This window comes from Agelaius phoeniceus, chromosome 3 (assembly GCF_051311805.1).
Source record: "Agelaius phoeniceus isolate bAgePho1 chromosome 3, bAgePho1.hap1, whole genome shotgun sequence".
In the NCBI taxonomy this organism is placed as follows: Eukaryota; Metazoa; Chordata; class Aves; order Passeriformes; family Icteridae; genus Agelaius; species Agelaius phoeniceus.
This window is the reverse complement of record NC_135267.1, coordinates 12,486,359-12,558,447: the sequence shown is the minus strand read 5'-3', so window position 1 is coordinate 12,558,447 and position 72,089 is coordinate 12,486,359. Positions and strand designations below refer to the sequence as shown.

Genomic DNA, 72,089 nt, shown 5'->3' with positions numbered 1-72,089 from the left:
TGCAGGGCCTCCAGGAGCTGAACTTGGGAATCCTAATGGGTCTTTTCCAAGTCTTTTCTTTGATTCTATGAACATTTAAAAATAATAAGGAGAATACTGCATTATTTTCTCTTTGATCCTGACACACATCTCTTCTATCCCCATTCTTCTCCTGGTCCTTATTTTAAAATTATGCTCCTCTTTAGAAAATTTTGGTACTGAAAAATTTGCTTTTTAAAGTAAGATTTAGAGATATTTTCTCTGATCTTAATACACTTCTCTCAACTTCCTAAGCAGATTACCCTTGAATCATACAAGTTCTTAATTCAACTTTCTCTCAATGGCATAGCTGCTTATGCCCCTTTAGCAGACCCACAGCCTTTATACTTAAGGGCTTAGGCACCTAAAAGTCTCAAGAACAATTTTCTTTACTTGGTGGCCTTTTTATCCTATCTTTGCAGACCAGTACTCAATATTACACTGCCCATGGAAAGAGCACTTTTCTCTAGAATCTCATAATTCTCATAAAATTGGGGATTTCTATGAAAAAAATACTCTTATTTCATAAAGTAGGAGTGTTTTCAGTGATACAATCTTACAAATTTAATAGTGGAGGGAAAGGATTTAAAAAGTAAATATTTACAAACAAATATTTTGAAGTAAAAATAGAGCCATGAAAAGAATAGCAGGGAAATGTCTTAAAGCACAACTGAAATACATTTTTTCTTCAGGGTATTTTCATCTGTGAAAAATTTTTTATTATGATGCAAGGAAGAGTTTGATTGCATTTTTGTTACTGTTGCTGGTTTATAGCCTCATCTAACTCAGGTTTGTTGTAATCCAATCATTCTAAAACCATTGAGTAGCCTCAATCCATCAGTGGTTCTTTTCAGGGACTAGTTAAACTGAATATTCTGGGAACCATGAAGCTGAGAACTGAAGATCATTAACCTATTAACCTTTCTTATTCCAATTAGGAACCACTTGATTTTGTACATACAATGAAACTTTGTACTGAAGTTGCCATTTTGAAATAATCCCTAAATATTTATTTTCAGGTTGCCTTGAAGAGAACAACCCTGAGTAGCAGCATGCCTATTCAATCTCAATTGGTGCTGCATCAAGCATGTTAATTAGGATTTTTCCCATCTTTAATAAGAATATTATATATTTTATGCAGTATTATTTCTCCTTGGCACAGGTTCAAAAAAACTGAGGGTGCAAGCATGCCATTCACTCCAGCAAAATTTCACATAACAAAAAAGGCATAGAAATACTGCAACAGAAAACCAGTATGCTGGTGTCAGAAATATTACATTATAAATGGTACCACTTCATTTTCAGACTCCCAGAGAACCAAAGCAGTGACTAAGGCTCTAGAATAAAGCTAAATACATTCTGTCGGTCCACAAGTTATGTCCCAGGTAAGCACAGTTGGATCATTGTCACTGCTTTGAACTAAAATCCAAATCTTTACCAGTTAATTTCATTGCCACTACTTTCAAATTAAAATGCAGTGGCTTTTAGCTTCCCTTTAACAGTCCACGTGAATTTAATATATTCTGAGAACAGTGTAATTAAAGGTAGAGTCATAAAGGTGTATTAATGGATACGGACAAAAGAAAAAGAACACATTTTAAAAGTTTTTGCTTTGCAGGTCTACACTGGAATCAAAGTGGACAAATTGAAGTGCACAGTTTTTCCTCGGGTATTTTGTAACCAAAAGAAACCACTAGAGGGCAAAATGTCCATTGCTAAAAGTGACCCAGTCATATGAACGAGAAAAGTAATAGAGCAGAAAAATTCTCCAAAACAGCCTTTTCTTTTCTTCTCCCCACGCCACCCTACCCCCGAAATTAAAAAGAAGCTTTTAATCAAAACATTAATTAATAATATAACAATTTTAGCTTAAGCTCTGTCAAGATGATTAGGTGATATTTCTCATGAAGTCAAATCTATTTTGTTGCTTCTTCTTTCTTGCTTCTACAAACAGTTACTTTCTGCAAATATTTTGGTGTTCTCAGCACTAACCCTTTTGGTTTAGGTATGGAAATAACAGGAACTTGAACTTGCAAGTTTACCAAAAGTATGGGAGAAAAAAAGAAAACTACAAACTCATAGGAGCAATACCTTAATTTAGCACTAAATTTGGTTTGGCCAGCTAAAAGAGTAAATAAACATTTCAAATTTTTAAGGCTGTATAGTTAAATTGCATTTACAATCAAGTGACAGATTCAAATCTGAGACTAAAATCTTACTGGGCCTGAGCTACAAAAGCTCTTGCCAAATTTAACTTTTGGGCACCTTTCTCTCCAGCCGAGTTAGAGCCATGAGTTGGGAGACCGGGCATCACACAAAATACACAGGGGAAATCTGATGCTGAAAGGTAGAACCACCTACCAGCACGTGCTGAGGGCTTTGCAGAAAAGTACCAGGGTCCTGCTGGAGTCAGCAACGTGTCTCTGTTGCAAAGAAGGCAAATGGCATCCTGGGCTGAGCACTGTCAGCAGATCAAGGGAGATGATTCTTCCCTGCTCCTCAGCACTGCTGAGACCATGCCTGATGAGCTGTGCCTGATGTACTGATGTACTGTGCCTGATGTACTGACTCCTCAGTACGAGGGAGATGAAGTCTTACTGGAATGAGTCATGTGTAGGGCCAGTGGGATGATCAAGGGACCGGAGCATCTCTCCTATGAGGAAAGACTCAGAGCTCGGACTGTTCAACCTAGAGAAGGGAAGACTCAGGGGGATCTCATCAGTGTATAGAAACATCAAAAGGGAGGGTGCAGAGAGGACAGAGACCAGCTCTTTTCAGTGGTGCCCAGTGACAGAACCAGAGGCAACAGGCACAAATTGAATATCTGAATTCCTGCTGGACATCCAAAACACTTTTTCCCAGTGAGGGTAACCAAGCATCCATACAGGTTGGCCGGAGAGGTGGCAGAGTCTCCATTCTTGGAGATGCTCAAAAGCCATCTGGACATGGCCCTGAGCAGCTGACTCATTGTCTCTGCTTGAGCAGAGGGGTTGGACCAGATGATGTCCATAGGTCCCTTCCAGCCTCAACCCAACTTTCGTTCTGTGAGCAACACTGAGAGGCAGCGACTCATTCTCTTCTAGGCAGCTATGAACGACCTTGGGTAGTGAAGATACAAAACTTTGTTTTTGTGAGAGCTAGAAGACACCATAACAGGTGGGGACTAAGTAGAATGAATAATAATAATGATGAATAATAACAAAATAAATAGCTTTCTTCAGTTTTTAACAGAGCATAACATTGACCTTGAGGATAACAGTAAGGCAAATAAAAGTGTATGTTAGCAAAAAAACTAAAAATACTCTAACAGAAGTGAAAACAGACCTCAAGGAACTAAACATATCTGTATGGCTCATAATCACAAGCTGAACTCCATCCCAGAATTGTGGAAGAACTGAAAAATGAAGTTGCAGGTCAGACAGCATATATTTTAAAATAGCTTCCATTAAAGGAGAACAAATCTGAAAAAGAGAAAAAATACTTGTATTCAGGAGAAAAAGAATAACCAGATAAATATAAAGTTTTTCATATTACTGAAATAATGTGCAAGTTTTGGGACACATTTTCCATTTATCTATCTATTTTTTATGTTAAAAATATAAAAATACAACATGAGCTTTTAAAAAGTGAAATTATTTTCCACAGTAGGGTAATGAATTAAGAGCTTATCCATCTGGGCTATAACACTCTGACACAAATCTACTAGTCTAGTTAAGCACATAAAGATTAATAGAAACCTTACCTGAACAAAGACTTGGTCTAACAGGAGACAACACCAAAGATAATTAAACAGTAAACTCCTGGGTGAAATTAATTAGGGAAGAAAAAATTAGCTTTTGGCCTGATCTCTATACAAATTTCCCTTGCTAGAAAAGGACTTCTCATCACAAAGATAGGAGACAATGCTAACAAAACATATGGGTAAATGACCTGAAGGACCATGTCAGTGGATTTTCAGCAATACTAAATACACATCTGTACAATAATAGCTGAAAATATTCAAACTTATTTTGAATTTCAAATTTATTTCTATCATATGAAAGCAGAAGGACCTAATCCTATTTGTTAATCATAGGTTAATGGGATACTACGATATAAATGTGATACAGCTACCTAAAAGGCAAATGCAATACTGGCACATAATCATTCAGAATATGGTGACTGACAATCTTAAGACATTAAATAAAAAGGAAGATAATTAGGTAAGAGCTATTAAGCTGGCAAGGACAACAAAAAGTCTTTTGCAGGAAAGAGGACTAAAAGACCTCTAGATTTTTTCACAGACCAAAATGAAGTCTGAGGGAAAATTTAAGTCTGCTCTCTAAAATACTTCAGGAGATAGGCAACTAAAGGAAGAATAGTGACTTCAAGGGAGTCAGTACAAATGCAGCTATGAATAAACTTTCAAGGAGAAGTCAGGAGAAGCCCTCAAGCAGCTTTTTAATGGGAAATGGGGAAGAAAGGAATGACAAGGGAAGAGCATAAAAGTACTATTGAGGTGGGTTTTCATATACTTATGAAAATATATTCCAGCCCTCTGCTATTGCAGTCATCATTCAGAAAGATCTATAAACTCCCTTCTAGTCCTGGTCTTCTTTTGAGGGCATGGCCTGAGATCTCATAAACAGAATAAAGAAACTACTTAGAGGGTTCAGCTAGCACATTGGCATATGGATATGCTTTCAACAGTTTGACAGATATGATTAGCATTTCCACAGTTAGGCAGTACCTGGGCCAGTACTGTGAGGAAATTTAGATAATTTATTAAGTTAGGCAGCAAGTGAGAGATCCGAGGATCTCAAGTGATGCATAAATTTCACTCATTGGCCTGTCAGGGGTTCTAGCCCACAGTGATCTACGCATATGTACAATAAACTACATGGCACCATACAGCTCCATCATGATAAATCATTGAAATTGCTTTCTGTTCCACTAGCCAAGCTAGCTACGGCTTCCTATATTGAAGTTTGCACTGTACACACACCAAAAATATCTTGCCTGTGATGAGAAAGAAATCTTCAGTCATAGACTGCTCTAGTAACTTTTGAGTATTACTACAAAGTAGCTCACATAGAAAGTCAGGTCTCTTCTTTCCCAGAATGAGCTTTCTAGAAAAACAGAAAAAAAAGTAAGAAAAGTCAGTCAGGCATACCTATTGAACCAAGCAAATTACTGACCTCTTGAATCACTGTCATCACTTTAGTACTCAAGTTTAGGGGACAGCATAACTACGCCCCTGACTTAGGGCGTTAAAAAAGACTTATGATAAATGAAAGCAATCAAAATATTCCACAATAACAAAATAACTGAGTGATTTCTAGATAGGAGTTTGGATCAGGAATTGAATGAGAATCAAGAACAACACAAAAGAATCATTAGGTGACTGTGCTTTTGACAGATTTATGCAGGCCTTTGCAAGTGGATCAAAAACCTTAAAATATATAGGGAATTGATTTCTTTGATCTTTGATGTGGTGAACATTAAGTACAAAGTTTTAACTTCATCCTATCCTGTATACAATGGGTTTAAATTTATATACCAGATTTCTGGATCCAGGTATTCACCAAAGGGAAAAAAAAAAAAAGAAAGAGAAAAAAAAGACCTTGACCTATTAAGCTTGATGAAAATTTTACACTGCTTTTTGTTCATGTAAACGTTTCCTTTTCTGGAAAGGGTGAACTCTCTTCTGCATTCTCAGGAAATCCTTTTGAGAAGGTGAGGATGTTGAATTATGTCAAGCTGTCATTATCATAAAGCAAAACAAAATGATGATGCATAGTCATAGGATTTAAAATGGTAATGTAGCAGGGTTTATCAAATGCTGTCTCATTAGCAGAGCTGTTAAAAATTCTCTCAGCTAATGCAAATCTCTGATCTATTGCTATGGAAAGTAAGATGTTTCAGGAAGTAACCATGAAAGTGGAGTAGATACAAAATTTATAGAAAATGTGTTTACATACTGAATAATTTACAAAAATTATAATTTTAATTTACTCCATATAATTTAACTAGGTACTCATCATAGAGATTTTAGGAATAAATTCTGAAAATTATTCTGGTAGGATTTTGGATTCAATTTTTTCTTTTTTTCCTAAGAATGTTCTCAATAAGTGAATACCCATTTTCTTTGGGGAGATATTTCACACAAGAGAGCTGGAAAGAGAAATCATAATTATCCTTGAAATTATTAATATTGTTTCTAAAATCCTTAATATAGAAGAATAACATTGATATCATTCAAACTATGAAGAACCTTCAGAAGATCTGTATGGTAAATTGAAAGCCTTTAATTTAAAATCAAGGATCTTTGTAAAGTCAAATATTTTTTGAAATGACCTGGTAACATAATGAAACTTAATCTCTAGCATGATTGCAAGAAAGTACTATGCTCACTAAGAAAAAAAATATGCTCAGCAATCTTTTGAATCTCCCTTTTTCTTAATTTCTGTTGTTTCAATATCAGTTTCAACTACTTCATTTGCTTCTTTTTACCCACACCTTGTCTATTTTACTCAATCTCCCACCCTCATTACTAATAAATCATGCCTTTATATAATTATTTTTCATCTCTCTCGTTCATCTTCTTTACTTTGCCTGAAGTTTCCAGGGTTTCTATTTTTGCTTCAATATAATTGGCTAGACCAGACAGGCTACCTTTGCCTTATTTCTGCTGTAACAGAATATAACTTGCCTAAAATTGCAAGTTGTGAAAAAAATAATTTATTGCAGTGTTGCAGCAGAAATTAGAAATTTTTTTGGTTTGTTTTCTGCAAATAAAATGAATTAGCTCTTAAATCTGTCACTTCAGCCTTTTTAAAACACCTTGATTTAAAGTAATATATGCTTTATCCTTTTATGATTTCCTAATTGAAATAAAAAATAATTCTAGATGATTTAACAGAAAACATTATTTTTTTTAGAAACTAGTTTTCCTCCTTATTCTGTATTACATTTCTCTTTCCCATCTTTTCCATCACCCAAAAGCTGGTGGCAATGGCTGGATCCCAAAAAGCTCTGCTTGTGCCATGCTGCTGTGCACATACACCAGTGCTCTGCTCTAAGAAGCAGTCAAAAGGCCAAAGGTGTCTGGGAGGCAGCCTTTAAACTCTGAGAAGTTTCAAAACTTAATTTCACAGAGTTATGGTTGGAATTTCTATAGCAGGCTTGGGAGTTACTGAGAGTCCTAGCTCTAGAATCTGAATGTTAAAGCAACTCACTAAGAATGCTTATGAGCTAAGAGCTGAAATGGACCATCAGACCTTAAAATACAAGCTCAAAGGAAGGGTCAGATTCTGTCAAGATAATCCCTAAGTCAAAGGAATTCCTCATGAAGGACAGTGGTAGTCCATCCAACAGATATAAGCTCTCACTGAAGGATCAACTAGATCATGTCTCTTAATCTGATGATCTAATTAGGTGAGCTACCTAATGCACTTTTCAAATACTTTAGGATTCTACTGTGGTCCATCACCACCTGTAAAGTGGAAGCAAGAGCCTAATAGACTTTCACTCACTGGAAACCTTCATTCATTTGTGCTTTGTGCACTGTTAGAGAAGTACAGGAAAAACAGACATGAATTCTGCAGGTACAATGGGTAAGAAATTTAAAATTTATTTTCTTGCAAAAAAACCTGGTTTAGATAAACATTACCAGTTTCAGTCTCCAAATCTAGATGTCTCCCCCACTCTACATAGATGAGGAAGAAAAACCCAAAAAACATCTCCTTTCCTTCAGCTATGTTGAGCTCATTTTGTTTACATAATTTCAACTAACAATATAAATCTCTACTCTCAGCAGAACTTGGACCAAATGACCTTTAGAGGTCCTTTCCAAGCTGAATTACTTCAAAATTCTATAACAGCTTTCCCCCATACCCTTTTTTTTTTTCCTGAAAATAAAAAAACTGCTCAACTTGCTGATCTCAACTTCATCCCATGAGATGAAGTGTCTAAGCATAATCTATGGCTCCTTGAAAACACAGAAGCTTGAAATTTCTTTGATGAGATTTCCATCTCTATGACAATAAAACTTGGTGGCATGGGGAGAAAGAGACGTTGCTTTAAAAATTAACTTCAATTATAGATGAGCTCTTAGTCTGAGGGCATTTAATTTGACAATAAACAAGTAGCAATTTTTTTGACATCTAAATGCCAAGAATTGTATTTCCAGCAGTTTGAAGCACTTATGTGCATAGTTTTCACTCCCCCTGCTTCCAGCTGGCAGTCCCATGTGGATTTCTAGTGCAAAATTAACTATGACTGGCACAAAGCATATTCCTGCAGGCAAGGAGACTGGAAGAGGCATACATATTTTGCCTTGGCTGAAGCTTGTACTAGTTGGTAACTTCAGTTACCTTCCAAAATGGTCTTTTGCAGAATGTATTGGTTTATGCTGGAAATTAGACCTTTGAGTTTTAAATAAATCAGTGTGACATGTTTTAATTATTCTCCTGCCTCTTTTGTCTAGCTGCATCAGATGCTGTGTATTTTCCAGCATTATTCTTTCTAACCAAATCATACTTCAGAAAATGACATATATTTTACACTTTTCTTCTTTGTACCATTACAAACTAAATCAACTGCTTCATTTTACATACAGAGCAGAAAGTTTATGGTCTTATTAAAACTCCAGCAACAATGTATTCAATTTTTTGTTGAGCAAAACAAAAGACATATTTTAAAGAGAGAGGTGTTTTATTGTTTGGGGGGGGTTTTCCCAAATTTCAGTCCAATATTCCCCACTGTCATATTTATAATTGCAATAGAGTAAAGACAAACGGACATGAGGATAAGTAACATTTGAATGCTACCATAATCCTTCAGTTGCTGAGTTCCCTAATATTCAAAGATGTGTGTGTATATAGACACACACACAGCTGCTTTCTCTACTATATCAGATCTCCTCTAAAATAACCTCCTAAGATAACCTATCTTTCCTTATTTTCCATTTAATTCTTCTTGAATCAATGTCCTCAGAAAGGCACCTGATATACTGCAAAACTGTACTTCCCACAACCAGAATTGGCTCAGATCCTTGCTCTGGTCTAGGCTTGTGGAACGAGAAATTTCTGCATCAGAAGAAAGGAAGCTGAATTAATAACTCTGCTTCTCTCTGCTGGCTCTATTTGTCACTACTTCTGTCCTTCTATCATAACTAGAAAGACGCATTGGCACTCCTTATTGCCTGGAACAGTCCGTGGAACAAAAATACATATATACACAAGAAGAATTAAAATCACGCAGACCCGAAGATGATGAAATCAATCACAGACCTTTTGGTATCAAGTAAACTTGAAAAGTGCTCTGTCTGCCTGAAAAATGAAGCTTACTGTGGCACTCCAAGACAGATGCTCTCTCTTCAGCTGTCCCTTGAAGCAGTGAAGCCCATGAGCAAGCTTGCTAATCTTCAGCATGCAGCCCTGCTGGACTATCTACCCAGGCTTCGATTGTCCACACTGTCATAGAGAGAAAACCACAACTTTGTCCCTTTTGGAGAGCCCACGGCAGTGTCAGCCAGACAAATCAACACATAATGCTGAGAACTGTCTAGGGAGGTCTCGGCTGACTGATCTGTTGTGGTACATGTCATGGCAGATGTACCCAATGCAAGGAAATTGTCCCAAACCTGCACATTAACTTGCCTGTCTACATCTGAGTATGGGCATGTATCTTGTGCCAAGAGCCAAGAATCACTTCAGCTTAAGGGTGGTTTCAGGCTACCTAGCTGGATCTTAAAATGCAAACATAACTAATGAAAATGAGGTATGCACTTTGTACAAAATTGGGTTACTCCTGCATCTGGTACAAATATAACATCTGTAAAATACCATGTGTTGTTGGTGGCCCTGTTTTAAGCAACATGTTAGTGAGATGGAACTGACTAAAGTAACCCCAGCAAAGGGTAACGGTCTAAGAAGAGTACTCTACACAGAATTTTAAAGCTCTCTATTTAGTTTGTGAATGCTCATGCCTAGGAATATTGGAATTTGTCTCTATTGACAGTGTTACTCTTTGATTATTATCTTAGAAAAGTTCTATTTCCTGAAATTTGGCTATCTTAATGTGTAATCCTCAGCATATTGGTATCTTGCAACAAATATACAAAAGTTACTAAGTTTTTCATAGCATGTATGGGTATCCTACCTCTAAAAATATGAAATGCTATTGTGCATAACATAATGCCTAAATAATAGTGTCACATAAATAAAAGCTGAAAAGGATATAGACAAGTAATCTAAAGAGGTAATAGATAGCATGACTGTCTGTATAAAGGCTTATGTTTCTCCTTATTTGCTACAAGTAAAACAAGACAAAATGAACCCTTAAAATAGCATTGCCTCACTTTATTAAACAAAAAATACATGCTTACCAAAGGCATTCTGACAACTTCAATATTACCTAATATCTTCATGTCCACACTACAAATCAATGTAGATATATTTGAAATGGTTTCCTTCAAGTAAGTTGAGATTTCTACACTGAAAACAATGACCTGATGAATTGTGTCATCCACTTTACTGCCCTTAAATACTATTAAAATTTTCCTTTCTCATATGCTCTACCCATTTTTATGTTAAAAAAACAACAATCACAGCTATTCTTTGTGTTTTTTGGTGAGTATTCTTTATGCCAAACTTTTCTCCTATGCTATAGACAATGAGAGCATTTTCTGAAGTGTAAGCATCTCTGACAACTCTGCTTGTCTTCACTCAATCCCAAAATGAAGAACCTTTTATTACAAGATCTGAACTTGACAGGCAATCCAAGAAATTGCAAAAAATTGGTGGATTCACAAAAAAAAATCTGCTTCTGTAGGTTCTGGAGAATTCTCAGGTAAGGCCTCAATATTTCCCAGCATCAAGGACAAAACTATTGGCATCTGCTTGACCCATAACTCCCCCTCAGCGCTCCTGCTTATGGTTCCAGCCCAAAGCTATCCAAACTCAATGAATTGTTTTCACAATTTCTCAACACTCACATCTCTCTAAGAGGCCTGGAGTTCCCAAAGTGGCAGACCATTCAACATGCATCATTTGTTCCACCCCTACATTGGATACGTCACATCATCAAAAATCGACATTTAGACCAAAACTGATGACAGTCCCTTACCTACAACATTTGGCATGACTGTGCAGTAACACAGCATTAGAGATTAACATTTCAAGTTTAGCACTCTTGATTTCTGAATTAAGTCTAAAATTTTTTGGCCTGCATTTTAAATGGAGTTGCCTCTGAATGTGCCCCTTAGAGGAGGAGCAGCTAAGCTACACTGGTGCATGCACACAAATTGCTGTGCAAGACAAAGCTGTGCTATTAGCATAAATATATTCTGAGAGCACCAGAGATACCAGGAAAATTGTAGTACCTAAATCAAAGATATCTAAAAAAACATTATCATAAATAATTTTACTTGATGTGTAAATCAATTCCCTCTGCTTAAATCAAGACATTTTATTTTGGCACAACAGAAGAGACTTTGCAAAAGTAACTGAAGTGATTTGTCATGGTGGATTTTTTTTCACCCTATCAGTCTTGTCCAGGAAAAGACATTGAGTGTCATGAATTCTGTCATTCAATCTCCAATATTATATTTCACTTCTCTTCTTACTGAAGTTCAAAATGAGCATAGGATGTCAGGCACTTAGCACTGCATGGCAAGGATGTGAGGTTTTTAGACAGACTATTACAAGTTCTTATCAGCACCACCATATGCTACAAGACACAATGCACATAAATCTGTCAACACACATAATTCTCATTTTCCGATTAAAGAATACCTTATAAAGAAACCATACATACTCCTTTCCTCCAGCATTATGACCCCATTTATGGGTATACAAATGCAATTATTCTGCCAGAGAAAATAACAAACCAATCTATTTGAAACAGGGAGGACTTGATTTGCCAATGAACTATTTCAAATCAATTTTCTGTATGTAATTTCATTGCCAGACTTGTAAAAATACTTCCATCTAAACATATTAACATTTAGTAAGAGGATATAAAAAAATATCTAATCTCTATTTTTTTTTTCAAATATGGATGTCTTATGTGACTTTGGAAGGAAAAAATCTTCACTTTTAGTAATAATTTATCATCAGTCCAATAAGGAATATCCCAACTAAAAAAGGAAAAAAATCCTGTATACAGTGTGTGACGAAATACCCTGTATATTTACCACACAGCGTATGAGTTATTTCTGGGGAAAAAAAAAAAAAAAGAAGAAAGAAAGAGAAAAAGAAATACCCACAACTAACAACAACAACAACAAAACAAAACAAAACAAAAAAAAAAAAACACAAAAAAACAAAACCAACCAAAACTATAAAACAAACAAACCCCTAAACAAATAAAAAACCCCACTATTTGTATTTTTTTTTTCCTTTCAGCTTGGTAGGCATATAAATTGAGAGTGGTAAACTACACTGATATATATTATCAGAACTTTTCATAAGAAAATAATTTTATTGTCATTGTATCTTGATGGCCTGGGAATATAATGAAAAGGAACTCTCTTATGTGTAAAAGATTATCTTAAAAACAAGGTGAAAGAGTAATACTGGATTCCCCAAGACTCTAAGCAGCTCATGGGTCACCAGTGAAATGCAGACTTCAGAGGTGTGCAAAAACTGCTTTTTGAGTAATGAGCAAAGCCTCAAAACAAAGAACAAGTATCTCTCCTACATAAAATACACTATGTACTGTAAATTAAGATATATCATAGAGTTGCAGACCAATGGAAAAAGGCAAGATGTAAATAATTTTAGAAAACATTTAGAAAATAATGTCTACTTCAAGCAGACATTGGAATGACAAGAAAAAAATATATAGTCCTTCAAAGAGGAGGAAAAAAATCGTCACTCCTCCCTTTCTTCAATTCTGGATCCTGACAACTCACTGAAACCCCACCCTGACTCATTTAGGATCAGAGATGCAACAAAAGGATGACCACAAAGCTTGATATAACCATTTTAAACATATTAAGCATCTATTTGATTTTAATTTGGATAGTAACTACTATTATAATTTCAACTGGAGTAATTGTAATATCTTTGTTTCATCTTAGTAAAATCTGTTAGCATTTTAAGCCAATAAACAATACATTTCTGTGGTTTACATTTAATGTATGTCCTCCTTTTTGTCCATAGCAAGATTTTGAGTTTAGCAACTGTGGTGGGTAGGTTATACACAGGCATGTAATTTAAAGGCTACATAATGCTGTAACATGAAAAACAATGTACAAATCAGAAAATAGAGAAGATACAAGTGTCCAGCCATACAGACAGCATAGCGGTTTTCCAGTCATTAATTAGCCCCTAGTCATGCAATGATACTCTGCAGAACAACTTTCTAAATTAACTTGGATAGTTAAAGTGACAAGATCACAAATCCAAACTATTGATAACTGCAAACAGTTATATTTTCCATATATGTGTGTATTTTGCCTGGGAAAACATTTACACATTCAAGAGGAAACAGCCCCTGACCTTATAGGTACAAATACCAACAAGCAAAATTAACAATCATGAACAAGATTAATTAGGTGTTAGTGAAGCAATTAAAAGGAAAAAAAAAAAAGGAATTTATTAATTGAACAAGATTACAGAGAGGCAGCATGACAAAGATGTTTTTAAGTGACAAGACGCCTTTTAAAGAAATATGGTGTTTGACAAATAAAATTTAAATTATTATGCAAATCATGTTTGCATGCATGATGCTTGCCAGAAGTTCATTTAACCTTATTTCCTTTCCTCAGTCCTGGAATAAAAAGTAATTACAGCACAAAAGGGCAAATTAATATATTTCAACCTTGTGCTACAGTTTTCTTGAAATTCACCTTTCACACTCCCTGTACTGACATCTTTTGTGCCTTTAATAACTTTAACCTTATGCGATCTTGGAGGACCTGATTTATCTTTTCTAAGCCACTAATAATAAAGATAGGAGTCATGGTGGCTGGTTACAGGGAACAAACCAGCAAGCTCCAGACCAGGGTTTACAGAGAGATGTTGCTTGTTGTCCCAGGAATTTAAGAAGTTTAACCTAAAGCTATTTGCACTACAGTCTAGGCTAAAAGAGCAACAAATGATGTCACCTGCAGCATGTTATCAATGTTGTAAGTGGTTTAATGGCAATGTGCCTGCACGTTTCCATACCAGATATAGTACAATAAGCTACTTTCAAGGTCTTCTTCTCTTAATTGCTCATTGATTACTCACCATTCTTTACAATGAGAACCCCTGAGTTTAACTGGAATCAATGGTGACAAATGGTGTACGGTCCCAAACCCTTACTACTGATTTAATTGCAGAGATATACACTTCCAGTTTTAGTCGTAAGTATTTAATGCTACCTCACCTGTTTTGCTACTGTGCTCTACAGCAACTCTCAGTCCTTTACCACTTTGTTTGATATTTGGTCTGAACTGCATCAATTCAAAATGTTTTGTTCATTAGCTCTCTAACACAAAAGTGTTCTTTTCATGTCTTTTAGAACACTTTTGCACCCTTCTACCTGAGAAGGTCGTTATCTGTGTTCCACATGCACTTTTCAATCTTAATATCAAAGCAAAGCAGTAGTTATTTTCACTGTTCAGCAAAAGCAACAGACCTCATCTAAAGCAGTGGAAATAGGTTTCCATCATGCATGCCCATATTACCTTCTAGCTTAGGAAAGGTTATTTTAAATTTGCTGTCATTTAAGCTGCAGGAGATCCAATTATGAGGAAAAAACCAGATTATTAGACTAGGCACATCTATGTACATCACTATGGCAAATACATTTTTAGACAGGTGTGCAGTGAAGCAATTATATTCTAATTATATACCTGCAACATTTTTATCACACTTAATTTAACACATGACGTAACCTGTTCCAGAGGAATACAATTATTAAAGTTTTAGTGCCTTGTTACTACTAGGAAATAAGAAGCATTCCTGCAGTATATCTATCCAAGATTTTAGGCTTATTTTACACTCATCTAGGAAAAGTAGAAGATAAGCCTCAGAAGGATCATTGGAGCAAAGCAAAATAATATCAGTTAAAATCAGCAGGTTCTCAAATAACGTCAGAATTTTTAAATCAAACTTTTTAAACTCTAATCAATGATATATTTATGAATTTAAGCTACATCTGATATCTGATCCTTGGAAAACAATGCCATATGAAAGAAACTTCATTAATACAAAACAGAGAGCTTACATACAGCAGTACTTTAGCTTAATAAACAATGACTTTGAAAGACCCTTCTCAGCTTAATAGTTCACTTATATTGATTACACCAAGACTTTCTTTTTAGCCACTTTAACTCAGATAGTCAATATAACATCTTGGCTGTTATATTTTATTGCTTTAAATTATTCAGGAAAGGAAGTACAAGGGCAGACAGATAAGGTCTTTTTGTTCTTGCTATAAGTAACATAGTATATTATTTTCACCTCTGCCCTACTTTCTTTCTTTCTTTCCCTGCAATTTTCATTTTGATGCTCTTTAATTGATCACAGTCTGATTTCAATACTTAGTCCTTTTTTCCTGAAGTCCTATAAACCAAATAATTAGAGAAAGTAGAGTGATATTCTTCTAGATAAAAGAGTGACACAGCAATGCAGAACACATTAAGATATCTTGGAATTTGCAATCTAGTTTAGGTCACCTGCATTAGCCAAAATGAGGTTTGAATCTTTACAATGTAGTACCTCACAGCTAAGAAAGTTGCAGGTACATACAGCAAAATATATTTTAAAAAAGTACAACAGCTATTTCTAAAATGTCATTATCATTTTTATAATACCATAAGTTTACATTGGTAGGAAATTTAGGTGTAGAGAGCTTTTTGGATAATTGGTTAGCTGAAAAAGGATATTTCGATGTGATACCAATGGATAAGGATAGGGGAAACAAGCTGGGAACTGAGCAACCAGTGTCCAATCACTGAGAAAGGTCACAGTGACCTTCCCTGAAACGGGAAGACGGGGGAGAAAATCGCTTGCCAGAAAATGTAGATATCTTAGGTAGAGAAGTTAGAAGAATGCAAACATAGAAGCAAAATAATTGTTAGAAGATAGAAGTAGGTGTGGTTGATCTAAGTGTGCTTTAACCAATAATGAGCTCAGCTTTTGCAATATGTATAAGCTTCATTAACACCAATATAAATATGGGTGAGCTTTCAATAAACTTTGAGATTTGCTATTCACGCACATGGTGTGTCGCATTTCTCCCGCCATTCACGACATTTAGGATGCCTGCTTTAGATGCAGTGTAAATGCAGACACCTCTTCTCCACTGACAAGACTGTCAAATTATTAACACATGTGCTTCAGCCCCTGAATTACCCTTTTAGGGTACTTTTTTTAATGTGTCTGTATTATGGTTCCTACAAGGGGCAGGCAGCATGTATCAATACCAGTCAAACAAAAAGGAAAGGCTTGATCATTACATGCTCTGATAATGAAGACAAAAAGGTCTTTACAAACCTCATAACAGAGCTCCCAAGTTGAGCCCAGCTTAGCACTAGGCTGAAGAGCTGTGGCAGAAATAAAACTTCTGTATTTACATTATCCATTTGATTGAACAAAGCTTATTCCCATTTCATCCTGGCAAATGCCATCTGGTCCTCAGTGTACCTTCTCCTGGAAAACGTGGCATACTTAGAATCTCTAAAATTACTTAAGAATAAAGTTAGGGTATTGAATGCCAGGTGACCCCAACATCTGAGAACGATTGGCATCTGACTCCATGATTCAGAATGCTGAACAATTGTTTTATTAAAACTATACTATATTACATTGTACTATACTATATTAAAGAGATACTAAATATACTATACATAAGATATACTAAAGAAAAATCCGTGACTGTCTGAGACGGCCAGGACACAGCTTTTTCCAATTGGCCAAGGGAACAAAACAATCCTCAGCAGAATCCAACTGACAAATCACTTCAGGTAAACAATCTTCCTAACACGTTCCACTGTGCAAAAACAACAGGAGCAGCAAGTAGAGATAAGAATTGTTTTCTCTTCTTCTCTCTGTGCTTCTCCAGGAAAAATCCTGAGAAAGAAAATTATGTCTCTCTCTGTTCAGAGAATGTGAATGTCACATTAGGGAATATAAAGCTAAAGTAAAATAGAATAAAATGTTCCTTCTGTTTAACTTCATCCACTTAAAAGAAAAAATATGCTGTTTCTTACCCCATGCCATTTTAGGTATGTGCCCAGATTGTTACCTCTGTTCTATGTTGAGACAAGTTATTCAACTTATAAACAGGCACATCTCCTGCACAAAGTTGAGAACATCCAAACTGTTTATGTCATAGTGCCCTAACAAAAAAAAAAGGCAAATAAATATCAATTTCTTAGTTCAGGAAGTTAAAATTATCATCTAACACTTGTTAATAAAAAATTGCAATATAATGAAATTATTTTTTTTTAAGAATTTTTGGACAGAGATCATTACCTTAATTATTGATGCAATTTCTAAGGAGGGAATTCTAGCATTCTAAGTAATTTTCATTTAAAAATTACATATAAATGTTAAATCTTGCAGCTAGGTATTTGAATTCTATGGGATACATCAAGACATTTCAACAAAGCGATTCAACTGAGCATGGGGCTAAGAACCTGAAAACTTGGCTTTTCACCTCATAGTAGAAAGGTCTATACAGTGTAAAAGGAATTTATGGGAGCTTTTTTAACTTTTTTAACCTAATAAAACTCAACAGTACACATAACTTGTGGTTGTCTTTGATTGTTAAGCTCTGTGGGGTGTCTTCATTATCTTGAAAGACACAGAGAAGCTTAAAAAAGACCTTGGTGCACAGGGGAAGATGGGGATTGATGAACAGTCTTGTAGCAACTTTTTTTTTTTTTTTTAATAAGACTGCTGCTGTGGCAGGAACACACAACACCCAGGTGGATAACTTTGATCAAATTCATATAGCCCAAATTCCACAAGAACATAAAACCCAAAGTATTATTCTCCAGTTTAGGGGTCTTTAATTTCAACATATCCAGTGCTTAAGTGTTCTCTTCATCATCCAGTGAAAAAAAAAGAACATGTGTAATAAACATCCATACTGAATCATACCTTCCTACTGAAACCACAACTGTTTTTCTGGCAGAATCATTATGGAATTGGAAACATAAGTGTACATACTTTCTTAAAAGAAAAGACAAATGATAGCTATATGGCAGTGACATGTAAGAATGTGAAGAATGTATCTTGTCCTAGAAATTGTTTTATGGATTGGGCCAAACATTTACAGTACTCCAAAATTATTATATCCTTTTAGGACTTACGCAAATCCCTGAAAATGGGCTGATTGTACTCTCTGACAGGCTGGTTTTTGGGCAAATCAGTAAGGTTTGATACGACCTCCACCTCTGCAAAAAACAAACTGAATCTGTAAAAAATTGCTTTTTTCTTCCAGCAATGAGGCCACCCTTCAAGTGTTGTCTCCAGTTCTGGACCCCTTGTTGAGGGGCTGTAGAGTATCCAGAGAAGGGCAACAGAGCTGGTGAAGGATCTGGAGCACAAGTCCTGTGAGGAGCAGCTGAGTGAGCTGGGGTTGTTCAGTCTAGAAAGAGGAGGTTGAGGGGTGACCATATTGTTTTCTCCAACTACTGGAAAGGAGGTTGTAACCAGGTGGGAATTGGCCTCTTTTCCCAGGTAACAAGAGGAAATGGCCTCAAGCTTTGCCAGGAGAGGTTCAGGTTGGACATTTGGAAGAATTTCTTTACTGAAATGGTCGACAGCCATTGGGATGGTCTGTGCAGGGAAGTGGTGGAGTGTTGCCTGGAAGAGCTCAAGAAACAACTGGATGTGGCACTTAGTGCTGTGGTTTAGTTGATGTGGTGATGTTTGGTTGAAGGTTGGATTTGATGACCTTGGAAGTCTTTTCCAACCATAATGATTCTATGAGTAAATTCTATGAGTAATATCACCAATCTTAGGTGTCACAACTAAAGTCAGACAATATTTTCAACACCACTACTCACCAATACTCATTATTCCCAGAGGAGAAGTTAAGTTTAAAACTAAATTCAATACATCAAGTTGCAGAGCACAGAAAGCACACAGGTTATTTCCAAAGCAAAGTAAACATCTGTGATACAGAAGTAACTCACATTTATGGCAGCTGCAACACATGTACCATAATTCATAAAGTGATATTTTTCCCATTTCTAGTTACTAGTCTTCATATATTTGAACAACAACACCCTAGAAATTTAAACATGGGACAAAGCTTCTAATTTGAAATAAAGAACTTATACTATATACTCCAAGATTTAAACAACAAGGAATAAAAACTGGTTATGAACATGAGAGAATTATGACAAAAATCTCAACCTCTTGGTATGCCACATAATTTTCAAAAGGCAGAATACAGAAAGAAAAAATAATATTGAAGGAGGAAAAAAAGCATATAGTAGTGACACTAATTAAATCACATTTAACATGTACAAAAAAAAAAAAAGCTTTTTTAAATCTGGAAGAATAATCTCCTATCTCTCTTCCTCTCATTTTCCAAGCCCTTCAGGTAGTTCCAGTGACAAGAAATATGGTCCACATGTATGTTCTGATATCATATTTATAGAATATCAGGAATAGCAGCTTCAAAGTTATTATATCTCTAAATTACTTTCCATTAATACAAAATTGAATAATCCATAAAGGCAATATGATTATACACATATATAATTAGAAAAAAAATCAGGTTATGGTCAGAAAGTCTTTATTTTAACAAGAAACATAGCTTCAGGCTAATGATGTTTTCCACCATCAGAAACCAAAATTAAAGGCAAGTCATGCTAATTGATCTCCATGATAAGCTGGCTATTACCCAATAACTTTAGTGATTCTAATGGAATTGGTTAAAGTCAGAAAACCTGAGGCTAACTAGTCAGGCTTGACTTTCCCTGCTAAAAAGGTTCCTTCACCAATTATATTTAGGGGAAAAAAGGATCTGAAATACTTTTCATGAAAATATTGTTTTGCATCTCTTTAAGACCCTTGATGCTAACTGCATAAACAAGACAGCATGGTGAGCTCAAGCTACTTTTGGTGTAATCTGGGACCTAGCCAGGCCTCTGAGGCAAATCATACACCTGGCTGAGTAATTTCAATGTGCAGCCCCCAAGGAACCATTCTGTCTGAGACTTTAGATTTGCCCTATCTCATCTGAAAAGTACTTTGTCTCCAAAACATATGGACATCACAAAGGCTCCCAGCTGTTGAAGACATCTCTGAGATGTTTTGAGGGACCTGAAAGACTTTGTCCTCCCACAAATCCCCCATGGGTCAACCCATAACAAGAAAATAACAAGAGAAAATGGTCCACAGCACAAAATGGATCAAAGAAAAAAATATTACATATCAATTATCTTATTTATAAAAATGTATCTTACAGTGAAATGGATATAAGAAATATGAAGCTTCCTAGTCATGAATCTTGCCTTGACTTTAACCCTTTGGTGCATGTTGCACCTGTGCCTTTGCAGGATAGCTTGGTTATAACCAAGCTATATATTCCTGTAAAAATCATATTATTTTTTAAAAATATATAATGATTGATTATTATGCAGATATTTTTTTTATGAATTTGTTTGAATTAATTGTATTTTTAAAGAAAAAAAAATAGAATAATTAGAAAGAAGCTCCTAATTGCAGTGGTTGAAACTTTGGTATTTAGAAAGTAATGTTATCATACAGCATAATCACAAGCAGTATTTTGTGCATAATTCAATAGTTTTCCTAGTTTAGGAGCTAAAATAAAAAGTATTGAAGGGAAACTTAATTTCCAGTTTCCCTTTTGGGATTTCTGTGTTCAATTATTGATAATCAAAATAGTGATTCAATCACTTTCAAAACTAATTATTTCTAAATTATCCATTAGCTGTTCCAACTTTTTTAATTAAAGTAAACAGCAAGCAGCTGTTCTTCCACAGTCACAACCTGCTTCTTGTAACTGAAGCCCTTTCATTTTCTATCTTGATGGAAATTAAAATACTCTTTGCTAATTCTATCCAATTATTTTTACCCTCTAGTATATAGAATTCCATTACATTTCATGCATCTCTGAAGGCAAACGAAGGTGTACACAGAATGAGGCTGTGCATATATTTAACAAAAAAAAAAAACTTAGAAGTTCAGAAAATCTGGAATTATGTGGACAGAATCAGAGTACTTATTATGGGGATATTAAAAAATTTAAAATGTCATTGTCTCCATAAGGTTAGAGCAAAAAATAAAGACAGGTCTCTAAAATAAACCTCATCTGCTGCCCAGCTCTATAAACAATCTTTCACTTTTATTTCTTTGGAGAATTCACTGTGACTATAGAATGAAGGGAGAGAAAGAAATTTCTTATGACCCTTAGAGGTTTTGAGAAGCTCCCATGGAGAAAGGTATGATACATATATTTTTTATAATCTTTGTGAATTTAATGAGAAAATTTAAAGCATTGAAGCAATATTTTGTTGAGAAAAAAATAAGTTCTACCCCTTCATAAACAGCAGATGAGAATCTTTTTCTTGTCTTATAACCACCTCCTTTCATTTTGAAAGAATAGGCATGTACTTTTTTAAAAATTTATTTCAGAAATTACTCTTATTTTTTAAGACTTTTTTAAGACTTTTTGGCTTTTTTTTTTCCTTAGCATTGTAAGCATTGTTTTTTTTCCTTAGCACAGTTCTGTCCAGAGCTTTTGCTTAATTTTTTTGGCGGGGAGAAGACATGGAAGGGAGGGAGGGGGGAAGGCCAGGTTTTTTTTGTTTGGTTTGGGGTTTTTTTGGGCTGTGTGCACAGATTGGAGACTGTTAAAGCAGGAGATATGGAGACAGGGAAAATAAGCAGAAAGAATCCAAAACAATTCCACTGACAGTTTGGATGTGTATATTCCTTCCTCAGTTCTTTGGAAAATACATGCTGTCAGATGTTCATGCTGTGTTAAAATATTGCAGACATGATTTCAACAGTAGTGACAATTATTTCTTAAAATTTCAGAGAATGTGGAAAAAATGCCCTGTTGCCTAAAAGCAGCATTTTCTGCTGACATTAGAATGAATCTTTATTCATAGAGAATATAGAATTCAAAAATAAAACCTTCACATCAGAAATTACTTCAGAAAAAAATATGTTATGCATCTATCACATACATAGCACTGAACTTCGTTTTCCTCCCTATCCTATCACCAGGGATTTCTCAGCCTATTTCATCCCCAGAATTCACATTTCTATACTGTAAAGCATTGGGTGCTGGGAGAAGCAGGAATACTCCACTCTGAATAAGAAATGCAGGGTCATTTTATGCATCTGAGGAAATATGAATTATTTCCTCAGCCATCCTCCTGCTCTCTCCATCAAGTTTCAATCACCAGACTGCCCTGCCCTCTCCCTTTTCTGCATCTGTGCTGTCTTATTGACAGCCAATCACATCTAAACAATAAACAAATGGCTAGCATATTAAATAACACCTATATCACACATTCAAACTTGGTTTGACTCTGGGTTTGCACTTGCACACTGTTAGATAGGTTCTCAGCACTCCATGGAATCCTGCATCTCAGGCCACCATGCCAAATGGATACTGGAGCTGAATATTTTTGAAAAGCAAGTTTAGAAAGTTCTTTTGAAGCTGTTTACTGCTGTTTCTTAAAACCAGAGGAATGGAGAATAACTCCTGTTAGCTGGGGTCAGACTAAGGTGAGGTAAAACAACAGTTCTTACCAGCTATTATTGCCACCCCTGCCGCAGATCTAGCTCTCATTTCTGGCTCTCATTTCTGCTTCTCCCAAAAGCAGGCAAGCAGAAGATTTTTGGGGAAAAGTGCTGTTATTTCCCACCTGTCCACTGAAATCAAAGCAAAGATGCAGTGGCACCTACCACTCAGCCCTGCTCCTGGGAAGAGAACCCTTTCCAGGACAATAACTTCAAAAAGTTGGAATAAGTATCAATACTCAAACATTCATAGTTACAGTTTAAGCACACAACCCATTAATGCAAGTGAGGTTTCCTAAATTCTGACCTTGCTGGCAGGTAAAAAAGGTGAAGGGTTTGTGATGTTAGCAATGACTCTTGTCAGGGCTCCATTAAAATTTCACAGCATACTTCTTTCTCTTTCATTGGTCAAGAGAAAAAAATGAATCAATGTTTCTCTGCTTTCACTATAATGACACCATACAAAATGGATGGAGAGTGGAAAGTGCCATCAAATTCCCCCTGTCACAAAGGCTCAAGGAGTAACATGAAGAACAAAGTAAAGGAAACCACTAATGCACCTAAATATATTCCCATGTGGAAAGAGCAAGGATAAAAGGCTGTGGTCCACTGACCAGGACACTGATCAAGGAATAGAAGACTTTTGATTCCCTTTCTAGCTTCACTGCTAATCCAGTGTGCACTCATGAGTCACTCATGACCTTAATGCCTCATGACTCAAAATTCCCATATGGGCAATAACTGCAATAGCCTTTTACAGATAGCTTCTGTTGCACCAGACTGAAATCCAAATTTTTTACATCCATTTGCTTAAAGCTAGGTTTTCTTCAAAGATTTACAGTGAAAAGAATTTAGTAAGAAAGAAACTATTTACAGCTTTTACTGTGGTTTGCGGGAACAGAATGTCAGTCTCCACCAAATGTGTGTCACTCAACCAGCAAAATGCAAAACTAGAAGGCAAGGTTTACCTACCCAAACATGAAGATTTAATTTCAGCCCCTATGATCTTAAACAGAAAAACTATAGGGTTTTTCCCCCATTTTTCCTTAAAATGTTAAATCATAGTATTTCAAATATGGATCAAGTGAAACCAATTAATCCTTTCGCTTATATCAATGATGTTCAATAGTACATCATCATCTCTAGAAATTTTTCACTAAACTTACAACATCTCTCCTAATTTTGCTACAAGTGTACTGAAATTTCAGTTTTTATATATTGTTGAATAGAATGATTCAGTTTAACGTTTACTGGAACCATGAGTTCAATTAAACACAAAAATTGTATGAACAACAGAGTTTAACTGCCCAAATGAAATCACAGGATTATTTTTTTTAATCAAATCCCTTGCAATGCATCTGTGAACACTTCATTGTTCTAATTTGCAATAGTAATATATATTAAGGCTGCTGTTTTGTCCTCTCTAAACACTTAAATTATATCAAGTGCATTAGCAAGTGACATATTACCCTTTAAAAGCTTTAAGGAATACCATTGCTTTTAATGTGTACTCTTCCATATTTGTTAATGAAGCATAATTTGAACTAAGTGCATGATGTCTACTGGAAAGCATGACAGCAATCATTTTTCTAAGGATGTGTGCATCAGTTAATTTATAATTTGTTCTAAAACCCATGAGCTGATTTCTAGTGCTTGAAAAACAGACACAAGGAACACAAAAGACCTGCATTTTGCTACAAAATGTACATATAGTAAGAGGCTTTAGTTCTTCTGATGAGGTCTGTCATCTTGTAGGCACCAATTTCTAAATACTCATCATGACAATAATAAAATATTTTATGCATATACAGAAAAATACTAAGATATCCAAGGGGGGTGGGAAACAAAAATCATGAGTGGCTCTAAATTGGTTGCACATAGAGATTTCAAATCAACATTTCCAATAATTTATACTATTTATAAAAAACTGCACAAGAAGCACATGACAAAAAAGTTTGCTGATGCTGATACCTGTGCTGATAATGCAAGTCTGGTCATTAAGTGTTGAAAGACTATAATTCATATTAAATCTGTAAGAACAGAGTGAAATGTAGAAATAGATTAATGGCCTTGTGCACAAAAACTTTCACTTAATGGACAAGAAACAAAAGTATCCATCTTACTGTTTTCTCAACTCAATCTTCTTTCTCACAGTCAGAGTCTCATTATTTAAATAAATTCATCTGGATGAAAAAGTGCTGAAAAAGGCTGTTACTTTAGATACTTATCTGCTTAGTGACAGTGTACAACACCTAAGAACATTAAGGCTATCAAGAAACTCCATTACCTGGCCCAGGGACAGAAATGATGTCTTACACAGTGAAATGCCTAATGTTTCAAAGTACTGTTACTGCAAGGGAAGATTAATAAGCATCATCACACAGAGAAGCTGTAGCTTCCACCCTGAAGAATTTTGTTTTCTGTATAGATCAAATGTATAGGCTGAGTTGCCAGCAACTTCTTCTGAAAGCAAGCACAGCAAAGGCCCTATGAATCTTTAATGCCCACATATTAGAATACAAATTAGAGTAAGTTATCTTTTAAAGGGACTAAGTGTGACTCTCCTAGTTGAGACAGATCAACAGGGGATTTGAAAACAAATTTTTCCAAGCCTGTTTGAAATTTTACAGAGTCAGTCCTTATCCTAGGAACTTTTAGTGACTTTTAATACTGTATTAAATACTGTCTATCCATTTGCTTTCCATGCCTTCATATTTCCCTTCCAAGCCTCTGGGACGTGTCTGTGCTCACTTCCTGTTCATCCTGTTCAACCAGGATGAACCTTCCTCTTCATCCCTTTTCTCCAACATCCCTATTTCTCTTATTTATTTTTGGCCAACCTGCCTTTCAGAAGGTTTTTTTCAGGTGAGCAGTGTCATTTGCTCTCAAGGAAGACATAGTCTCATTTCTGTCCATGAACTTGCAGGCAGATTTTGAGTCTAATGCTAATCTCTTCTGGATCATTCCATTTTGACTTTCACTTTTTTTAATATGCACTACTTTCCTCAGCTGTAGATAATATGAATTTCTTGGCTTAGATCAGTCTTCAGAAAAATTGTAGTTTTTCATGAAGGACAGAAGGATTTAGCACTTACTTAAATACATACATTTATCAACAAATACCACTGATAACAGAGATTTCAATGAGCCTTTTTAAAAAAATTAAAATCTGTTTGACCTGACAAGATGTCCTTTTCTCTTGGATAGATTTAGTAAAACATTTTTTTTTCTTTATCAATCATATTCCTAAATTTTTGGGAAAGCCTGTTTAATATTTTTCCTTTTGCTTTTGAAAGAAACCAAAAAGTCACTTAGTTATTTAATAGTTAAAATGTTAAACAATATGTGAAACAATCTCCGAGTGCACAAGAAAAAAGTTTATACAATTTTCAGATAGTGCTTTGCATTGTCAGAACATCTTCTAATCATGTAATGAAAAACTGTTTAATAATACATACCCCTACCTCAGATGGACTTAGTGAATATTATTAGTATTTGTGTAGTGTACTGAGGATGTGAGAGGCTCTGTAAAGGACAACTATTACAGTTATAGATGATAGCTGTAGCACAGGGACTTGCAAGACACAGGGGACAAATAATGCCTAAAGATAACCCTCTGGAGAAATATTTAAAAACAAGCATCATCTTCTATGGTTGCCTGAGTGATTTTCATTTTGAGGGACTAACTTCAGTTCTATAAGATAGTGCCAGTAGATGTGTTAAATTTAGCCATTTTAACCAGCCACTGAAATTTTGTCTCTCAGCTTTATATAGTTTAAGCCATTCCTCAGTCAAAATGTGCAAAGAATGAAAACATCTAGGCTGCAGTGATCAGCTCCAGTTTTCAAAGAGTTTACAAGTCAATTCATTCAGATAGAAGCCTACATATGTTATGAATTCATTTTATCACATAGACAATTAAAGATGTTATATAACAGTTAATATTTGTCAAGCATCTCAAACGTTTACTAGAAGGTGATAATGAATGGGATGACAGGGTATTTATAGAGAAACAATACAGGTTAAACCAGGAGAGGAAAGGAGCTATACATTAAATCATGTTAACTATATACCATCCACATCAGTAAGGAATGCAGAAAACAAGCATACTGAAACCCATGAAAATATAGATAAAGGAAAATATCTTGCCTAAACACCCATGATGGTAACAATGAGAACAATTTGCTAAGAAGTCAGGGACAATATTAATGAAAAATTTGGCAGGCATATGTAGACTCCATAACAGTTATGTCCATTGGAGGTGACATTTATGTCTCCTATTAATGACTCCTTGAAGTGATTAATGAGGGAACACACCAGAAGAGAGATTTGTCATCAGTTTGGCATAAGATTTGGTACAGAATGTGACACTTGAAGATCGTAATATACTCAAATTTTATATAATCTAACAAATTTAAAAGCTAAAGAAATGCACTATATTAATATTTTAGCCTTTGAAAAAGATTGTAACAATTGTAACAATTTATTTTAAACAACTGGTTAAAAGAGGAAAATGTGGTTGGTATAGAGACTATTCAAATGCACTCATTTAGAAGCTGATAGAAAAAGAATATCAAGATATGAATACCGTCTTTAAAGAGTAAGTGGGGAGATTATTAAAAGAGGATTGATTATTAAAAGAAAAGCTGATGAAAAGAATTGCCTATGATAATAGCTGACTGGGAATTAATGTATCAGACAAAAGTGTATCTCAAGAAATTCATACCAAAACACAACAAACTGAAAAAGTAATGAAAAAAAAAAGCAAAATACCAAAACCAACTAGGTATTTATTGCTAAGGAAATGGGCCACAGAGATAATCTTATCAAAAATCTAATTTGTCGCTTAAGAGAGATCTGCAAGTTAAATAATAGCATGTTAGAAAGAAATAAAGAACGAAACACAAAACCAGCATCATCCCATGATGTCAACTCAGAATTAGCACCTATGACAAATACTGTGTGTGGTCCTGATCTCCACATCTCAGTAGAGTTCTAATAAAAACATTAACATAGGTGGCAGGGAGGAACACAGAAACAAAAGAGCTTCTTTACAAGAAGAATCAAACTGATAACAACTCTCCTGCTGGAGGGGTGACTCCTGGTGGGAGATATGATAAATTATTATAAAGTCACGAATCATATGAAACTGAAATACCTACTTTCCATTTTCTCACAGTACAAGATCAAAAAAAAAATCTGTAAATTATCAGACAACAAGTTGGAGGTTCTTTAAATAAAAATTAAATAATTTCCATCTAACATACGCAACATGCAGTTGAAGTGTAGAACCACATTACTATACAAATTTACATAAGTCAATTGTATAAAAGAAAAGGTAGAAAAAAAATTCAAAAGTTAAATTGACAAATCTATTGTGAAAAGCCTGTGAGGACAGTGTCTGGTACAGAGCTGACTGCTGGAAGCAAGCTGAATGTTCTAGGGGACTCAGGATAGGTTTGACCAATTCAGATAATTAACGGGTCACTGGAAAAAAGACAACATGGGCTGAAAAATACTTTTTGTCCATCCTAGTACCAAAAAGAGTGAAGCATATCAAACTATCACGTGCCTGATCCTTGAGGAGATGACATCTCCTCAAACTCTTCTGAAGTTCTGGAGAGAAAATAAATGTCACCAGTTTGCTGCTCCTCCTGTTGTTTACAAAATTCACAACTCAGATGTGCAAAATATAATCTTTCCCCAGCAGTTAAAATAATTGCAAAACTTGGCAGCAATACAAGTACTTTCTTCTGAACTTATTTTCTACTAAATTAGTACAAAACAACATGCACATTAAACAGTAGCACAGCTGCAATACTAATAACAGGGCAAAACCTGGCATAAAATTTTTCACTGTGAGAAAAAAAAGGGAATCAAGTAGCACAAATGCTGTCCCCACGTTAATGAAACACTGGAGGATTTTTCTTATAGTAATAAACAGCATAGCATCCTGTGCAAAACAGGTAGAATCAACTTGCTATTTCATACCGTAATAATTGTTTGATTCAAAAAGAAAAAAAATCAAGTTATAGAATACCTTTTTTGAGGCTACTTTGTATAAAAATCTATGTGAGACTAAAGGAAACTATAAGGTCTTAAGACATTGGCTTAGAAAATCATTATGATACCCTGCTATAAAATAGATTTTCTGCTGTGGGGTATTCAAGCTTCTCAGGAAGCCTCAATGGCTTTCTTAAAGTATTTGATTTCACTGAAGTCTTATCAAATATTGTATGAAATAACAGTAATTGTGGATTTGGACGATATTTTTCTTAGCAAACTACAGTTAGAATTTCAACAGAGGTATTCAGGTTTATCTTGCAGGAAATTAGAGACAATGTGATACTGTACTTTCCACCTTTCAAGCTGTCAGAGAAAATACCATGTTAGAGAAATCTACAGAGAAAAAATGTTTATTCCTCGCTTATGTGATCTATTTATTCCCTTTATTATTATACTACTATAATTATTCCATTAGTCCCTTTATTATCTAGTTTTCTGCCCTATCACAGGTTTACATATATTTGGAGAAATTTGTAATGGGTTAGGTTGCTATTCATTAGGAGAGCTAGCTGTAACAAAAGCAATGCAAAAATATTGGAAGACTGTTATAACTGCTTATTAATTAAAGATGTGTTTCTCTGAAGATAATTAAGAGAGAAAAGTTCAGTTCCTATTTTCCTCTTTTCCTGCCACAATATTCTTTTTCTCTTTCTGTATTATCTTGCATCAGAAATCCTAATAGATTCTCATCCCTGAATACATTAAGTTCCCCATTCATTTTAGTCTTCATTATTTTCATGCTGCTTCTCAACCACTGATCCTCCTAAAGTAATTATTTCCATGTTTTGTTGAATTTTTTAGCTGACCTTGTGTGTTACATGCTCTCAAGAAGCCCTTTTGTGTGTGGCAACATCTAAGCACCGCTGCAGTCTTTCCCAGACTTGAAGCTGATTTACCCAATAAACAGCATCCTTCTGCCTCAGAACAGTGGTATCTCAGCTGGGAATTCACATAACCCACTTCTTTACCCTCCTCCAAGTTCTCTGCTCTAGTCTGCTTGTGCAGAGGCTTTGCAAATTGCCATCCACATCCACCCATTTTTGCAGTTGCCCAAGTCTTTCTCTCACCTGTCAGGCTCCAACCTCATCTCCTGCTCTGAAGAATAAAGAAACCTAGGCACAAAAAATACTATCTGAAATCCTGCCTAGGTAGCAACCAAAACAAAGATGTGAGAGCTTCACAGATAATGATACCTAGTTTATTTATTTATTTGCAACTTGCATTGCACTGTATATATTTTACTTAACTTTAGAAGTTGCTGTTAAAACATAGAGGCTTGTTGTGCTGCATGTGATTATGACCATTTGCAAGCACCATCTGGAATTCAAAGAAAAGCAATAGATATATCCAAAAATATTCAAGAATGCAGATATTCAAAACATAAACAACCTGCAACATAAGGGGAAAAATTGTCACTATTAATGCTGGCAGGAAGCAGTCATTGTCAAGCCACATTAGAAGTTTATCCAATAGTTTGAAAGTGGACTGTCAAGAGCATGGTGAAGCACACAAAAAGAACAAAAGCCCCTTTATCAGAAGCAACCTGGAAGGAAAGTACTTTTCTGCAAAGCAGCATGCAAGGATTTATTTGCAAACGCACATTTTAAGTGTAGAAATGCAGTGCATTTTTTTTCTGGTTATCTTTTCCTACTTTAACAAAACATTATTTAGCCATGGAACCCTCCCTCCTTTTTTTAATGTAAGAAATCTCAGGAAAAATGGGCAGATCCACCTTAAAGCTTTAGCCTAAATTAATTTGAGGTCTGTACATCTAAAAAAATAGTAATTTATAAGAAAAATCTATTTGTTGACTATTAGGGATGGGAAGAGGCAATACAAACACTTAAAACCTACTTCTCTTAGTTATTTGTGCAAAAGATTTGGGGATTCTACTGTGCTAAGGATATTGTATGAAATTTCTCCTAATTGTCATAGTACTTTAAAAATAAGAACAACAAAACATTATTTTATTGTGCATTCATTTATTGTCATGACGGAAAAGGGCAACATCTCCTCTGGCATTTAAAAGTTATGTGAAGTAGATTTGCTACACAGTAAAAGTGATTTATTGTCCTGCTGGATAAAACAAACCATAATAAACACATACAAAAAGACCAGAAGAATTGAATTTCCCTACTTTGGGAGATGGCATTTCTCAACACAGAAAACAGATTACTTGAACAGTCTAATCTTGTATATTTTTTCCTAACTTCTTAGTGACTGAAAATTTAATTTATTGTACTTGTCTTTCAACTCTTTCTTGATACTTTTTAATATTCCTCTATTTGACGGTATGTACTACATAGTAGTGTTCCAAGAAGAAGAGCAAGTCCTCTGTGGGACCACTGGCTGAATGAAGATTATCAAATTCAGAACAATAAGCAGAACAGGAAAATACAACCTTGCTTCTGACAAATGAGGGAAGGGAACTATTTCTCCTTCCTTATTAAAGTATGAAATAAATTTCTAAGGATGTCATAGTCCTCAGTATTATACACAGAAAATATGTAAATTCTAGTCCTGATGCAGAAAAAGAGTGATGCTCATTTTTACCTTTCACATGGAAGGATAAAAGTTGAGTGCTCTAGAAACAATATATATTTGAATCTATAATTTTCACCTTAAAAGTAAACACATAAGGACCTGAAAGAATCTGTCACTACTATTAGCCTGCTGGGGAACAAAACATTTTTCAGCCTGATCATCATAAAAGTGGCATTAATATGGTTTCACGTCAGATAACAAAAATAAAAGCAACTTTTATTTTGTTAAGGAAGAATGCAACACTAGACTGAATAGTCATCAATACTGCAGAAAATTATTCAATATTACACTGGATCACAGCTTCTGAACAAAATTTTAAAATATAATTTTAATGTGATAAAATGCAATTCTGGGACTTATACGCAAGAGTGGTGCATTAAAAACATTCAGAATATGTCTTTTTGTTATGTCAGTACTCTTCAAGCATCTGTTGGCCTTTTTTTGTTGTTGTTGTTGTTATTATTTTGAAGGAATACAGCTTAGGAAGGATATGCTGTTATTTTGAAGGAATATAGCTTAGGAAGGATATGGAATAATTTGAGACAGTCCAAAAGAACCAGATAGAAATGATAATTGGTATACATATCTTGACCTACAACATACACAATAATCTTTTAAGAATGTAAGAGGAGGTCTTAAGGAAGAAAATTAATTCATCTTTGTATAGTCTGAAGACAAAATAAAAAGCAATAAGGTAAAATTCCAGAAAAGGAGATTTAAATTAGAAATCATGAAAATATCTTCAAGAGTGAGGACAGTGAAGTACAAGAACAGGTTGCTTAGGAAGGCTGTGCAATCTGTTAAAGGAAATCTTTTACAATCAGCCTTTAAGAGTGGTACAATAATAGTATATTCTGTCCTCATGCACAAAATGTATCCAAAGACAAGATAGCCATTTTTACTGCTATTTATAACTCCAGTGATCAAATGTACCTGTAAATATATCCCTCTAAGATGGATTTTTCCTGGGAAAAAATGCCACTGGAAAAAATTGTTTTCAGTTAACATCATGTATCTAGTTCTTATGCCTAGAGTTCGCACTAGACATAAGCAGAGAATATTTGGGAATGATTCACAAGAATGATCAAAGCCATGTGAGGCATCTCTTCTAGAGGTATGAATAAAATTTAACTTATCAAACAAAAGAACAAAGAGAGACTTAGTCTCTACCACCAGAAGAATATAAATTTCAAAAGTAACAGGATCTGCAAAGCAGCAGACTAGGATATAAGGCACTCTAACAGCTAATGAACAAGAGCACAAAATTTTAACAATTAAATAACAAAATAATTTACCAAGGACATTAACAGGACATATACATTTATAAAAACAGATACAAAAATTATGTTCATGTTTAACTATAAATTTAGACTCAAGAACAAGAATTTTATATTGACCCATTGATATTAACATTCATTCAATGTCACAGACGCAACATCAGCATGCAGCAGCTGAGAAGCTGAATTGTTCAAAGTAGCTGGTGAACTGTGAATACAGAAAGAAACATGGCACACCTTATAGTTAACCTTATCCAGAAAGTGCATCTGGATTTCAAGAATGCAGAAGTGTCTACATCACCCTTGGAAGGGGGGACTGAAACCTTGCAGTCCATGTAGAAGGTACAAAACACTAGGGAGGCAATGCAGGTGGAATTCAGTTGTCTAAACATACCCAGTCTTGTGATGGCTTCTTGTTCAGTATGTTTAATTCTAAGACAGGGATGTTTTACCAGAAAGAGGAAGTGAGAATCTGTTGTGATGGACCAAAATCTTAACAATCTTTTCTTAAGGAAGGATAAAAAGTAAGTAACAAGTAAAGAAGTAATTATGGTTTCACTGCCCAGGGAGGTCGCTGAAGATTCGAAGTTTGAATTTAGTCACCTCCTAAAGAAGTCTGTAGTTGTGCTGAAACTTCCAGCTCCAAATGTATGGGAGTTTTATGATAATTTAGTGGATCTTAGATGGCACTGAGTGTCTTTGTTTAGGTAACATCACAAGGCTGAGTGCTAATAATGAATTTTTTAAATCTTTTGGTGATATTTTTGTCATAGCTGTGGTGGAGGTAAATTAAGCTAGTAGAGAAACTATCTAAAGCACTTTCCAAAAACTGAATGGCTGAGGACTTGAACTAAATATGTTCTGCTTCAGACTAAAAACAGAAATAATGAAAGAAAATACATGTTTGTATAACACAATTATTTTAATTTCAGTAGCATGCAAAGGCTATAATCAAGGATTTAACACAACTTACTCTGCATAGTTTGCATATACAGAACACAAAGATCATTCCTGCTCTCTAAAATTTTAATGCTCACAGTTCACCAGGCTTTTCTAATAAATAATAAATTATAAATAAATAGAAGGGTTTTTTCTTTGTGCTATTTTCTAATGCACTATTATGTAGCTTAGTTCCCAGCACATTCCTAACCACTCATAAAAGATACTCAGAATGTGTACTTGAGCCCTGATTCCAATTGACATACAAAGAATCTATCACTTTACACTATATCATGTTTCATATATAATTTTTTATATATGTTGCTATTTTCTTTTTTTCAGTACCAACTAGAAAACAGGTCACTTTCAACCCACTAAGAAAAGCAAATACAGTGAACTACTATTTGCCTTTCTTCTCCTCATCCATTCTTTGCAGGAGGCTGAGGCAAACAGTTGTTTCCAAGCATCTGCTGCTTTTCCTGACAAATTAACACAACAGAATTCTAGAAGGCCATCAAAATCTCAAGGTTAACTTTCAAAAAGCAGCAACTGAAGTGCATCAGTGCTAACATTAAACTGTTCCTTTTATCTCCCTCTTTGTGCTGCATTGTTTTTGCTTCACATGATACCGTAGTGCAAAATAGGTTATAAATTATTATCTTTAATTCAGTGATTTTTGTGCTAGTTAAATGAGTCTTTGCTTTGCAGGTTTTTTTGAAAGTATATACTAAAATATCCCTGAAACATAAAAGAAAATATACATATAAATATTATGATGACCACTCATGTCCATTAAAAAGCTTTCTACTCCCTAGAACACCTTCAAGATAGTAGAATTAATCACCTGTGCAGATTTCATACTACAAGTTCATGTAAAGCAATGTCTTTGAACCAAGAGTAGAGGCTGAAATGTGCCTACAGCTCAGAACTTATTTGAACACTTTGGCAGCTGTTAGCTTTTCATAGCATACCTGACCCTCTGCTGACTCCTGTGGATAAAAAGCCTTTTATAATGGTTTCTAACTTAGCAAAACAGAAAGTGTAATTTCTCATGATCTGCTACTTATTTGTAGGAAAATTGCAAAATTATGAAATGGACTGAACTGTCTTTAATCAAGGGATCTGTTCATTCCATAAAACATGCTTGTTTTATGGCCAGTGACATCCTAGAAGGAATTCAGTCCCACAGCAGAGTTGCCAATCAACATCTATATTGCCTGCAGCATAATACTGTATCATTAAGCAGGGCTAATTATCTTTAAAATAGAAAATCAGTAACTACAAAATGATTTTCAATTCATCATCTATGTTGTGAACTGTATTTTAATTAACCTCTTGGCTCACATAAGATGATTTTAAAGAAGTGGGCAGTCCATATGTTTCATTACAAAGAGCGGAGAAAAGTTATTCTTCCCCAAAGACACTCCACAGAAAAATCAAGAAGCCTAAATATTTCCAAGTGAGCACCAACTGGCATGTCATCTCTTGATAGTATTTTTCCTGAGAGTAAACCATATATTTTAGTAGAACAACCACAACAAAAAGGCAAAATCTGTGCTTCCATTTGGTATTTTGTTTCCACAGCTTCCACACTCATCTATGTAATTTTCTGTATTTTCCAATATCCTACATATATTTTCTTCTGAGCTGACCTGCAGTGCTACTAAGACCCTCATTCAAACCAATATATTTTGCAGATCCTACAAGAAGTTAGTGTTTTATTCCATTTTTGGAAATATCAATATACAAGTGGCAGTTATATAGGATAAAGCCATTGAGGCTTATGACTACACCTCACTTCTAACACCACAATAAATCACACTTGAGAAGCCCTCAGGATAGGCAGTATCTCTTTTCACCTATTTTGAGAAGCACTTTCATCCAACTAGGTGCTACAGTAATAAATTCTTATTTTTATTATTACAAGAACACTGTTAATAATCTAAGGTCAAAAGTTGTTAGCTTATAGTTGTTAGTAATACTGAAGGCTGCAGTGTTTATAATTTTCTAGCTGTGCCAGGGTTCCTCTTCTCTTAGTGATAAAGCACGTGACAAGTTTTCTACAGTCTTGAGGCAACACTAACAAGCTGCATGAAGTTCATCCTCTCTTACCCTATAAGATAATATGATCTTCAAATTAATCAGATGCCTTCATGATGAAGACAGTTTTAACTGCAGAATTATGGAAATTACTGCACTCACTTGGCAACTTTTCAGGCACTAATGCTTAGCTTTATTGTAAAAACAGGGGTGTTTTTTTGTGAATTGATGCATTAATTAATTAGTCCTGGTCTCCATGATCTTTCTTTGCTACTCCAAATTCTATCAATGTTCCAAAATAAGATCCCCAATACAGGGAAACATTTTTGTAGGTAGAATACATCTCCAAGTGCAATAAAAAATAGCAGAAAGAACAATACAGATTGTATGCCTGTTAAATGCTCCGAATGTTTTATGCATCTCAATTATACCACACAGACATACAGATGGAAAAAAATGTTGTTTTATAGAACAACACTGTAATAAAAATGGTAAAACACTTCCCATTCTAACTTATGAGCTCAAACTAACTGGAATGGAAGACAGAAATACTTTAACAAAAATACACCTTTCTTTTATTTTCTTTATGAGGAAAATCTGTGTTTCACAGTGCTTCCATTACTGAAAGTTCTCATTCCATTGTCTAATTCCACATATTTCCTCCCATTTTTTTGTGACTACTTCAATGCCAGAATCTTTAACAGTATAGCCTAATTAGGCAGAATATACACTGCTTTGTAATCTTCTGTCATCACAACTGCACTACCATTATCAGCTCATGCAATACATTTTGGTGGTTTAAGAAACTGCATACCTTTGGTTTATCCTGGGCCAATATTTACACTTAATAAATGAAAATATTTAAACTTGTTTACTGGGAAATAAGATAAATATCTTTGCTTACTAGCAATCCTTAAATTAAAAAAAAGATTGTATAATTGTTACCATTCACTCACCTATAGATTAATTGCGCACCTAGTAGTCAAAATGAAAATGCACTCACTTTGGTATAACTGCTACATGTTTCAATGGGAAATGTATTAATGATACATTTACTCCTAAAATAAAAGATAGTACAAAGTTGGAAGTGAAGGTATGGTACCTTATTTGATACTTTTACATTTGCATCCTGATGTTCCACCAAACAAAAAAAGTCACACTATTAATGATAGTGCTGATTTGAAAAGGCAGCAATTAAGTATGTGGTCCCTTTAAACCTCAGAGTTTCAGAGTTTTGAACATTGGTGGTAGTTATTTTAACCCTGGAGAGGGTTATGGGTCCCTTACAAAACTAGAAGAACACTTTTTCACCCTGCAGAGCTATCCTTACAATATTACAAAACCACTAGGCTTCTGTATCGTGAAAAACTTAATTGGCACTCTAAAAGGAGGCTTCTTAAAACTACAAGAAGCACAGTGAACACAGCAAGGGAAACCTATGCCTGTGTGCTTCCATTTTACCTGTAAACTGCCTTGCACCTCAGCAAGAAGAGTACTTATTTCTTCTGAAAGTCTGTGTGCATTAATGCATGACCAGAAACTGAAATGCTTGAAATGCTTGGTTAGTCCTAGAAGTGAAATGAAATAGAATTTATTTCCTTTCTTAGTACTACTCCAACTAAGGATGGCTAAATGGTATTTAAACACTCTGAATCCAAATGTATATGTTTACCCACAGGTTATGTGTGTCATATTTTTTTAAACTCTCCCTTGATTTGGCCCCTTTTTTTTATCAGTATCACTTAATTCAGATATTTTTAAAGCATACATCACTCCCTAATCTCAAAATTCTTCTCCTCCTTTGAAGAACTATTTCTTCTTCTATAACTGCTGAAAAAATTAACAAAACAAAAAAAAAAAAAAGAAAAGAAAAATAAGAAAGAAAGAAAAAATGAGTGCTCAAGACTACTGAGCTGAATTAAGTTTTTTGCAAGAATAAGAAAACATCATTGTCCCATCACAGTTCATTTAATCTGAGAGGAAACTTCTAATTTCTGAAGGAGATGAGAATCCAAATAAAATACATCTGCAGATAGATATGTACTTTAGGGGAAATCTTAAAAACAATACATAAATCCTTCCTGTACAATTTTCTTTATGAGCAGAGAGAACAATTTATTTTCCCTTACTCTCTGTTATATAACTTTATTTCTAACAAAAGAGTATTAGAAAGAGCTATGTTTCATCTGGCCATACCCTTCCAGGAAAGGTCTTAAAACAGTATGAAAAAAAGAAAAAGCGCATCCCAATATGTGCTGACGTAAATAATGTGACCTGTATTTTCTGTACTCATTGCACCATCAATAACCTTCATACAAATCCAATATATACAACAGCACACAGTTCAATAAGCCTGGTAGACACTCCTGTATTAACAAAGTATACAACATTTTGACCTTGTACAATTAGCTACATTAGATTACTTTGTAAGTTAAGGAAATTTCTACTTGCAAACGTTACCTTCACATACAAAAGTAAATGGAACTTTCTAATGTGAGTACAGTACATTATCAGTGGCTATAATTACAACTCTCTTTTCTTGCTTATCTTGCTGGATTTTTTTTTTTTATCTTACAACACAAATTTAAAAATATGCAAGCCCCACTGTATTTGAAGGTGAAACCCATGTTTTCTAAATACCAAAATTACAATAGACTATGACATAACTTCTACACATATAGAATAGTTTCCTTTCTCAAAGGCTGGAACAAATCTCTAATACGTTGTGCTGGTTTGGACTAGGATATGGTTAATTTTCTTAATAGCACATAGTATGGGCTATGTTTTGGATTTGTGCTGGCAACAGTGTTGGTAACTGTAATCCAGTACTGCTGAACAGTGTTTACACAGTCAAGGACTTTTCTGCTTCTCACCCCACCCCACCAGCGAGGAGGCTGGGCGTGCACAGGGAGTTGGAAAGGACACAGCTGGGACAGCTGACCCCAACTGACCAAAGGGATATCCAGCACCATGGGAGGTCACACTCAGCATATAAAGCTGGGGAAGGTAGAAGGAAGCAGGGCCCTCTGGGGCAATGGTGTTTGTGTTCCTAAGTCACCATTACGTGTGATGGAGCCCTGTTTTCCTGGCAATGGCTGAACACCTGCCAGGCAAATGAAAGCAATGAATTAATTCCTTGTTTTACTCCACTTGTGTGCATGGCTTTTGCTTTACTTATCAAACTGGCTTTACCTCAAGCCATGAGTTTTTTTCACTTTTACTATTTGGATTATCTCCCCCCTCCCACCTAGGGTGAGTGGGTGAGTGGCAGTGTGGGGCTGAGTTGCTGGCTGGGGTTAAACCATGACATAAACACAATTCAAGAAACCATTCAATAAACCCAGAGATTAGCTGCATGACAGAAAATGAGTATGAGCTGTAATAAAGCTTTTCTGTATTTGCAGTTTGAAGATCTATAGCTGTCCTAGGATGGCAGTCAGGTACTTTCTCTGTGCATTACTGAAGTCAAATAATCAAAGCTTTCATTGCTCTAAATCATGCTCTAAATCACCTGTGTAGCCAGACTTTACTGCTTCAAAGTTATCTTCTGAGACTTTTAAAGAAGCAAGAGTATAGTTCTCCAAATTGACCCAACTGTTACTGTGTTTCTACTGCTACTGAAAACTTCCAGTGAAAAATGGACCATCACTTTGCCACTGGTTTTTGTAGCATAAAAGAAAGGTTGTCTTTAGCTTCTGCTCAGGAAAAATATGGGATGCAGCAGTAAAAGGCTCTGGGAAGAAAAATTCAAAGAGATGACTATGTATTAGCTAAAGTGGCAGAGATTCACAAAACTGCAAAAGAGGAGCTCTGGCTTAAGAATGACTACTGGAAGGAAAATAGAGAGATTCATGATTTGGAGACAGAATAGAATTGAGAATTGAGAATAGAAGGAAAGGCTACATGCACAGACTATTCCCTCTTCTGTGTTTGTTCTGAAGCCAGAACAGTGTATCATTGCTGTTATATCCATAAACACAGAACAAGTGAGAAGACACAGGATATAATGGAGGAGAAAATAATGGAAGCTACAGCAAAGATAAGGCTATCAGAAGGCAGGCTAGGGAAAAGTACATCTTGACTTTACACAGGAAAAATGAGCAATCACAAGACCAAGGAGGAAAAATAAATATAATGCAAGACATTAAAAAAGAAAGTTAATCAGTAATATTACCACAATTATATTAACATCCCTTGTTCCACCTAAACTTGAACAGAACTACTTCAATTCCTTACTTTTTCCTTGTGGAAAAAAGTTTGGAGGAAGTTGTGTAATATGGGTTTCCTTTTGTTGCTTTCTGAAATCTTAGCCAGTAGATTCAGTCTAATCAGCAAAAATCCTCCAACATAATGGAACTATGCCAGAACAAAAACTTTTAGGACTTTTTCCTTCTCATTAAGTGAATTTTTTCCTGCTTATTCTCTAACATTAGTATACTTTTTGCCTAGTAAACACATACACTTAATGGAATGCTATCAAGTGCCTCAGATTTACTTTTTACATTCTTTAACTTTCTAAATATCTTATTTTCAAACAAATTTTCTTAGTTCCAGTAGAAGTTCTTCCACACAGTAAAGAGAAAGTGAAAATTAAAGTTATGTCCTCCATAAAATAGCAGCAAAGACCACCCCTACAAGACCTTTTCTTTTGAAAGAGAGAAGCAAAGAAGGAAAGAAAAAAAAAAAAAAAGAGAAAGGAAAGGACAACAAAAGAAAGAAAACAGTAAAGAAAAAATTGGGGATACTGTGAGGAAATAGAACAGATATCAAGGTTTGATCTCCAGACTATTCATATGCCAACTAACCTATTATTAAAGCATGACATTCCTGAATCACTAACAACACACTCCATTAATGAAATTATTCAGATACATGAAAGAAATATTAGAAATTAGAATTACTGCAAAATTTTTCGCCATAAGATCATTCAGACAGCATAAAGAAAACATTATGCCACAATTCCTTCAATTTTCTCAGAACTAAGGAGAACCATGGGAGCTGTTGAATTTACTTCTTTATATCTACAGTATGAGACACTCATTCCTAGTCTTTTCATTCACATATGAGGTGAAATCCTGTCTCTGTTGAAATCAGTGAGACTTTTGCTATTGATTTCAATGAAACCACAATTCTGATCAGTGTTTGTACTCTCTCTCATGGCTTAGAGAGATTCTTAACAAAAAATCAGACGAACTACACCACAGGGATCCAATTCATTACGGTCATTTTTCATATGGCAGAGGGAAGAAATGTTTTGATTCAATGGGAATATTGTGATATTTACCTAGTGCAACAATTTCCATTGAGTCAATCTGCAGTGTTCATACACAAGCGTTCTTCACACTTCTGTTGTTACAGTAGACAACAAGAATATATTTCTTTCACTGATTTGGTTATTAATTTCATTATGACAACTATTCATAGCTCATTTTCACTGCTTAAGAAAAAAGAATAAAGCACACATTAAATGTTAGTGTATAAAATATCAGTAAAACCATTTTTGCAACAATGCAGTTATATGTAACCACAAAATTTTACATAACATCAGTTATTATTATTTGTTATTATTATTTATTGAACTTCTATCCACATATTTTTTCCTGATTTATACCTATATAGGGTATAAGGATGGGCAATACCCCAAGTGCACTGACTTTCCCAATGTATGACTGTATGGAACACCCTACTCTAATGTAAAATTGAATAACAACTCTTAGGATGCAAAGGTGCCATAGCCAACACTGCACACAGATTCAAGCACCAGGCTTTATCCAGCTATTACTTGCACATCTCTGTCTTGAATCCTAAGTTGTAGGTAACAAAAGGTTTTCCTGCAACGAGATGTGCAAGTAAAGCAAGGTAGCAAAGCAAGCCAGATAACAAAGCCAGTGAAATAACATGCAACATCAAGAGCAAGATAGCAAGTTTTAATGGAACCTGCAACCTGCAAAATTAGCTAAAAACAAGTTAGACTGAAAAACAAGAAGCACCAAGCAGGCGCTGAAAATAGAGGTGAAAAGCTCAAACATGAGGAAGACTACAGAAGCCTTCATCAAAAGATCGCCAGAAGACTGATGACCACCACAGAAAGAACCAATGCATGCGCAGAAGTGAAAAACTTATAAAACCATGACACAGCTTTATGCAAATATGAGTATGCTAATGATACGTTGCAATTATGAGGTTGCGCAGAAAGACTTTTAAAATGTAGCTGAAAGCTAGAGGATTGAGAGTTTTTGGCAGAAAGATCCCCCTCACTCCCAGCACTGAATGAACAAATAGCTGTTCTGTAGCCATCTGACTATCACAGAATTTTATTTTCTTGCCCAGTTTTGGGCATCAGGATAGAGAGGGACACCAAAGCAGGTGAAGGGCCTGGAGCACATGTTCCATGAGGAGCAGCTGAGGGAGCTGGGATTGTTTAGCCCGGAGAAGGCTCAAGGGGTGAAGGAGGTTGTAGCCAGGTAGGGAGGGCAGCTTCTTCTCCCAGGCAGCCAGTGACAGGATGAGATGAAGAGTGATTCAGGGTAGACATTGGGAGGAATTTCTTCACAGAAAGGGTGATTAGACATTGGAACAGACTGCCCAGAAGGTGGTGGAGCTGCTATCCCTGGACATGATTAGGGAGACTGGATGTGGCATTCAGTGCCACGGTCTAGTCGACGGGGAGGTGTTCGGTCACAGCCTGGAGTCGATGATCTCATCCTAAATTGATTCTGTGACTACCATTTCGCAACTGAAAAGCAACCAACAATCCAGCAAAGGCTTTTAAAGAATTTAAAGACTTTTAGGCCTTCCAAGTTAAAAAAAAAAAAAAAAAAAAAAAAAAAACAACCACTGCAAACACAATGTGAAAGCCCAGCGGAGGCCCTGCTGTTCTTCCACCACCCGCCGGTGCCCGGCTCCCAGCGGAAAAGGCGGGAGCGCGGCGCCGCTCTCCCCTCAGGATAACGGGGCCCGGCCGCCGCCGCCGCCCGCCCAGCGCATGCGCCCCGGCTGGCGCACGCGCCGCCGCCCCGGCCCGGCCCGCGCGGCTCCCGCAGGGGCACCCCCCGCGCGCGCGCGCCCGGCGGCAGCGGCCCTGCCTCCCGCGGGTGAGTAACGGCGCCGGCCCCGAGCCCCGGCCGGCCCCGGGCACTGGGGAAGGGCTCCTCGGGCCGGGAGAGGCCGGGAGAGGAGGGCACGGCGCCCGCCCCCGCCCGTCAGAGGGGCCGCGGCGGCCCCCGGGCGGCGCCTTCCCTCCTCCCTCGTGTGGAAGGCTCGCCGCGCCTCCCGCCCGCGGCTGATGCTCCTCCGGTGGCGAGGGCTGGCTCTTGGTTCCGCAGAGTGGGAGAGAAGTGTGAGCGCTCGGAACTCGGTGCCTTGCTCAGGGGATGGGAGCAGCGCAGCGAGCTGGGGCTGTCCCAGCCCTTGCCTTCAACTCTTGTCAGGCAGCCTGGCTCTGAAGTGCCCCGGGGAGCTCCCGGTGAGCCCCGGCTAAAGGTCGCTTTCTTCTCGGGGCCTGCAGCCGCCCAAAGTTAGCTGTGTGCTCCCATGTCCTTCCGAAGCAGGAGAAGGCTGGCATGTTGAAGGCAAATACTGGAAATGCTGGAGGCTGTCTTACCACTTTTACAGCAAAGAATCCAGAAGGATTGTGTTTTGTTGCTACTGCTGTCTTTCTGAAGTTCAAATCACAATTTCTGTTTTCTGGTAGTCAGATTTAAAATACCTTTTTTTAAATTGGGTAGACCAAAAAGAAATCTTATATTATTGGAAGTGTTTAAAAACATACGATTTTATCATGTAACACAGCTGTGAAGTGCATGCATGTTATACCTCATGTTTTCTTACATCTTTAATGATTTTCAAGCTTTTTTTTAAAAAAGGCTTTAGAAAAAGACTTTTCATATACAGAGAGTATTTGAGAAGTTCCCTGGTTCATTTTAATACTAGAAATGCTCACAAGGTTACCACGCATATAGTCAGCTTCTGTTGCTTTTTACTCTTTGTGATCTCCAGATCAGAATGTGCTGTGTAAATATGGTGCTTTTAACACTTTTACCAGCCCTCGCCTGGTCAATCACTTGGAAACTGAATTAATGTTTTTAGGTGCACATCTGCACTGTAGCTCCAGAATCAGGGCTTTAAGGCCTAGATCTAGAGCGCATCTGTCACTTCAGAGCTTTTAGTTTCTTTGAGCTGGGAAAACTTAGTAGAAACTAAGTTTAGATAAGTTAGCTGAGAAGCTTTGATCCCATCCATGCCTACCAGCCTCATTGGCTCCTGGATGACCTTACCCTCGGTCAATAAAATCAGATTTTCAGAGCTCTCCCCTGTATTGCATTTCCATTTGTTATGGTTAAGGAACATCAGAGCAAATAAATTATAGTATTTGCTGATTCTTGCTAAACTAGATAAATCTGTTTTATCTTAAACTAATTTCTTTGCATAGTATATTTCTCTTTTGGAATTTGTAAAACTGAAAAAAGCAACCCACTGGGCAGGGCACTGAAACTTGAGTTGCCTAACCAAAATTATCTTGAGTAATCAAGCACCGTCATCCCTTTCAACCACTTTTTTTTTTAATTGCTTTTTCTTCTCTGACTAAAGAAACATTCTTTTTTGGGGAAGCATGCCAGGGGAAGAAAAGCTCATCATCTGTACATCTGCGTGCTTTTTTCTTCATATAGTGGAAAGGACCAACAGAAGGTTTCCCTACACATAACTTAAGGGTATAATAAACTGTATTGAGGGAGAAAAAAAATCACATCAGGTGAGACATTCAATTAAGTGTGTGGAACAGTTAGGAAAATAGTTCAGATTTTTTCATAGACACTTTTTTTTTTTCTTCATGAAGGAGTTGTTTTAAGAAGAACAGCTGGAAATTTTGCCTACTGTGATGAATTTCATGCTATTTATTACCAAAAATCTCAAATTAATTTGGAACAGAGATGATCATAACGGGATAGACTTACATGTATTTTGTGCTTTTAATTCTGTATAGTTGCTTACAAACTAAAAAGTAAAACATCTGTGTCAGATGTTTTGGGTTTTTTTGAGAACTAGGTGTTAAGGAAGTACAGGTTTTAACTTTTCCAGTGAAGCTTCATATTTTTCTCATGTTATAAAGGAAACTGCTGTCTGTATTCATTAAAGGAGAAACTCTGACCTGTTACAAATGTTTTTTTTCTTCTTTTAAAATTTACTGAGTAGGCAAGAGAAAGAGCCCAAACTGCTTACATTTTTGTCTGGTACACCTATATGTGTCAACAAACATGAAATCTAAATCCAAAGAGTCAGGGTAACTGCATGTAGGATCTTAACCTTCATAAAGCTGAAGTTATTCAGCCTGACTTTTTCCTACCAAGAAACTCAATTGCTGTTAGAACCAAGTGCACCCAAAAGTCCAAGGCAAAATACTTGCTAAGTCTATAGGAGTGACGTGTACTTCAGTCACTCTAAAATTTGAATGTCCACGACAAATGCAGAATCACAGCTATGCTTTGTCTAATGACTGTTGAATCAGAAATGCGTTTTTAAGGTTTTTCCACTTCCAGGGATAGGCATAACTTCATATAGCTGTTCCACAGGCATGTTTGCTCAGTCTCTTTCCCCAGTATTGCCATTCTGCTGTGGCACTAGCACTGATGAGGGTAGTTTATCTGTCACTGTCTCTGAAAAGTAGATCAGAACAAGATTAAATGACACATGAAGCACTGCCAACCTGTAGCCCTTTGATGCAGCTTGTACAGTATAGGTGTCTATGCCAAGTCTGAATTATGTTATCATCATTGAGCTGATGTGTCCCCTTTACCATAGATATCACTTACTTGTTCTAGAAATTTTGCACTTTGATGCTGAGCCTCTGTGTAAGCAAGCAGAAGTTCAAAATATGATATGGTAGACCAAGGTCTGTCTCAATGCTAGTCAAATGCTAGTGGGCATGCTGCTCATTTTTTAGTATACTTCAATGGTGCATATTCCATATAAAGAAATACTTGTTGAAATAATAACGTTGAGCACCAAGATCATTCCTGACACTTCAGATGAATGATGTAATGGTAGTGAAGTCATGATCTAAACAGGAGGAATGGGGTAGCTGATGTGTCAACCAATAATAAATAGGAACAGCTTCTTTGATATGAAAACCCAATAGGAAAATAGGAAAACCCAAATGACAAACCTTGTGAACATTGCAAAACCTTGTGACGTTGCAATCACGATTTCTTTTTCACAGAAGAGATAAAATAATAATTGCAGGTGTAGTTTATCTCTGTCAGTCCTGTATGTTGTTTAATGAAGATCAGTGGCATTTAATTTAAATTAAATGGAATATATTAATACATTAGTCAGATGAATAATATTGTTTCCTTTAAAAAAAATCCTAACCCTTCAGAAAACTTCAGTTTATCTAATCTGAAAATTGAGTTAAATTACCAGGTAGAGGTAGCATAATATACTAGGAAAAAGACTGAAAAGGTAATGAAAAATAGCAGGAGCAGTTTGAGTGTATTTAAAATTAATTTCTTATTAAAGTAAGATATTCTGTACTCTAAACAATCTCTGACAGAATTCTAAAATCATGGGAATGGATTGTTAGCCATAGAAAAAGAACCCTGTAATTTGACATAAAGCGATATAAAATCCTGTAAGCATGAATGCTGGAAAATCATTTTCCCTGACAGTAGCCAAACATATGGTTTCAGAATCCAGTTGGGCAAAATGAACAACATCATTTTCATAGTCTTGCCTTGTTCCATCTGTTCTTTGTTGGCTTTAGTGCTGAGATTCTCATTCAACTGATTCAACTGAGTTCACTCTCTAACAAGGTAAAAGTACGTTGGGATTTTGTTGTTTGTTTTTTAAATGTTAACTGGGTTTTGCTCTTAAAGTAAATGAGTGACCTTACCGTGAAAACCAAACGAATCCCAGAAGTTATAACAGAGAGTAGGATGAATGGATTAATATTGGAAATGGAAGTGTTATAGTGCTAATCCAATTCAGGCTGTATTGTTAAAAAACATATTCTAAAATTGCTTATCTAAAATTATCATAGCAGTAGTAAGCATCATAATTGTGACAACTGAGCTCTATGTTAATGCACTATAACATTGGCAGGAAACTAAGGTCAAATAATTTCCAAGTATTTTAAAACTACCTGTGTATATCTCAATAAATTAAAATAAGATTTTAAAATTTGGAGATCAGTGACAGAAATACATATCACAACTATATTATGAATAATGACCCTTGGATCAGAAATTTATTCTTAGATTTTCCAGTTTAGTGTTGTCAGTTTTATGCATAATCTTTTTCCCCATAATTCCGTGGTAACCTAAATTTTGTTAATCCTTTTCTCTGGTTCTCTTGTGATAATGTCGTACAGGAATTTAAGTTATAAATAAAATAATCAGGCCTTCCATTATACTGGTTTTCTTCCCCCTAGTTTCATGGTTCAAATCTTGCTGTGTACCATTGGTCTTGTTTTGAATTGAGCCCTGGAACACTACATGAGGTGTCAGGCAGCTGTGACATTGTACTAACTGGCTGCCAGCAGCTAACCTGAGGCTTTCTGCTTGAGCTACATCCTTAATGCTATACTGTTTTCTGCTTACGTGATTCAGAAAAAAAATTAAAATTTTAGATCTGTAAAGTTGTAAAGCATCATGGTTTCAAATTTAGTTTTTGTTATTTAGTGATTTTAGGGGTTTTTTGTCATTTAGTTTTGAGTATTTGTTAATATATTGGTTGACAGAACACAAAGTGCTTGGTTTCAAGCCACTAAATAGGTTAGTAAATGAAACCTGCATTCTGAGTATAAGCTGACAGAACTATATATAGTTCTGTCATACCCCGTTTTGTTTTTTACTCTTGTTCTGCTATGTTATTCTCCTTTCACGGGTTCTGCTTTTTTCTTCTGTTTCCTTTATTAATTCTACCTGAATAGCACTTGCAAAACATAAAAGTTCTGAAATAATGTAATGTTTCCAATTCATGGGATTTATCTGGGTGAGGATAAAACTTAAGTTCAAAAGTAAAATATTTTATAAAATACATGAGTCCTTGGTGTTAGAACCTGAGAATGTGACACATGTTCTCAAAGAAAGAAATGGGATTTTGTTTGTGTACCCCACCCTCCACAAAGTCTGTTAGTTCTGTGGTCAGTGTATGCATCACATTTGTCTCTTGTTATTTTTATTATGTAGAGATTTTATGAAGCATTTCATACTGCTGAATATTAGGTAATAAGAAATCTGACTTGAAAATATTTGTCTTTTTATCAGTTCTGGCCAAAGTCCTTCTGTTGGGATTCTGAACTATGACATCATGGCAAGATTTCGCAGAAGAACATGCATCATTTTGTTGCTTTTTATTTTGTTTATTTGCTCCATAATGATGGCTTTGAAGACTCTGAGACCTGACAGAGCTGGCTTTGGGGATCCATTTGGACTTGGTTTGTTGCCAGAGCTTCAGCAACGGACAGTGCTCTTAGAGAGTAAACAGAACTTGCTAAATAGGGCTCAAGGAGATACTGTAACACGTGTCAGTAATTTGCATAGTATTGCTGTCAATACTATGAAAGCATCTATGTCTTCAGTAAAAAAGCTGGAAGAGGAGCTTTCTTCTCCTAATTATAACTTTCACATATTCTACTATACTTGGTATGGGAATCCACAGTTTGATGGTAAATATATTCACTGGAATCATCCACTATTGCCACATTGGGATCCCAAAATTGCTAACAATTATCCAAAGGGAAGGCATAATCCTCCTGAGGACATTGGGGCCAACTTTTACCCAGAACTTGGATCTTACAGTTCCAAAGACCCTACTGTCATAGAAGCCCACATGAAGCAAATGCGTACAGCTTCAACTGGTAATGAATGTTAACGTTTCAGCATGTTGTTCATTTATCCAGCCTTACATCTGTGCATGAGGGCAACTGAGCTATCCTTCTGTTTTCCTGTAATTCAGGAAATGTCTGAAACTAGTAAATGTCTTTATATCTCTTGAGTTTTAACCCCTACATCTTCAGGGCTGTGTCTGATGGGTGTAACAGCACAGAAATGTAAGAATGGTATTTGTAATACTTTAGGTACATGTTTTTCATGACTTACTGCTAAACACTGATAACATAATTGAAAAAACAGAAGTCTGGACTAGAATATATTGTCTGTGTATTTTATTTTTGGAGATAATTACTTCAGTTTAAAGAACAGGTTTCAGTAAATCACACGAATATGGTTAAGGGGCTGCTTGTTCAAATATGAGTAGGTTTTTTTTCTCTGAATGCTGTGTGTGTGCAATAACAGTTATGTATTAATTCATTACTGTCCAAAAGTATCTTCTTTCAGTACAAATTGATGTTCCCTTTTTCTAAATAAGGTAAACTGTATACGTAAGAATATTCAATATTTTTTTTATGTCGTTCCTTGTTGTTGGGCTTTATGGTCCTTTTTATGTTAATCTTCTTTGAAATAAGCAGTCATATAGGCTAATACTAAACTCTGAGCAGCTTCTGTAAAGGTAGTTGGAACAACATGACCAAAACTCCTAGCATTATTGATTGATACTGCTAATGACCTTGTATTGAATCTCCTTCATTCACCTAATCATTAAGGTTTAATGTAATTGTTATATTTTTATTAGTGTTGTTTACTTGTGTAGTGTTTACTTCTTGGTTGTTGTCATCTTGTGGGTTTTAACCTAACCTTTATTTTATACAAGTGTTAATACAAACATAGGGAATTTCTCACCCTCTTCAGTAATATAACTCCATCAACAGGAGTAGCAGGACTGTTGCAGAGAAATCTCAGATACAAGTTGTCAGTAAGCACTGTTTTAGTCTTATCTAGAACAAAATAATTTATGATAGTGGGATGAAGGCAAGGGGGCACTTGCACTTTAGAAGAATATGTGATGTTTCTCATCCTCATAATACAGATGTCTAAAAAAGTTGAACTGCTGGTGAAAAAGGTGCCAATTACTAGGAAAAAGGCTTTGGATAATCAATTTTTTTAGTATCTTCAGTTAGTTTTCATTTTAAAACTCAGCAATGTGAATGAGTTGTTCAGACTTCTGTGACACTCTTTGTAATATAACTGATATTTATAAAGAGTCACTTTTTTCCTGCTGTTATTCTGACTTAAGGATTTAAGTACAGTTGAATTTGGCCTCTTCCATCTAGATTTGACTAACATAAATCATCAAGTTATTTTTTTTAAGAATTATACTTTGTTAATTTTCTGCTTACTGTGAGGCTGACTGTTCACAGTTTCTCCTTTTTCTCTCTTACCCAGTGTCTCATCCATGACTGTATTTTACAGTCACATAATCATTTTTCCTAGCCATTTTTGAAGCTTTATCAAGGATCTTATGAAAAAAGAGAAATGTAAGTGGTTCTTTCAGCAAATATTGTCTAATGATTGAAGGCATATAAGAGATTGGGGCAACAGAAGTCTCATGCAGTGCTTCCCCGTATTCTTCTTATATTTTACAATTCTTATGTAATAATTCTATATTTTACAGATTAATACAGAAAACTTTATTGATGAGATTGCTTAGGGAAATTTATTTTTTTGCACCTGCCTGTTTGTGATAGTCCAGATTTTTTTTAGCGACTATTCTGGTTTTAAACATTTATGACATTGTTTTTGGTATCAAGTCCATCCTTTTTTTTGACTTTTTAAGTGGTACATAACTTTATTTTTTAACCACAGGAAAGAAAATGTGTAGTAGTCTTTCTCAGAAAAAGGCCAATGCAAATGTGAATTTAGGTTCCTCGATCAAAAATTCTGTCTCCTGAACTTTTGCATATTTCCTAAAGGTATGAAAGAGGGTCTTGTCAGATGTATTCAAGATATCCAGATTTGTTGCTGTTCTGCTTGTCCTTTACACCTTACTCATTTGCATTTAGTCCTTTTGTGTGAAATAAAAGATAATATGATAAAATGCAGTAAAATATTGCATTTTGCTTTCCTTGGGCAAACTGTCTCTTGTGATTACCTGTTATTTGTGATTTTCTTTTTGATGAAATGCAGAGATAATATGCCTAAAGGTGGTTAAACTCCCTTCTGTGTGTGATGAGCACAAATTTCTGGTTTGGATGTTGTGTGATTGTATATTCACTGCAATTTCTGGTTTCTTTTTCCTAATTTTGGAATAGTTTGTTGGAAATTGGTGGTCAGAAATGTTATAATGTTTGTAAAGTAGGTGGAATTTAGAATATATACTTCCCTAGCTCAGTGGATTTATTCATTTACTTAAATCATTACCTAGTTAAAAAGAACCACATTGACTTATTCTTCTGTATGTTCTAAATAGTATTGCTAGGGAAATATTACTACATCAGTATTTCATCTTTTTCTTTCAGACTTAGCTTCTTTTTGATATGTTTCCAGTTGTGCATCTAAAAGATCCAATCTGTTTATTTGACAGCATTTTATTTTAGAAGGAAAAGGTTTTGCTTTTCTGAAGAGTGTGTTCTTTTGCTTTCTTGGAGAGCATCAGAAAGATTTACAGTGTGAAGACATGTTTTTTGTTGTCTTTTTTCTCCACAGCACTGGTAACATCCTTAAATTATTGAGAGTTACTCAAGCATTTTTGAAGATAATAAATTTAAAAACTAATTTCACATGCTTGGAAGGATGGATTACACCATAGTAACTGTACCAGCAAGAAAGAAGGTTGTGGGATTGAAGTCACTGCTTCTAGTAATAAATGGTTGTTTTGTATTTGAGCCAAAGGTACAATGAAGAAATAAGATGGGGAATAAAGTTCCATAAGAACTGTGATCTCCTTCATCATATGCACAGCTCTCATCTCTTGACTGTTCTATAACCCATGTATCCTGATATTCTCTGCCCGTATCATGGCACAGCTATAGTGCCTTAGAGGGGAGCACTCTTTTCCTCTTGTCCAACCTAAAGGTTGGAATGCTGTGCTGAAAAGTGGGAGGGAACAGCTCTTAAGTGTTAGGCTTAGGACACTGAGTACAAATTTGTTCCCTTGACAAATGATCTAACCACTGTTTGTTTTGCAGTCCTATAAAGAGAGGAGTTAAAATCCACTCTGAGAATACTGAGATTTTGTAACTGATTAAAAAGTAATTTGATATTTTGATTTATTTTATGTGGGTTTCACATGAATAATTGTAACTCATGACAATGTTACAGTATACCTGTAACATGTTAAACAATATGATTTAAAACTCAAGTTTTGTATTTTCAGGTGTAATAGTGCTTTCATGGTACCCACCAGGTATGGCTGATGAAAATGGAGAGCCAACTGATGATTTGGTGCCAGTTGTTTTGGACTATGCACACAAATATAACCTAAAGGTAAAGTATTTCTAGATACACATAATAGGACAATTGGGAAGGTAAACTTTGCTATTATACAGCGCTTCTTTTTGGTTATGCAAGCCTTTGAATTGCACTGAACTTTGGTAGGACCTGAGTAATATTCCCTTATAAGCAGAATAAATATTGTAATCTGCTTTAGCTTGCAGAATCTAAGGCATAGTGCTGTGGATTTTTATTCTTTTCTAATTTCTTTTCAGAAAACAGGTTTTAAAATAAGACATTATGTTGTTTTACAGTGAGTCTTGGAAGTTGAGGGAAGTATTGCATATTCCAAAATACTGTGAAATACGGTGAGCTTTAAACTAAGAACCTTTGAGAAAGGAGAAGGACTTATCTTCATTTTGCATTGTTTCATGACTTTCTAGCACCTGATCATAGAGGTCAGGAGTGAGCGTCTATGAGGAATAAAGACAGACTTGGAATATCTAGTTTGAATAAATGTCTTTATTCCAGAAGGTACCAGAAACACTTGCCTTGGACTGTAAGGTCAGAGAGATGCTGCTCAGGCTTTAGGGTTACTTCAGGGCATGACAGGATAGAAGGGCTAAGTTACTGACTTCTTAAAATAGGTGAAATATCAAGTCAGTTAAAGATTACATTAATTGATCAGTAGAATCTTAAATTGTGGTTTGGTTTTGTTTATTTTTAGAATAAAACTTGTATTTCCCTTTTGTCATAATGAAAATACGTATTTCATTTTAATCTCTCCCAAGTAATAAATTTGAGTTTTTAAGTAGCTGCATATGTTTCATCACTGGAGTGTGCTGTCTGTATTGTGTACTGAAAACACAGCCTGTTCATCTGCTCTGGTTTTAGTTGGTAACACAAGTTGCAGATTCTCAATGAAATTTCCTGTCACTGGGGGTAACTGTAGATTCCTTAGCAAGCAGGAGGAAAATAGGATGATTAAAACACATACAGACGTCATTTTAAAACTGTTAAAAATACTGTGTGATTTGTATTATATGGTATAGGTTACACCCTATCTAATAATAAATATTTTTTAAGACCGAAAAAGACCTTTCCCAATATCTTCTGACCATCTAACAGAGTTTGCTCTCACCTAAAAAACTTGTTAGCATACAAGTCTCAAAGGAGTCAAGGCCAAATGAAACAAGCTACTAAGGAAAGTACACTAGTGTGTAATAGTGTGCTAATGATGGCAGTATGAATGAAGCTGCTGTTACCACTTGGAAGAATTACTGAAATATGGATATTCAGTATAGGTATTGCAGGAAGTGCTACCTTCACTGTAATGTTTTTAAGCATTCTTGCACTAGGAAGTTATTACAATAAGTGTTAGGGGTCTCAGTAGATGAAAGCCAATATACAAAATACGTTTCTGTTATGTCTGCTAAATAGGAGTCTGGGACAAGATATGCCCTTTTGATTTGCCTGGTTTTCATAGTTGGAAATGAAAGATGAAAGGAAAGTGCTTTTCAGCCTCTACTGTCACTCAGTGATTTAGTCTAATGCTATTTTTCTATAGTTTCTACTTAATAGAGAGGGAGATTGGCTCTGCAATGGAAATTTTTTACTGTTGCGGAGTTGTCAAAGACTTTATTAAATACATTCTGCTCTAAAATTGCTTCTGAAAAAGTTGTTGCTTTGATTAATGTAATGTATTCTTCCATGATTGTCTATTTGAAAACAAATTCATTTTTACATTGGAATTCACACATACTGGTTAATGAATTCCATAAGCTCCAAGGCTGACATTCAGAGCAATAGCAGTACATTATATTAGATTTAGTTCCAAGAGCTTGTTGCTGTTGATAAATCTATAAAATTTTAAATTAAAGTTTTCATTTTGCATATCTTAAAATGTATTTTCACTGAAAACTATCCTTGGAGCATTATCTTTAGCAGATTTTTGATACATTTGTTAGAAATATTAAAATGTTTTGTTATTTTATCAGTTCTTTGACTTTCAAATAGAAAATATTTTATTTTAAGTTTTAAGTTTTGTAGCTTTTAAATTTTTCAGAAGCATGATTACCACTTGCTGTAGTCTAGGGTAAATAAAAGCAGTGTTCTGTTTTAATGGAAAAAACCTAAGTATTCCATACCAAACTTCTGGACTCAGAAGCTTCTAATGTCAGTAGTGCAGGAGTTGTACTAGGGTTGGATTATTCTTAGTATAGACTGATGAAATGTTTGGTCTGTAAGGAATTATATTTTTGACTAGTACTTGCTTCATCTAATACCCAGTGCCCATGTATTCAGTAGTGCTTTATGTTTGTGTTGCTGTTACCTTTTCATCTTTCAGGTCACTTTTCATATCGAACCTTACAAAGACAGAGATGATCGCAGCATGTACCACAATGTCAAGTACATCATTGACAAGTGAGTTTTTTCAGAATGGTGTCCTTGGGGTTTCTTACCTGCTGGCTTAGGGGACTTTGGTATATGAACTAAAGCTTGTAAAAATATATAACAATGTCTGCTGAGACTGAAGAGAAGTTTGTTTATATTTCAGTGCTGCAAAAATCAGGGGTTTTTTTAAATACTGAAGTGTGAATTTTACATGGATTCTCAAATTTAAATTGCTTTCAACATTCTTTAATATCATAAGTCATACTTTAGATACTTCAGATTAGCAACATGATCTTTAAATTAAATAAAATGTACATTTTGATAATGGCAAACTAGCAGATAAAGCTTTGTGTTGACTTCTAATGATTTTAATTCATCTTGACAAATTCTGTACAGCTACTTGTTGTTTTGCTTATCAATGCTGCTTAGACTGTCTTTATTTCATACGGAATTAAAGAATTGCCCTTCAGAGGAAAGTGATAACTGTAGCACAGTTTGACACTAGGTTACTGTCACAGTTTAACCCCGGACAGCAACTAGGTACCACCAGCTTCCCCTTACTTCCCCTCTCATCCCCCAGCAGTGGGGAAGTGAAACACAGGGAAAAGATAAAACTTTGTGGGTTGAAATAAGAGCAATTTTATGATTGAAACAAATAGTATGCAAGTAGTACTATTAAGAATGATAATGGAAAGAAGAAGGAGAGAGAGTAACAGAACCCAAGATGAATTGCTCATCACCTACAGAGCGGTACCTGGCCTAGCCCTGGGCAACGTTCAGTCCCCTTCCAGGCAGCTCCCTCAGTTTATATATGGGCATGACATTCTGAAGTGTGGCCAGCTCAGGTCAGCTGTCCTGGCCTTCCTTCCTCCCAACTTTTTGTGCAGCTCCTCACTGGCAGAGCAGGAGACACTGAGAAGTCCTTGACTTAGGGTAAGCACTGCTTAGCAGCAGAAAAGACATCAGTGTGTTAATCAATTTCATTCTCATGCTCAGTCTAAAAAAACACACAGCACTGGACCAGCTGCTAAGAAGATTAACTCTGTCCCTGCCAAACCGAGGACAGTTACTAATTTGTAGTAGTTTAGAGGTTTTTTGAAGAGTCATTGTTTGATACTTCAGCAAACACTGGATTGAAGGTGGTTATGATGTGCTGTGTTTCAAAGTCCATGTCCTGTCTTTTTAAATTAATTCTTTGGAAAAGTCTTCAGCTCAGATTGTACAACAGTATTTTCCAAATGGCAAGTCTTGTCTTAATGATACTTGTTTGCTTTATAGATACGGAAGCCATCCAGCCTTTTACAGACATAAGACCAGCACAGGCAGACTTCTTCCTATGTTTTATGTTTATGACTCTTATGTAACAATTCCTGAAATATGGGCAAATCTCTTAACTGTGTCTGGATCCCAGAGTATTCGAAATACTCCCTATGATGCATTATTCATTGCACTTCTTGTAGAAGAAAGACATAAGCATGACATTCACAGAAGTGGTTTTGATGGAATGTACACGTATTTTGCCACCAATGGCTTCTCCTACGGCTCATCTCATCATAATTGGGCAAGTTTAAAAGCCTTTTGTGATAGTAACAACTTAATGTTTATTCCAAGTGTGGGGCCAGGCTATATTGATACCAGCATCCGACCTTGGAACAACCACAACACCCGGAACCGCGTCAATGGGAAGTACTATGAGACTGCCTTCAGCGCAGCCCTTCTGGTGCGACCAGAAATTATCTCTATTACATCTTTTAATGAATGGCACGAGGGAACTCAGATTGAAAAAGCTGTCCCTAAACGGACTGGACAGGTGGTTTACCTTGATTATAAACCCCATAAACCAAATGTTTACCTTGAGCTTACTCAGAAGTGGTCTGAGAAGTACAGAAAAGAACAAGAACAGTGGCTTATGTGAGTTGTCCCAGCTGCAGTTGTTTCCTGATGCATTGACTGTATTGAGAAAGAAATTGAGAGCTGAAGAATCTGTTATTAAATGTCTTTATTGTATCTTTTGAATGTATATGCACTACTACTGAATTTTAATTTTGAAAAGTTAAAAGATTATGAGAATATTAGCAATTCTGTCTTACTGGATATTTTAGTTCAAAAATATTCAGGGAAAGCTGTTTGTTGTTCATTTGTGGGGTTTTTTTTTTTAACTTTGTAACTTGCATGCTGAGTTTTCAGAACATCTGCATGGGATAACGCTACATGACCAAAGTATAACAGAAAACTGGCACAGTTTCTTCCTTCCTTTATTCCTGTAGTTGTGTTTCTAATCAAACTGATGCTGTAATCTAAATCCTTATAGCTTCTTGCAGGATGCATGTCTGTAGTGTGTGGTATAATCTACATTTACACTTTTTGATGCTTTGCATATGGAGTTCTTGACATATGACTAGCTTGTGGCAAAAGCACTGAAGAGTTATGCGTGATGCAACACCCCTCGGTTGTGTTTGGAAAAAAAAAAGTATTTGAAAGAAAGTTCCAAAGAACTGTGAAAGATTTCTAGTTTACTTACATTTTTTCTGTTTGGTACATGACGTAGACTTTTTCAGATTAATGGATACTGACTGGGAACCTTTTTTTTTTCTCTTACTTTGAATTAAAAAAAAAGCTTCAATTAGAGTGGAAAATATTTTTGAGGGGGAAAAAAACCCTAAACGTACAAAAAAATTATTAGAATTTCCATTGTTGCTTATTTTCTACTAATTGACTGCATACAATGTCTAGTTTCTAAACCAAATATCTTACTCATCCTACAATAACTAAATTGTTGGAAATACTTTTTTTGTTTCTGATTTAGGAGCAACCTAGTTTGGTAGCAATGAGAGCAGCTACCCATTTGTTTAATTTGAAATCTGAGATTTCTCTTTTTCGTCTAGTCAGTTTAGTTCTTCCAGGATTCAAAATTGTAAATACTAAAATCTTGCTGTTATTCAGATAAGCACGCTACCAATGCCACCTGTAAGACTGGGGTGTGGCTGGAAATGAGTATTTTCATTCCTAGGAATCTCATCTTTCATTAACTGGCATTTTTTATGACGTTTGAAAGCTTCAGTCACACACAGACATACCTCCTAGGAATACATTTTTTTGGGATTTTCACAGGATTTCATAACAAAGCTGTAAACTTTGGACTTGTAGAAATTGCAGTGTTTTGTTCATTTGCAACAAATGTTTAATCCTAGCAAAGTGGATTCTTTCTTAGTTATTTAATTTTTTTAATCGGCATATGAGGTTCTGATCCTGTGTTTTAGTTCATATGCTCAGACTGTTGTGACCACTAGTAACAGCTAGAATTCCATTGACGTCAACAGAGCTCATGAAAATGACACTCTTTACTCAGACCTCACTGTAATCTGTCTGTTAAGTGGTAAGGTGAATGTGAGGACTTCTGTTAAAGCAGAAACCAAACTATTATATTTTTTTCCAGAAAACTTTTTCATTCCAAATAAATGTAAATCTGTTACCACTATAAATTTCTAGTCTTCTGGTATGAAAAAGGTTTGTTTATATATCTCTTATTTTTTTTGTCGTTTCTTTGTGCTTGTTCAAGTGATGAGGTGTCATCTAATGCCCTCAGCTGCTTGAAAAAATATAGAAATTGGATGGCAGATATATAACCTGGCATGTTGAAATGTGCCTCTAGAGTTACTGGAGACTTATTAATCTCTCTTCATTTTTTTTTTTCATTTTCCTATTGCATTTCTGCACAGTCTGAAATGCCTCTGAAAGAAGTGTTTACTAATGCTTATTTTGTTTTGCTCTACTCAGGTGGGTAAATGGACATAGGTATGACCACAGTCAAAAAATAGTGTCTGAGACGTAAAAAGCACTTGTTAGGCTTTTACCACTTCCAAGTTAACTACTTCCTTTTTTATTTTACTTATTTTTGATATTACTTATTTTACTATAAATCCCTTAAATAGCTATGCATAGCTAATTTTTATCATTTGTGGTATGTTTATGCTTTTGCAGCCCAGAGTCCTTAGATTTATTTTAAATGTGAGGGAACAATTAAATGTTTGTATATGTTATTAAAAAATCTGAAATCAAACCTTTGAAAGGACAAGTATCTTTGTTTTCCCTTTGCTTAAACTTTTGTCATCCACTGGTCTTTTCTCACTGTAGTTTTCTGAGCACTTTACTGGTCTTGACAACTTTGCACTCACCTTTCAGCCCTTACTTTCTCCTAGTGGCAGTTTATTTTCTCTGTGACTGAAAGTCACTCCTTTGTTGCTGTGTATAGAAATATTTGAAATCTGTTGTATGATATTGTACCACTGAGGTGATCTATCTTGTTTAAAATGCAGTTTATGGTAACAGTGTAATGGATCTCCATTACTCTGAAAACTTCTGGAATTGTTGTAAAGGTATCATGTAACCATTGCCATGAAGTGGTTTGGGCCATGGCACATTGATGTCTAATGGGACCTTCAGAAGAATTTACAGAATTTCTCTAGAAAAGAATGAAAATTAAGTGCCTAGAAATTCATCACCCCTGAACACTTACTGTATTTTTATGTGCTTGATGTGATTTAAAACATAAATATGCAACCTCACATAATATTTCAGAGTTGAGAATTTAATTTGATGATCCTAAGAAAAGCTGATGGAACAGCAGCTACTAGAGCTACCCCACCTGCCTGACTAATACTTTCTCTGTACTTGAAGCAAATCTATGTGCTGCTTCTTGTCATAGGGAGTGGAGAGTTTTGCTTATGGACTGTTGCTGCAGTCATGATACTTGAAATTTAAGTAAAAATAGATATGTGGGAAAGGATTTGTACAAATGCAAAGGAATAAGATGGTTACAAGGGCACAGTTAAAAGGGGCAAGGGAGAAGAAGAATGTATTTAAGAAGCTGGTTACTCCAAGCTTTAAGATTACAGTAGGGAAAAAAGGGGACTCCAGTGTGCAACCAAAATTGAAAGGCAGGGAAGAACATTTGTAATGATTTGGAGATTTGAAATAGATTTAAGGAATATCTAGATCCCATTTAACTTTGGTGTCCCACGAGTTTTACATCTTGGCCAACTGGAATAAAATACTGTAATGATTGTTTTTAATATTTTTACACTGGTTAAATGCATTTGATTCATTATTTCATAGTACTTAAAGTGATATGGGAAGTTTTAAAAGAGATTGTGCCCTGTTAAGCCTCTGCAAATATAGAAATACCTGAAGTAATCAATCACATACTACTGACTGAGTATTGCCAGGGGGTAAATGGTTTCTAGTCAAGGAGCAAGTCCTTGTGGTAAAAAGAGAACATATTTTTAAAAGAAAATCTATAGGTTCATTTCTGCTTCTGTGAATTATGATCAAGTAAATTGTTCTAGTTCTGTGAGCTGTCTCAGAACTGAAGTTTAGTGCATCAACTCTGAAATAATGTGTATTAAATCTTGTGTAGTAGTGCATGTCTGTCAGATCTATAATCTTGTACTGAACTTTGTGGGCAAACATGTGCTGATGCTGTTATGATTTTTGTGGCAAGCTGTAGATTATTGTGAATATAGTTTTGCACTGATGTTCATCGTATTTGTCTAGTGCATTTCTTTTGAGGTGCCAATGATTTATCTCTTAAGAAGTTGTTGAAGCAGAAGGCTCTTCAGTGAAAACATTTTTGTTATGAAATTTGATATTTATATTCTCTGCATAGTTTGAATTAAGACATTTCACACTTGGTTCTTAGATTCAGTTGAAAATATCTCTGAGGAGTGTTTTCAGCTCTCTGGGCACATGGATGAGGACTTACTGTGATTTAGGGCTCTTTTTTTTCTGAATCTCATGAACATAAAAAGAAGAAATAAAGAATTTATATACAAATTATTTGCCACTGAATATAAGATGAAAATCTCTCTCCCAGTCCTTCAAGTACTTGTCTTCATCTTTCTGTGTCATTAAGATTTTGTGTCAATGTTTTGTTTCTTTTTATCTTTTACTTTTGACTAGCATGTTAAATGTTCTATAAATTTCTAAAGTGACTGTATTTCTAAGATTTCATAGTTGGAATATTCCGTAAGGAGAATCTACAAGATTAGTAGCATGGCAGAAAAGCCTGATATGAATTTCATATTGTATAGGTGAACTTGTTGTGAATGGATAGTGTGTCTTCATATGAATTGAACACAAATAAAAAATACCTTTCTTTTAGTACCCTACATGGCTGTGACAGATATGAATTTGCTTACATAAAATAAAAATTTTATGTGTCTGTTTCTATATGTGCATATACCTGAAGTCATGATTTTTAAAATATAATGTCACTGTAATAAAATTACAAACTGGATTCTGCTACTTCTAAGTAAGCAATGGTTTTAATTCCCTGTGATATTTACAGAAGACCTATTTGCTTATGAATGTTTTCATGAAATATAAATATATGCCCAAAACTGTGATTTTTAAAGGAATGTGTGATAGTGAAGTCTTTTCATAATGCAAGTTTTGAAAGTTAATTTTTATTTTTCTATTGCTATGTATGTGTGCTAGCTCTCCATAGAACCAACACAGTGGTAGGTGATTTCAATGAACATTGTGTGTCTGACAACTGGATCCTGTCTTCAGAGTTGGTTTTGTAACTTGAAGTCATTGCTATAGAAACACAGCAGGATCTCTCAAGACTAATTTTTCAAACTGCAATGGGATTCAACAAACAAAAAAACAGCCATAATTTCAGTTAATTTTTAGAATACTAGTGAAAATTAGAATTTTGGTTTGTTGCGATTTTAATGGAAGTTTCTTGGAAAATTCTAATATACTATGGTAGAAAATACTTTTATCATATAGCTGAGATTGCTTGTTCATTAAGATCAGGTAGCCAGTTAAAGTTTTAGAAGGATGATTTTAAATATGGTATCTGTTTTTCAATAATACAGTATTACATAATACCACTGCCACTATTCAAAATACTTTAATAACAGTGAATACTTCTTTTTAAAGGGTATTCTTTAGTTCTAAAAGAAGAAGTTTAGTTCTCCTTTAGTTCTCAAGAAGAACTACACGGGGCTTCTAAAGAAGGCATTAACCTCAGGAAGCAATGTTAATCAATGAGAAATAATACTAAGATTTTTCAAGGGAGAAAGAAGTAGCCAGCCATTGGCTTTGTGAACAGCTCTGCCATCCTTATTTTGTCTCATATATATGATTCTTGGTGAGTACTCCGATTTTATTCCAGGTGACTGAAGAACCTATTCAAAAAACAAAATGCCCTCTGAAAACATAAATGGTAAATTGTGTTAGTTGTACTCTTAGCATACTAAAAGTACATATGCTTAGCTGTTTAGGTCCAGCCTTTGGCTGACCAACTTCCTGATCTACTAATTCACTTGGAATTTTTTGCACATATTTGTACAGGTGTTTTTTAAATAAAAACATTGGAGAACAAGTACAAAGCAAAATTTTAAAACTCCATTGCAGTAACATGACATTGAAAAATATAAGCTGTATAGAAGGGAGGAATGTAGTTAAGAGATGTCAAAATTATAAAATGTCTGGAGGCTTTATGCAGGCAGTATAACCATATTCAGATTACTATATCAATCAAAAGATTTTTAAGAGGCCTGGAAGAAGTTCATGTAGTTAAACAACAGAATAAAGAAAGGTGTTAGAAATAAAAGATACTTTAAAATGCAGATGCTGTCCAAATGATCAAACCGAAAAAGAAGTAAGTTCTGGCATTCATTCTAAAACTAAAAAAAATCCCCTATCAAACCTGAAGGAACAACTTCTTAGACCTAAAAAAAAAAAAAAAACATAAACAAAAACCAAAAAAAACCCCTAATGATTAGATTTTCCCCATCCATCCACCAGAAGAAAATACAGAAAACCATGGTACACAAGACATAATATAATATTAAGGAAATAATAACCAGCAACAATTTCTAAGAACTACATACTAGAGTCTTCCTTAATGCGTGTTTCTAAAACATGTCACAAGCAGACAGCTGGTGGTGTGCTAGTAGTGCTGGTAGGTAGATAGCAGAGTAGCAAAAGGATCTTTCAAAGATCTTTTGGATCTTTGATAATGCTGTGGTAGAGAAGTTAAAAGTGATTTGTATCTATGTTTATTACAGAAGAGGTTAGAGATTTTCATGCTTGATCAAGAAATATCCTATGTTGAAACATCATACAAGTAGACTTGTGACTGGATCAATAACACAAACAGCAATAAATCACCCTGTCTCAATAGTACTCGTTCAGGGTTTTCTAGGAACTCAAGTATGAAATTCTGAAAAATGTGTATACTTTGGTGTTTAAGTTAATGGTAGGCACATGAAAGAAAGGGGACAAAGGTGGTACCAATTTTAAAAAGACTTCTAGGAGGGATGCTTGGAACTCTAAACAAGTCTGAAATGCATCCTTGATTTTAAAAAAATAGTAAAAATATACATATATGTATTGGGCAATATCAATGTAGTTTTCCAAAGCAGTCATGCACCAAAAATCCATTGCATTTTTGAAATTGCAATTAGAAATGTGGTCAATGACAATAAGGCTTCCAGCAAAATACTTGGCCTTCAAAAGATACTACATTTTTATGTAAGTAGAGGGAAGAATTTTTCAATACATTACTTGCCATTAAAAGTTAAGAAACAGATAATAGAAATACTTAATTTTCATAGCAGCAGGCAGGTACTTGTTGGGTCCCAAAGACATCTGTTGTGACATTTGTGCTGTTCAGAAAGTCATTTAAAAATATATGTACTAGTGCCAAACAATTTCTAAAGATAATCAAAGTTAAAAACCAAATTTTGTAATAGTAACAAATTGGGTGTTAAAAGATCTGGAAAAACAGTATCATATGCATGTATAGTATCAGGATATACTATACATGCACAAGGCTCTACTACATTATAGTCTTCTACTGCTTAAAATTGATTTGGCTGTCCATTTGGTTAGTACTATAAAAAATTAAGCTTAAAGATAGTAAACAACAAATATATTATTAGGAAGTTCAATTAAAAATATCACTGTGTGTCATGCTTGTGTCTGGAATACTGGTTATCTATCTCCTTTTTAAAAAAGAACTGAAAAGATACATGGAAAGATTGCAGAAATCAGAGTAAGGGAGATTTGAACCAAGGAAAATGTACATAAAAAATACTCAACTTCAAGAAAAATTGTTCCTCAGAATGTGCCAGTGGATCATTGGAAGGGCATAAAGAAAACTAATAGAGAACAGTAACATTTTCTGTTCTTTATGCCAAAGAAAGGTCATCTAATTAAATTTTCAGCTAATGTATTAGAATAAGATGTTGGAGTTTATTCACTCAATATAAAAATTATCAAATGTAAAATTGTAAATGTAAATTGTAATTGTAGATTATCAAATTGTAGAATTATCAAATGTACTGCTATTGTAGAAATTGAAAGTCTAATAGATACAAAGTCGCAATAGCATTGATCAGACTTCATAAGCAGGGTGGTCCAGGTGCAACTTTTTCCTCAAAAAATCTCTTAACAATGGATTATCAGAAAGCAAGAGAAAGTGATTTTGGAAATAAATGAGCTTTATTTCATTTAATGCTTTAGGTATTTTGCAAGACATTTTGACTTATGTGTGAAAATCAAAAATGTCTTCATCTGTTTCTGAAATTAAGAGGGATATTCATATTGGAAAGTAAGAAATTGGTTTAGTGGCAACTAATTATATTTTAGTTTTCTTCTTTCTGTAGGGTTGAACATTGCTGGCTTTAAACTCTGGACCACCATAGGAGTAACCACTCAAGCTATGCTGAACTAATGCCATTTATTCTTGAAGATATTAAAAGGTTGTGATGTTGCTGCTTATGTGTCATGAAAACTAAACCCCAGAGGGTCTGGAGGTAGATCCCACATATTGCAGAAAACTCCAGGCTACCTCTGTGTAGCTTCTTCAGCCTGGTGCTGCAGATAATCAGTTTGATTGCAGCAAGTTTTGGAGTTTAGCAGAGAGATTCTGTGGCATCAGAGGCCTTTGAATATAGATTATAGATGTAAAGAAGGAGAGAACCAGAATGTTAATGATAGGGCTTCCAGAGGATCCAGCACAGAAGACTGTAATTAGATAAATATGTAATTTGTTTATAACCCCACAAGTTTCAGTCTAGCAGTGGGAGCTTTGTACAAGTTAATGACTCCTTTTTGCTATATACCCATTAATTTTTATATATTGAATTTCACCTGCAACTTTATTTCGTGATAAAATTAAGTTTCATTCTTTTTTCCATAATTTGCACAATTCTGCAAATTGGCCTGTGATTAACCCTAATTCATGAAAAGAGTAAATAAATTCTTTATTCATTATGTCAAAAATTTTTTGGCTGCTCACTGCTAGTTACCACTTATGATAAATCTAGGTAAGGGACTATGGAATGAATTCTAGAAGATTTTAGTGTGAAATAAAACACATCTTAAACAATATTCAGCTACATCTGAGGTGAGAAACTGGATTAAATTAGTTCAGAGGGAGTAGAAATATATTAGGTCTTCACTGGAAAGCAACATTACACAATGTGAGACTATTCATGTGTTGTGAAGTAGTTAATTTTTAAAGTGGAATGTTTTCAACTGTATTTCTTATTCATCCAAAGGCTTTTTGAATTAATCTACAAAACCTAATGATTAGGCTATCAATTTTAGAACTTATTATTCAACGAGTGTGTTCTTCTGAGTTAAAATACTTCTGTGTTCATTATGGGGATCTATATTGATTCTTTTATTTGTATCAGGAAAGAAAGAGAGATTGCACATCCCATAGATGCATCTCGAAAATGTATACATAGGAGTATAGGGGAGATACAAAGGGATTGTTGATAATTTTATGTAGATCAGCTCATACTTTTATCTCTCTGAAAATGTAATGCTTAAAAAAACTTTCTCCACAGTAATATACTACTAAATATTGTATAACCAAATCTGTTCAGTAAATACATAAACAATTCATGATACTGAAAAAATTTGCTCTTTTCAATTATATTCATGTTGTCCACTACATTTTTTCCAAATGATATGATTCTATGTTCACAGGTACTTAGATATCTTTTTGTAATTTGGAATCTCAAGTATATTTCTGTGCCAAGTCTATATTGATGAAAAAGTACATAAAAATTTAAAATTCTAAGTTTATTTAAAATATATAAAAAACCTCTTGGACCTAGCTTGCAAATTTTTAATACTTACCATGATTATAAAATTTTTTTCCTTTGCCAGTATTCATCCTTCAATGGAAACTTATGACAAGAAAGTGAACAAGCAGAGAATGCAAAATATGGGAGTATTGTTCCTTTTTTTTCTGCCAGTGCTTGAAACCTACAAGGTACGAATGTCTTATGATACAGAATTCATGTGCTCAATCCTACACACTCAGTATTTTATTTAGGTGAGATTTCATAAAATTTTAACCTGTAGCATGTACAGAATATTAGGGCTTATTTTTTGATTTGAGCTTTGGTTTAGGCCCTAAAAAGATTGACCAATATCTGTTAAAATAATAGACAAGCCAGAAAATGGGTGATAAGAATACTTAACATGCTGTGTACATAAGACATGACAGCAACAGCTAAAAAGCATTTTAAATGAGAACAAACATAAATTGAACATATAGTGTCAAAATGTCAATATGTAATGTTAATCTAATTCTACCAGAGATATGTTAGTGTAAGATATGTGGAAAATTTTGAGTGTAGTTCTGAAATGCTAGGTTTTTTTATTATTAACCCCAAATCATGACATTGTAGAAATGTTATGCTATTCATAAATGTTTCCCATAAGCCCTTCTCCCTCTCTCTCCATCTTCACAGGTGCATATTTTATTGTACCACAGATGCAGAAAAATATCTATGTAATATCTTTGGGTGAGATTCTTAGAAGAAGGGTAATTTTATTTTTTTTTATTATTTGCACGAAACTCGAGATGAAAGATTCAGTTCCCAGCTATGTTACAGTAACTTGCTGGCCTCAGGCAATTGCTTCAGTCCCCAGTGTGGAAAACAGAAGTAATATTCCATATCTATTATGATCTGGCTGTCTGATTTATTCAGTTGTCAAAAGTTGGTTTTTCAGGCAAATACAGTTGCTTACAACAATTTGTGTGCAAAGCACAGAGGATATTCTGTCACATGCTTATCTAGATGCTGCTAAAACAAGCTCTCTTCAGAAGCTAAAATCTCACAAAGCTTTCTCCTGGAGGTTTTTAAGTAGAGCAGTTAAAGCTTAGCTTTAGATTCAGCTGCACAAGAATTGGTGTCCTAACCAATACCATTTTTTCTCTAAAGCAGGAGAAAAAAAGATATTATCAGAAGAATTTTTTATCATCAGATACTATAATTATGCCATCTGGGCTGCTGAGAGGATGACATGTAAATATTGCAGTTCCCTTAGACAAGAAAGAAATGAGGGACTCTGAGGTCCCCAGGGAACACTGAAAGTTGCATGTGCAGATTATGTGAGGAAAAGGTTCCCAGAATCTCTTCCTCTAGAACTGCAGCAACTATTTGGGGTGACTGAAGAACTTCCCTTTTTCTTATTTTTGTCGTTCATACTTTTCTCCTATAATTCACAGGGTTTATGACAGCTATTCTTCCTGCAGCTGCATTCCTATCTCACTGCCCTGTGCCAGCTCCCACGCTTGCTGCCTCCTGCTTACTTCACTGTTACCCCTCACTTAAGATTTTCTAATTTTTGTAATAGCTAAGATTGATTCAGTGAGAAGCAAAAGGGAGGGACTGGTAGAGTGAAAGAGAAGATTTTTGAGAATAACTCAAAATAATATCTTTCTTTGGTAGAAAAAGGGCATTCAGCAATGGAGTGGCATGGAGTGTAACCTCAGCACTGGACTGCAACATGGCATCCAGGTGTTTATCCACAAAACTAAATCCTGTGTGTCCAATATGTAAAGTATGAGGTTGTACTCTTAACACTTTGCTGACTGACAGATCCAGTTTCAAATGCAAGAATGAAAAATGACCTTTAACTGTATCTTAAGACCAAAGTATTGTCTGCCAGTTTTAAATTTCTGAATAGATATTAACCTGCCAGTAAGAGCAAAATTCTGAGCATGAATCCTTCCCACGTCCTCAAATGGCATTTGTTGCATGAGCAAGACTTGCTCACAAGATGGAAAATCAGATAAATATATTACAGAAAAGAAATTGCACAGTGAAATTCAGAAGGTCTGTCAGAGCATGGCTGGCAAGAATCTAAGGAAGCAGAGTAAAGAGAGCAGGATAATGTTGTGACATAAACTGTCAGAAAAGTAAAAGAACAGCAAATATAGCAAGAGGTACTGCTACTACCTATCGAGATGTTCCCTTCATGAAAATAACAATAGTTGGGCAACTTATTGAGTGCACACACTCAGGAATCCAGAGTTAGCAGGGTTCAGGCTAGACTTGTGCCATGGAAAGTAAAGAAAAAGCGTGATAAAAACTGGGAAAACCTCCTTAGAAGTTTATGGTTGACAGACTTTGGAAAGAACATGATTTTCTGTGACTTCCATTTCCTTTTATGCTTTTTTGCTCAAATTGCTAAATGGATGAATCACTGTGGATTGCTCGTTACTGTCAGAACTATTGCACAAGTATAAGAGCAGTTTGTATGAACCTTTCTTGCAATTTCAAGTGTGTTTCTTCTTTCCTAGGTTAGGTTATGAATGGCTTGGTTGTTGGGTACTGTGTTTTTAGACATCCCTAACACATTGCTCTCTTTTCCATACTGTAAGCATTCATTGGTTGTATGTGGGATAACCAGAGTCGATTTCCTCATAGAGCTCTTAAATTAATGAGTTTTTAATTTGTAACTATAGAGTAGCTTTATGCACACATAGATAGTTATTCCCACAGGCATTTTATGTAGGTGTAGAGATGCTTTTTATTCTTTGCATCCCTTAGAGCCCTTTATTCACCTTCTAATGATAGCCAAGTGCTTCAGTTCTCTTTTGTTTGAAATGGATTGAAATAGTTTTGAAGGGTTTACAAGCTCTGCAGGTTTTGTTACTGAGTCCAGATGGAACTTAATCTGGAGCTGTGGCTCATTTTTTAATCTCCCAGTCTCACAGAGGAGAGAGCTGCATACTGCAGGTTGTCTTGTTCCATATGATAAGTCCACTGCACCTGCACAGCACGGCTGTGGCTTTATAACAATAAAGTGTACATGGCACATTCATGAAGCAATGGGCTTTTATACAAGCAATAACTTGGTCACCTGTTGAAAGCTATAGAGGAAATGTATTTAAATATCTGTATAGAGGCTTTGCCCCAGAGGTCCCAGTTGTCCTTGATGGGCTGCAGCTGCGATGTCCTTAATTGGGCTGCAGCTGTGACCAATGAAGATAACTGGGATAAAAGGGGGCAGGTTAGCCAGTCAGGGAGAGCCTTGGAGGAGCCCTGAACTGGGAGAGAACAGCATGCAGAAGAAGGACTCTGTGCTGAGAAGATCTGCAGCTATGAGAACACACCAAGGAGGTATGGACTTTAGAAATCTGATAACAACAGCAGTATGGGACTCTAGAGAAACAGAACAGCAACAGAAAGCATTGGGCTAATGGCTGCTCAGCAGAGGAGCAAGAAAACAGTTGTGAACCCCAGAAGCACCAACTGCAATGCGTGTGTGCAGGGCTGAGCTGTTGCACATGCCCAGGGTGAGTGGTGTGCAGGGGAACAACCAGACTTCAGCAGCACCAACAACCATGCAAATTCAGCAACTCCAGAGCTCCCAGGACATGCCAGTTCTTTGCTGGTCCAAGGGTGCAAGAGGAGAAAGGCCTGAGACCCCTCCAAAAAGGCAGCTAGGTGCTCTTATATCCACTTCCAAAACAGTTCCTGCAGGTGCCCTCAGGCAGAATGGGGCCAGCACCACCAATGACTGCATGGCTGACTTAGGCCAGGAAGGTACAGAACAGGAATAGAAGCCAGTGCAAACTGAAAGGCAGCTGTGATCAAGAACAAATGCTCCAACACCATTCCTAGGGTGACAGCAGTAACACTTTTATTGGTTAATTCATTTCTTCTGGAATTTGTTAATTCATTTCTTCAATTAATATAATAATAATAATATAGTCTCAAATATAGTCTGTACAAATCTCAGCAATTTATTTAGCAATATTATTTAACATAGATATATTGCATTAAATTGCCCTTGTTAAGTGGCATGCCAGCAGTATTAATTACAAAATCATGCCATACCTAGAGCATTATTTTACATAATGTTTTGCTAATACTCCATTTATTTATTATATTTTTGTCTAATAATTTAGAATATTTTGGCTAAGTTATTTATATTCTCTTTTCCCCATTAATTTATATAGCAATAATTTTTAAAAGCATAGCTAGTCTATAACTTTTTATCCAAATAAGCAAGAGTACCCATAATATAAATTACAGGAGCTATATAGGAGTTCAGACAACACATGGACCATTAAAAATATTTGGGCACCTTAGGTAACATAATTTCATGGGCAAAGCATACTGATTTTTTTCTAACAAATAAAATGTTTCAAGAGCTCTCTTAGTATTTTTTATTTAATAGAATGGAGAGAAGGGAATAAATTTAGTTTAGCAGAACCTCTCAAAATAATGTGACATTGCACATGATTAAAAATTGAAAATCAGCAAAAAGGCAAATAAATATTCCATACACAAGTATAACCTATTCCAGAAATAAACTGTATTTATTTCTGTTTAAGTACATCATCAGTAATATTGAATTGAATTGTCCAGGACAGTCAAAACAAGAAGGTTGTACAAATACTGTTCCACACCTCTACCAGCTTTTCCTGAAGCAATGTTTGGCTTTGGAGGGAGAGCTGAGAGAGGATTAGAGAAAGGGTGATGTCTCAGTGTGAAATGCATATAATCAGTACAAAGTAGCTTTAGAGAAAGGGTGATGTTTCACTGTAAAGCCACCTTTGTGTAATGCATGTAATCAGTACTTAGTATATCATGCCTATGAGATGCTGAAATTTCTCATTACTTGGCTGTAACCTGTGTTCCTGATGTAAGGTGTTTCCTGATCTTTCATCTCCTTTCATCTAGAATACCCAAAATGTTTGAGAAAGAGAGAAATACATAATAATAAATAATACACAACACATACTTGTATGTGTGTATGTTTGCTGCCACATTCTTCTTTTTTTTTTTTTTTTTGCATGCTTTGAGAAGTTAAAACTCATATTGGCCTTTATTAAGCCTTTCTACCAAGCAATAGCACTTTTGCCAGGAGAGGCTATTTGATATAGGACATAAGGAACTAGCCTGATGATTTAGTCAAGTATCCTGTTCCTGACCCTGTCACCAGTCTTCAGCATGGCTTTTGAAAAGCCATGTTCCCACTTTGTTCTTCCAGCTTTGGCCTGGTGTTTGAGACTAATAATATTGATTGTTCTTTTTACAGCACTGTGACATCTACAGGTGACCAATGCTTTGGCCATATTTTGTCTGATTTGGAAATCTTCTAGCCCTTATGTCCCAGCTGAGCTGATAAATAGTGAGGGAAAGTTTGTGTCATTTTCATTTAAAGTGTCTAAAAAGGGTGTTATGAAGAAACTAGAAAACCTGGTTGCCCTGATGCTTTACTTGATTACTGGTGAAAGCAGACAGCTTTAGGAGAAAGTTTAGAAGAAAGCACATTCTGTGAATAAGTTATTCCAGATATATTGCATTTTCCTGGGCCAGAGAGGGCCTGGCTGAAGCTGAGGAGTAGAGAAACATTAATGGAATTAGGAGAACGAAGGCAAGAGAAAATACACACAGAAGATGTGAAGAAAGTAGGACAAGAAAAACAGAAAAAAGCCCCAAAATAGACTTAGATTTTAAACTAAGTGTTAAGCTTTTCCTTTCTAATCTGCTGGCTCATTTTTGCAGGTCTTTTAAATGTCTTTGAAATTGATTATTTAATTAAAATTTCATCCTAGTAATAGGTTGAGGTTGCTTCTTGATAATTTCCCACTACTAATCCTATCCTTCTCTAATACTATGAGGCTTTTGGCCTCAAAATTAGCCTGAAAATTATTATTATTACCTAATAAATAGAAAACTTCCTCAACCTATCATTATTTTATTTATAAATCTTCAGATTACACTAATAACTGTCCTGTTTTACCTTGTGAAGGGAATAAAGACATAATTATATGAGATCTTGCTATGTAGATCACTCTCTGTCAGTCAAAGGCAGAGGGAAATTTCTGGGAGAATCTTGCAATGCAGCCTTGTGGTACCTGTAGGAAGCTTTCAGGAAGGCTGGAGAGGGGCCTTTTACAAGCTGGAAAGGGCTTGTAGTGGTAGGACAAGGGAGAATGGCCCTAAGCTGTAGGGGGGTAGATTTTTATTAGATGTGAGGAAGAAAATTTGTAATATGGGGGTGGTGAGGCACCGAAATAATTTGTCCAAAGAGTTTGTGGAGTCCCCATCAAGACCAGACAGTGTAGCTCTGAGGAAGGTCATCTCTCTATAATTAACAAAATGCTCATAACTTAGTCAATATGAGCTACAGATTTATTCTTCCCATGTGTGATCTTTCTGACAGAAGCGAGTGTCAAGACAAGGTATCTAATTTTCTCTCATTTTTTGTAATGGATTTGCATTTTCATTTTTTGTAATGGATTTGCATTTTCTCTGTAACACCTTTAGAAGATATATCTGCGATAGAATTTCCATAATGTCATGGGTCTTGCTTTGTTTGTACTCAGTTCACATCCATGATAATCCTTTAGGACATAGTACTGCAAGGTGCTGAGCAAAACTGGGGAGTTACTGAGCAATGTCAGTTCTCATAGAAACCGGTGAAGTTAAGGGCAGTTTGCTACCCAAGGAGACCTTTAGTACTTCAGAGTTAGTTAATCCATTTGTCTA

At 35.5% G+C, this 72,089-nt stretch overlaps 1 protein-coding gene across 1 annotated transcript; it reads left to right on the top strand.

Moving 5' to 3' along the window:
* Positions 1 to 42,598: 42,598 nt before the first annotated feature.
* On the top strand, positions 42,599 to 60,425 carry MANEA (mannosidase endo-alpha). The gene is made up of 5 exons (XM_054630397.2): positions 42,599 to 42,693; positions 47,863 to 48,455; positions 51,809 to 51,918; positions 54,212 to 54,288; positions 55,537 to 60,425. The coding sequence occupies exons 2-5, from the start codon at positions 47,906 to 47,908 to the stop codon at positions 56,171 to 56,173; spliced, it is 1,374 nt and encodes a 457-aa protein (XP_054486372.2). The 5' UTR covers positions 42,599 to 42,693; positions 47,863 to 47,905; the 3' UTR covers positions 56,174 to 60,425.
* The last annotated feature ends 11,664 nt before the right edge of the window (positions 60,426 to 72,089 follow it).

What these genes read in the sequence shown, in the direction of transcription:
- MANEA (XM_054630397.2), top strand. Translation starts at nt 47,906, where the DNA reads ATGGCAAGATTTCGCAGAAGAACATGCATCATTTTGTTGCTTTTTATT. An exon ending in CACACAAATATAACCTAAAG is followed by an intron (nt 51,919 to 54,211) that starts GTAAAGTATTTC and finishes TTCATCTTTCAG; the next exon opens with GTCACTTTTCATATCGAACC. An exon ending in GTCAAGTACATCATTGACAA is followed by an intron (nt 54,289 to 55,536) that starts GTGAGTTTTTTC and finishes TTTGCTTTATAG; the next exon opens with ATACGGAAGCCATCCAGCCT.